This window comes from Prosopis cineraria, unplaced genomic scaffold, assembly GCF_029017545.1.
Source record: "Prosopis cineraria cultivar Desert tree isolate PC_DT_omini unplaced genomic scaffold, ASM2901754v1 PC6, whole genome shotgun sequence".
In the NCBI taxonomy this organism is placed as follows: Eukaryota; Viridiplantae; Streptophyta; class Magnoliopsida; order Fabales; family Fabaceae; genus Prosopis; species Prosopis cineraria.
In genome coordinates this window covers 29,418,512-29,490,600 of record NW_026555337.1, presented here as the reverse complement: position 1 = coordinate 29,490,600, position 72,089 = coordinate 29,418,512, and the positions used below count along the sequence as shown (strand labels likewise).

Genomic DNA, 72,089 nt, shown 5'->3' with positions numbered 1-72,089 from the left:
AAGCTTTGATTGTGACACAGGGGAGGAAGAAAAAGACAGTGATGTAAAGGGAAGAAGAACAAGGGGGGAGGATGATAGGCAACCTAGAGAGGAAGAAAAACTCCCAGCAATGGAAAACAAAGCTCTTATGCACTGATGTCAACAAACTGAATAGTAGAGGAAGGAGGATGAAGAAGAAGAGGTGCCTTTCTCTCTCCCCTATGGGTCTGGATTTTTTGAAAATATGATCCAGGTCATAGGATAACCAAATATTTTTATATCTTTTTTTTTTATTTAATTACAGAAGAGAAAAATGGCAATTTCATAGTAAAATAAAAACAAAAACAAAAAGCTTTTTCCTTATGTGTCATAGGATTTGAACACAAGACCTAATTAATAAAGGCCAAGAAAAATTCCATTGAGCCATTAACACCTCTATTATTATTCATATTTTTTTCCAACAACTAATGAAATATAATAATAAATTTGTCTTATTATTTATTCTAACTTTATAAATATAACTTGAGTTATTACATAATGAGTTTATTGGACCATTAGATAGCCTTAGAAGTAGACTAAATGAGTGTTCATGAGAATTAGGTGTCAAGTGAGACCTAAAATTATCTTAGGTCTCATTGTGCCAGGGGTCATTGAAACATTTGCCCTAAGTGTTATTCAAAAATCACATAATTCAAATAACTAAGTGTGGTTAAAGAGTTTGAATCCTCTAACTAACTTAAGAAATAAATCATTTAAAACCTTAAAAAAATTTATAGGTTCTACCTATAGCACACGGAAGTAAGTTAGACGAAGTGAAATAAAAAGATGCTGTCATGACAGCATTAAATTTCTATCATGACAGCCCTCCTAGGCCAACTTTCGAGAGGCGTCCGTTCCGTCATTCGACCTCCGATCGAAGTGATTTTAAATCTCACACGTCAAATTTAAAGGGTTCCATAAGTGTACCAAATTTCAAAAAGATCCAATGGTTAGATTAAAAATTAGACAGACATGTTAAAAGATTAGTTATTTTGTTGTCATGACAGCACCTCCGGACTAACTTTCGGGGTACACCATTTCATCATCCGACCTCTGATTGGAGCGATTCCAAGCTCACATGTCACTTTTAAATAGAAATATTAGTATACCAAATTTGGAAAGATTTAATAGACGGATTGAATTTCATGTATATTGCAACATCAACAAATATTGCTGTCATGACAGCACTTTTGTTGTCATAACAGCTCCTCCGGACCAAATTTCGGAGTACATCATCATTTCTCCGTCTGGGTATCCAATAGATGAGATTCTAAAACCCACATAAAGCTTATAAAAGGTTTTACTTGTGACCTAAATTTTAGAGAAATCCAACAGTTAGATTAAGATTTAGACACCCAGATGCAAAAGGGCAGTTTTTTCATAAAACTATTTGCAAAATTGTCCAAATCTCATCCTAATGATTACAAACTTGTGGGAACACTTTGGACACGTCAAATAGGACTAAAACAACCTGATAGAACATTTAAATGATAGAAAAACTCTTTATACCAAATTTGACCACCCCGAGTGCCATTTCCTAAAATTTCCTAAAATGGACCCTAAGCCCCCAAAATGCGCAAATCACATAAGAGTGGCCAAAAACTATTCCAAATATCATATACACATATGAATACACATGCTAAACATTTTCAATTGGCTCAGAGATCTTTGTGGGGCCCACACACCCACTCTCTCTATCTAAGGTGTATGTTTGCCCATAGCACACCATTTACAATGCAAATCACTTTGCATTTACTTATGGAATGACATATATACCAAAATAAATATTTGCTTGTAGTGAAAACTTGATCTACTAAATAAATCCATCAAAACCACACACCATAGCCAAGTTTCCTAGCCACAAGTCTACAAGCAAATAAAATTTCATACACAAGTAATACAATCCACACATACTCACACACATATGTATAATCACATCTTACTGGCACCCTAATCCTAAATACATTACAATGTATTTACTCATAAGAAAGGGGTTGTAGTTCTTTACAAATCACAAGCAAACCCCTAGCTTAGCTCTTTTCCCCATCCACCAATGGATCCTTCGCCTGGACCTGTAAATATTGTAAAGAAAAGGGTGAGACAACCACAGTCTCAGTAATAGAGAAATTGATATTCCTTATTACAAGGAAAGCCATGGTCAAGTAAATAATAATAGATTCAAATAACATATAATTAATTAATTAAAAATGCTTGAATGTATGAGATAGGCTGATATAGCCTTTCCTAAACAATAGAATGCCCCTTGGCACTCTTCAACTTGTAGGTAAACCTTATACCCACTGTACCTCTACAGGCACATCATATAAACAAGGCATGATCTGATCCACCGAACCGCCTGTGCCCCTTCAATGTGAATCCTGAATAGTCAAAGCTAACTCCCTCCCAAAGCTAGCCCGACTTACTCTCCATTTGAGGGCTACCTTGGCCTAGGCACTCAACCTCACACTTCATATGTCGGATTCCCTCTCCCATTGAGAGGTGTCGAACACTTAATCCACTAACCACTTTAGTGTATTGAGCCCACAATACAAAAAGGCAACACTGAGTACTGACAGTGAGCATAGAATATTACAAGACCACATCTTCTTATTAGTGAACTCCCACCGAGATCATGTCTCCTACCCTTTTCTACCTTTCCCGAGTATTGACCACTTCAACACCCAAGGTAGTATAACACTCATAATTCATCCCTTAAATAGTTCCTTAGCCTATCTAAGGTACCAAATCTAGTTGCACTTCCATAAGTGCAACTCTTTATTTTTAATGATCACAATGCATGCTAATAATCTTATTTCTATAAGTAACATCAATATTAAATAGATAGTAAACATATATGCATTATTATTAAAGCACCCCATAAACCCTTCTAAAACATTTTATTTGCATTCAATTGTTTAAAACATGTAATGCATGCTAGATAATATTATGTACTCAAAAATAGCTAAACAAAGCAATAAGAAATATAAATTCCCTTATTACCTAAACCCCTTTAGTACCAAAAGGGTTCCTCTTGTACAAAATAAGACTCGACTTGTTCCTTAACTTCTCAATAAGTTCCACCAACAATTTCCTACATCATATAAGTGATCCACATCACTTATCATGACAAATAGCATTAATGAAGACTATAACTCATACCACACAACTTGGGTCAATGAGTCATAATCCATCCTAATAGTCCATATATTAAACCAACCATTCACATAGTATCACTTAACCACCAAAATCATTTATTAGCCATTACTAGGCTAATTTCTAATTTATATAATTTTTAATCAATTAAGAATCTTCACTTAGTATCACCAACTTTCACCATTAGCCCTTATAATGAAAACCAAAGCTTAGTTTCACCATTAGTCCATATATGTTTATTTTGTGTAATAGAATATTGTTGCCAGTTCTAGGTTGCATTTCATTTACAATTGCACTAAATTGTTGTTTTAAGTATCTGGATTGTATTTTGGGCCCTGAGTTGTTGTGTATGTTAAGTAATATGTGTTGATAGGGCCAAAATATTAGTTCAAGTGTAGAAATGTTGTTTTGATCATGAAACGAAAGATTTTTGAGGCTATACAAATAGATTACCTTCCCCTTTTATTGTTATTAAAGAGGTTGGTGAGTGATTTTATGTTATACTAATAATTGTGTGCATATGACATATTATACTAGTAGTCCTAGGTCTAAGAGTACATTTTAGGTGTTAAGAGTGGCTGTTGGCACTTGTTAGGGGGTTTTAGACACCTTTGTTCATGAAAAGTTATGAAAAGTAGTGAAATTGTGTTTAGGTATCTAATTTTCTAGTGTGACTTATTTTGAAAGTGAAACCTATGTCATTAGTTAATTTATAAAAAGAGCTTTTCGTAGACACCTAGATCATGTCATTCAGACATCGGACAGAGATTTAGGGCACGCCAAAAATTGCCCAATTTTATTGTCAAATGACAGTGAAATTTGCTATAAAAAATGTGCAACACGCCGTGATGCATTAGCACCTGAGCCATAGTGTGTGGTACAGAGAGCACACATCGCAACACGGTATGCATAAGCCACAGCACATTACCTTGTATTTAAGCAAATTTGATGTTTTCTAATTTGTTTCAATCTCTTTCATTCTATTGAGGTATTTCATACTTCTCTAACTTATTTTACTCTTATTGAAGAGTCAATGAATGATTTGGACATGTTTTAGCTTAAGAAAACTTGGGATCCCTTGATTTGAAATAAAGAAACTTGGTAATCTCTTAAATGGATTAATCCTTTGATTACCATGAATTTGATTAGTCAATTGTGATTAGTAGAGGTGATGTTACATAGGGATTAGGAGCGCTTTTATATATAAACCTACGGGCATATGGGAGCACTTTTTGTCTGAGATTTCCTATATGCCTACATATGGGAGCGCTCGGATAAAAAAATGCTCCTATGTGGTAGTTTGTGAGAGCGCTTATTTTTTGAGCGCTCCCGTGTGTTATTTTTATTTTTTTATTATTTAATTTTTTAAAACTTTCTCTGGTATCTTTACAAATGAATTATTCTAATATCAAAAACTAATCCAAAATAATATTATTCAATATGAAAAATTGTATGTACAATAAAAGAACTTGAAAATAAAACAACTACCTCAATTTCCTAACTAGCCTAATCTATAGCTAGTCTAGCAAATGAAATTATTGGTTTTTTTTTTATAACATTAAAAGCTAGCTACCTGTCATAAACAACTAACTATATATTTTGACCATTTCTCAATTACATTTTCTATTTGCTCCATGTCAAAATGCGAGGATTTTACTCTCATAAAATACTATAATATGGAAATGAAAGCAACATATAAGTAATTAACATTATATTAATTTAATTTTAAAACACTTGGCTTACAATCTTAAGAATAATCAACTCTTGTTGTGTGATTACTTTTCTCATAAGTTTCATCACATAGTATCCACACTCCCGAACCTTATATCTGTGTAGATACCTGTAAAACAGTAAAAGATGTCGTATGATAAAAACAAATTTCAACTTAATTACTAAAACTTTAGGGATGAAATTATATATATGTATATGTAAAATAATTCTGATTTGTTGGCAAAAATCCAATAGAATCTCCCTCATAACTTGGATGTTTTAGAATTTTCCAATATAAATACAAAGTGTACTTTCCCCTTAATGCCAAACTAGGCAGATGTGAAGGGTTTGATCTATAATAAAAAGTAAAGAGAGTTTAAAGTGTATAATTATATCATAATCTAGCACTTTATGTGCATACCAAATTCATTAATAGGAGCACCATAGTCATAACTTGTATCAATGAAAAGGCCACTTGAGGTTCAGTCAAAGTTAGTTTCTCCATGGTATTGGATCCAAATATGAGATATTAGTCTTAAAGGTTTCTACAACAATTGTTACCAAACAAAAAGTGGGAATAAATGTTTACAAAAGATAGTGTTCAAAGGACCTAAGAAAATACGCTATAGTAATTAACAAATGAGCCTCCATTTTGTATGATTCTAGCAACCGAAAATGCAATGTCTTCTACTAGTCTATGAGGGACTGTAGCACCATACTCAATGTACCTATAAAATAGGAAGATCAGACTAATCAAAGGATCCATATAAAATATTTTACTCTTTACACAATATAATTGCATGGCTTTTCTTCCTTTTACAAAGATAGAGAGAAAATAATTGATTAGAGAATGGAGGTAGGAAGTATCTCTTGATGCCAATTAAGATAAGAGTACTATTATAACCTAAAAAAAACTAACCAGAAAAGCACAAAAAAACTTTAAGGGAGTTAAAAAGCAAACAAGGACTGGAATTCTAGATTGACAGCTTAATCTAATGATTTATAGGAAATACAAAACATAACGAGTGAAGAGCATATTAACCTTCCATTCATCATAATTTATACATTCAACTTTAAGCTAAATTAAGATACAAGAATTTCAATCATGAAATTATCAACCTCAAATTTTGCATAATTCTAATATAAATAATTTCAATTCCAGATTATCTATATATATTTATATCTAAATTATTTCAACACTTATATAATGATTTATTACAATATTAATTATTAAAAACTACCTTTAATAGCTTTTTTCGAGCAGATGAACGACAGACGAATGTTGTTCTTTTTAGAGTAGAGGTGATAGTGGCAGGTTCTTCAGGTTGACATGTGACTTTGATGCAATTATAGGACCGGTGAAGCTGTGACCTAGATCTGCTATTTTGAAATGTAGATCTGTGATTTTGAATGCAGTTCAGCGGCAATAATGGAACTTCAAATAGTATATTGATAGATGATGGTGGTGAAGGGTGCACGAACGATGAACAGAGATGGAATGATGGCTTCTTTTGGGCAAATGGATGGCATAATAATGAGAGAGAGAGCAAGAAAGATTGCTGATAGAGAACTAAAATCTAATATATGGATTTGGGGGGACTCTCGAAATTTATAAAATGATAACTGGCCTATCAGAGCACTCCTATAATACACTTTTGAAGTGCTCATTTTGTGAGCACTCTAAAAAGCTACCTAAATTTATATATTTTTAAAATTTTTTTTTATTATTTTAGGAAGAGCGCTCCAGAAGAGTTAGCCCTTTAGAAGTGTAACATCTCAAAAATTTAACTTGAGATTAATTAAGTTAATCAAGGGCAAATGAATAATTTTGGAAGAGTATTTAGAGATAAATAATTTTAGATAGAAATTATTATTGGATTTAATTTAGAATAAAATCCAAATCGTACATTATGATTTTTTTAGAAAATATTATTATTATTATTATTATTATTATTATCATTATTATTATTATTAAAAGAGGAAAGGGATTTGAAATGAAATAAAAAAAAATTGGGAATAGACTTCATCCGTTTGTGCATGTGTGTAATATTATTTAAAAAAAGAAGAAGAAAGAAAGACGAAGAAGGAAGGAACATTAAATTAAAAAAAAATGATGAGGATGGTAGGCGGATGACTTTTGTGCGTGAGGTGTGTGTATTATAGAAAACAGAAGAGAGTGTGTGGTGTGAATTATCATGTAGGATCCATACCTTCTTTTAAAAACACAATAAACTTTCCCTTTCCATTTCATTTTCTCTTCCCTTTCCTCATTCTCTTCATACATGATAGAGAGAATGGATACAGAGCATGTGTGCATCACCAATAGGAGCTGATTTAGAAAGAGCTTCATAATGGGATATTTTAGTTGAAATTTTAAGTATTATAAAACTATGTAAGTGTCCCAAATATATTTTTTAGTTAGATTTTCCCTTAAGTTTCTGATTTACAGATTTCAATATGCGATTTGAAAGAGAGATGAATTTTTAATGAATAAATATTGTTATTGAGGTTGTTGGTAGTGTAGTACATATGCTAGAGTATTTTTTTTGGTAATAGAATTGGATTTTAAGGCCTTTAAGTTTAGCTCTAGATCTCTTTGGGTAGATTTTTAGTTAAATCTGAAGATATACATTGATTTGTTGATGTCTAGATGATTATTTGAGATGAGAAATAAATTGTTATGGCTATAGAATAATGACTCTAGGCTTGAGACTAAGTTTGCAATGTGTAAATTTTTGGAATAAAAGGGGAAATTTTGATATTAGAAAATTATTTGAATAATAGTTTTAGCCAAACTTCAATGAAATTATTGTGAAGGAGGCTATTAAACTAAGTGGATAGATTCAAATACATGAAATTAAATTTTAGAACTCAAGAAGTTAAGACTAAGGTCTTAAAAAAATGGAATAAAATAAAATAAATACCTAGGTGTTGGAATATGAGTGAAAATTGTGTTAATAATATTATTGACATATTGTGATGTAATTTAAATATAGATTAATTGTTATTAAGCACCATTTAAGTTTTGAAAAGCTTTGAAAGTATTGTAATTGGTGGTAAACCTTGACCTCTCAAAGGTTGAGGTAACCGGAGGAAATCTATTTTTTACATTTGTGTGTTAATTAATTATTATGTTTGTAAAACAAATGAATATGTGTGTGTGTGTGTGTGTGTGTGTGTGTTCAAATCTTGAATTATTGTTTGTAATGCATATTGTGGCTTTGTTGAGATCCTATAATTGTGACATGATTTGATTAATGAGATTGAGGGTTGATATTGATGTACATACTCTTAATTATAAATTGTGGATTATGCATAGTGATGAGTTGCATATGAGTATGTTGAGTTTTATATGATGCTAATGTGATTTTTGTGATAATGTAAAAATTAATGCAAGAGACATGAGTGAAATATGATGATTATTGATGTTTGTTGAGCAAAAAAGTTGATAAGCATATGAGATAATTGTGAATTATATATATATATATATATATGAGTTTTTTGAATGTATTTTCTCATGAGCATGATCATATGGTGGGAGTTTGCCTTAGTAAAGGAGCTAGCGATTGTGCAAAATTCTTATAGTACTTAACTATTTAATTGATAATCCTAGGGGTTATAACCACTACTTACCTTGTAAGATAAAGATACTCTAGTATTGTTCTTATTAAGAAACTTAACCCTATTGGCCTACTTGAAGTTTTGGATAGAGCTAGTCTTGGGTATAACACCCCATAGTATGTGATTTAGGGAAAATTATGTTCATAAGTGAGTAAGGTCCTCGCCCGATAGCCCCTCATAATATGATTAAGGCCTTAGATAGTCTCACACATAGATGATCCCTTTCAGTTATCGGCCTATGAATTTCATATTAGAGGAAATAAAGGGAATATAAGGAAGAAATTGATCATGCATATTATTATTATTATTATCTTGCCATTTGAAGGATTGATGGTTATGTTCGAGAATATGATTGTAATTGCGAGCAATCGAGCCAATTTTGTATTTGACTTTATTCTTGAGATTATTCACATGAGTTAAATGTTAATGTGATTAATATGTTCTTGATACGATTCTTTGCATGAGTATCTTGATGAATTTAATAGTCACTTGCATTTATAATTAATTATTATACATTTGTATAACTTAGATGTACCTTAGTTACTAAATGGTTGTATTCACCCCTCTCTTTTTAACATATTACAGGAGCTAGCTCACTTAGGAAAAACAGAGGAAAGAAAAAATTAGGCCAAGTGATAATAATCACTTTTGTAGGCCTTCCTCTTTTTATTTTGATATGTATATTTAGTTTATGATATTGCCAACTAGGATAATATATTCTTGATCCACTTGTATTATGGGTTTTGTGTTAGGTGGAAATAAATTTTAGGCCTGTGGAAATATGATTTGGTGCTTATGTTTATATTAGTGAGACAAAATATTTGTGCAAGTAAAAATAGTTATTATCTACTTAATTTGAGAACTTGAATGTTTTATGGTCTCCTCTTGTATTTTTGATTCTAAAGGGTAAGTGGTTGATATTAATTTTATGTGAATGAAAAAGAAGATTCATGCATATGATGAGCTATTGATGAATAGATGATATATATATATATATATTGTGGAGTAGGGCATAGAGAGAAAATAAAAGGGAAAGTTTTTCTCTTATGTTGAGATGTATTTCCTTTATCATGCTTCCACATATGTTTAATTGAATGATTCGAGTTTTTGAAATATTATAAATACTTGGAATCCCTCTATTTTGAATCATTTGTAAAAATATATGTTAAGAATTTGTTTAGATTAATCTCTTATAAGAAAATCCTTTTTGGGTTATTCTTTAATTAACTATGGTTAGTGTAATGATTAAGTCCTAATTTAGGACATCATTACAAGAATATAATGAACTAATTATACATCTTTAGAAATTGTTGAAATATGACTTCTAGAGAAATTCTACGTTGGGAACTTCATGTTATTGCTATGGATAGCCTAAAAAACCTCTTGGAACAAGAATATGTGATTGGATTGGGGGCTTTGGTGATTTTTGAAATATGGACGAATTTGAGCGAATTTTCTGGGTATTTTTGGTTTGGGCAATTATAGACCTTGTTTGCTTGGAATTTTTTTTTATCCTAATACTTTAATGCTTTTCTAGAGGCAGAAATCATGTAATGCTTGGCACAAAACTCATTTTATTGTTGTTCTTTTTCTTTATGACTTCAACAAGTACAAAGGATTTCAACTAAAGAAGTTAATATGTGAACAAAATACTTGGGAAAGATGATCGGTACTTCTAGAAACAAGTTCATTATTGCATTGATAAGAATGGCATGCAAGCTAAACTGCTTCTGAATTTTATCATTGCTATCACAGTACAATTTTGAAGACTTGATTAATCTTCATTCAAGAAAAATACTTGCTCCAACAGCAAGATGTTACAACTCACTTAGAAAATTTCTTTTTAAGATTTCAACTCAAGTATAATGAAAATCTCTCATATATAGAAAAACTATATGTAAAGAGTAGACGAGATATAATGAAAGCTTATGAATTAATGAGAGCTTTTGACAAATTTGTCAAAGAGTTGATTCGAGAATAAATGCAGACACCTTGATGCACTTGTAAAAATATGTTTTCATCTCCTCCATCTCCAAGATCTCAACAACATTATCTTCTTCAAGGCTCTTTCAAGCATTTTCTCCTCCATTCTCTTTTTATGAGGAGGAAGAAGGGAGGAGGGCCACTTGCATCTGCATGTGTCTATTTGTGTCAATCTTTGAGGAAGAAAGTGATATTGCCATACCTCAAAAAATAGAGGGGAACTGGAATGAGTATGTAAACTATGTCACACATTCCTTAAACCTTAAATCAAGAAATTCTCCATTTTTTATACATTTTATTCAAATAAAGCATTACTTTTTTATGGAAAATTCAGCAAAATCTCCCTTGTAAATAGAACATTCCAAAATTCTACAACACAAATATCATAATAACCAGGAGCTCAGCTTTTTCAACTAGCAAATAGATTTTTTTAACAAAATAAGGTTTCTAACCATAACTTATGTGGAGTGCCTAACATAATGCTCACAACATCATACATGGATTTAAGTTTACATCAAAAGAAACATAATGCTCTTCACTTCAACTCAACATTAAGCCCTTTAATGTTCAGCAGAGGGCACAACACCAGCTAATGTCTCTATAACTAAAGAAATAATTTTCAGTGAATAATGTCCTAATTTAAAGTAATTATTTGAAACAACTTCAATGAACCAATTATAACTTTAATAAAATAATTATTTGAAATAATAAAATCATATATATCCTTTAAAAAATAAAACAAAATAATAAATAAGTAAATTAAATATAGTTCAACATACAAAATCCATATATGACAAAGGAACAATTTATTTAAAAAAATCAATTTAAATAAACAGAAGGTTTTAAAACTCATTTTTAGTAGAACTTTATCAGAACGAATGACAAGCATGAACACAAAGTTCATGAGGGTAAGTAACCAACAAGCACGGTTGGAAGCTACGAAATAAATGTAGCAGGAGGCTGCCAATAACAAGCATAAGCATAAGGTATAAGGGACAAGTGTGAGTATAATGCTCACAAATACCAAGCTAGCTGGGATTTAACCATAGCGCGCCAAGGGCTGACAAAATTGCCATTAGCAACCAGTGTTCTGATTCAGTTTCACACCTTAAATCCAACATTTATAAGTGATAATAATAAATTATTTCTTAAACTATAAAATAAAACATTGCCAGTATATATTAAATAAAGGTAGATAGTTCATCGTAAAATAATTCAAACTCTTCTCATAAAACTTTGTACAATAGAAACATTTTTATTCATGATAATTGATAACAAAATTTAAAATATAACAATATAAATAATCATGTATGTACTTAAACATTATTGTGAAGAAAATAAATTTACTTATAAGTCATTTGGAATGCTATTCACTTAGCTGATAGATTCTCAAACTTATAACTTTGTCCAAATTAGCCCTTTTTGCAACAACTCAAAGTTCTAAAATTCCTATTGTCTAAAGAATACTATAGTCAATTTTTTATATACACTGACAATCCAAAATTTACAACCTAAATTTATTCAAGGATAAGAATAGATATATTTTTTTCCAACAATTTCCAAACATTGCATCGATTATTCTTTGAAAATTCCAAAGATTAACATATCAATAGCAACCTAGCTCATGAATCACCAATCAAAATACCTATTCTACAAATCTCTAATTGGGTCTCAACTTGCATTATAAAGTGTCTTCTATAATATTTTGACAACAACAATGCAATCACAAGTATCATACCATAATATGTTAGATCCTTTGAACAAACATTTTTCCAAACAATTAGTAGGCACTATTGTTCAAACCATAATACCAAGTTCTCTTCTCTTCCAGTTTCCTTATAACATATAATAGGATTTTATAAGACCTTCTACAATTTTAATAAACTTCCTTCTAACATTAACACAACAAATATATACATATATATATATATATAATAAGTTTGAAATTACCCAAACTTTATTACTCTGTTAAACCAAAATACTTCTATAACCCATTTTATTGAATATGTAAAGTGCATACTAAAAATAAATCATAAAACAATGCTGTAGTTTATAATTACGAGCCATATAACTCTCAAGAACTCAATTAATTACACATTAGTTTCATAATCAGCTATTTCTTGTGATACTCAAGCCAATACAAAAACAGATATTATCCAATCCATTTCTGCTTCTCACAAGAATTAGTGAAATCTCACAAATCACATAAACAAACAAAACAGCTCCTTACAAATATTTTATCAACACAGTATAGGCATTAATTTTCAAATTATTACCAATCTCCTTCCCTTTAAAATTTTATTTCCCAAAAGTTCTCCAATATCAATCGTGGAATGACTATACTTCTTAAAAGAGCAATTAAATCCATTTTTTTTAAACACACCTAAAGCTTTCACAGCATAAACACCTACTTACAAGTTGAAAAACTTCAATTTAGTTAACTTGAAATTGTCCAAATTATCTCCTACTTGCATAATAGTCTTAATTAAGGAGGAAATTAAAATCCCAAATCAGCCAACCCACAAGTCAGCACTTACACACAACTAACAGGGGAAAGAGAGTGGGATCTTAACTCACCAAGATAGTTGAGGAATGAAAGGCACAACTTGTAGCATCCTAATAGCAAATCGGCAACTGCAAGATAAGAAGAAAAGGGAATACGGCCGCGTGAAAATGAAGAAGGAAGGAGAATTTGGAGAACAAAGGGGCTGTGTTTTTAGAGTCAGAAATGCTACAACAGCAAAAAACTCTAACCAAGACACACCAGCGACGGACACAGCAGCGGCGCAAGACATGTAGAAGTCTGGTTAAGGTGCCACTATAAGAGAAAAGAGAAGGCCTGGCAGTGAAATAGGGGAAGGAGAAGACTCAGCTGTTACATGAAAAGAGGAAAGGCAAATGACCGATGGTGAAATGGAGCAGCAGCGGTCACGTGCCTACACACGCCCACATCGGCGATGAACTACAAACCGAGAAGGACAGCAGAGGACAGTGAGGTTCGAAGCTTTTGGATACTCGAGACTCTTTTGCTCTCTCTCAATGAACACCTAACGCACAAACTGAATTGAGGAAGCAAAGAAGAAAAAGAAATATCTGATGGTACTGGGGCAAAAAAGGTAATTTTATAGAGGTTGGAACAAAATAAAAATAAGAAAAACAGCTACAAGGATTCGAACACTAGATCTCTAATTACACACGAATAATGGTTTCCACTAAACTACTAACTCATCCTGTTAAATCTGCTCCAAAAATTAATAAAAGTACATTTAAATTATATAATATAAATTTTAATTTAACTTAATTGTTATTTTTTTAGGTCATTACAGATAACCTCTGTGCAAAAATAAAAATGTGAGGAGTTGATATTTTTTTAATATTTCATGCAGTTTTTTTGATTATTGTTTTTTTTTTTGGAGCAATTTTCATTATTGTTTCGAGACTAACTTAGAACTTGATGAAACACGATATAGTCTGTACAAGATAGAATTGATTTTGGGTCAAGCCATGTTAGAGACTATTTTTTCTAACCCAATGTAGTTTCATACTAGACATTGGGTTGGAGTGAAACCAAGTCCAACCCAGACTTTGCACACCTTTATAGTTAAGGATGTGTTTAGGCATTTAGAGTAACACTAATACTAAAAAATATTGTAGGCCCCAAACCCAATCCTCTTTTTTCATCTTATATATAGTATACTTATATTATAAACACACACACAGTATTTTATTTTACAAAATACATATATTCGTGCATACCTATTTTCAGTTCATCATCCTCTCTTATATATTAATTTATTTATTATTATCATTATTCTACAATTTCAATTAAATCCTAATTTTGGGTAAATTTTCTTTCTTAAATTATTTTTCTTATTTTCTAAATTTTTTATTATCAATAAATACTTCAATTTTATATGCCTCAAAATTCCCTTTGGAAGATTTCTATATGTAATTTATTTCCTAGTGATGGAAACCTAGGACTATGTTACAAATAACATATTGTTGTATGCTGCAGAATATTAAGAAGAAGTGGTGAAAAGATATGACAATAACCAAAATTTGTCGGTCATTATTAGAGGACTACCTGAGCAATTGGCTGCGATAAATGGCTGGGGATTAGCCTTCAGGGCATATGGACATATGTTAATTTTCATTAATGTTTTACTTAGAAGGATGATTGAGGTGTATTCTTGCATACCAGCTATAACATTCCACATTATATTTAAATAAGTTGAGGTTAAAGACCATTATTAGAAGCCCAATTTGTGGAATTTTTGGTTAGTAAGGATATGATTAGATTTTTTTTTCATAGAAATTACATCTTGGAATGTGGAGGTCAAAAATCTTTACATAAGGGTGTTGCACAACTAATACTTTCAAACCCAAGTAAGAAATGTTTTGTAAGTTAGTGCCACAGTGCGTTTTCTTAAAAGAAGACCAGAAATCATTGTGTACTCTATTTTCTCAAACTTCAACTGCTTTTCTCCCAGGGTTTGGCTGAAAATTGAAGATAAAGGTGTTCGAAGGTCTGAAGACTCTGTTTAGGAGGGATTTGAGCAAGTTTTATCGATGCATATGCCTTTCTCAAGCTTTCTCTACTTTGTTCTTCAAGAAATATAGTGTGGATTGTGCGTTGGATGAAGTGCTGGTTTAAATCTGACTTGTTTGAGTTATAAGATGTTTGAATGGTATTTAGGAAGTAGAATAAAGGTTGTTTATGATTTTTGGAAATATTTAAATAGTAGGATTATTGGAAACTTGAAATTTTGCTTTAAACCCTAAACAAAATGTTGAAATATGACTTCTAAAAGGCTAATTCTACATTGGGAACTTCATGTTATTACTATGGATAGCCTAAAATACCTCTTGGAACAAGAATATGTGATTGGATTGGGAGCTTTGGTGATTTTTGAATTACATATGAATTTTAAGCGAATTTTATGAGAATTTTTGGTTTAAGCAATATAGACCTTATTTGCTTGGAATTTTTTTATTGTTTGCTCCTTTGATTGATGATTTAGTAGTGTATGAAGTTCATGGCTATTGGAATTGTTCACAAGTACTTTAAAATTACTCAAAATTCTTACTCTATCAAGACTTATACTTGTCTTGGGTTTCTTAAAAATCTTTGACATGTATTAATTGTTCTTGGACACTTTGAATGCTAATTGGGCCTTATGAATTTGTTTATTTATTGAATTAGATTGTGGACTCAAACTCCTTCACATAATTGGGCTTGGCTTGTTCGGTTGGAGGTTGAGGTAATCTAGGGGATTTCATTCATGTGCATATTTTGAATTGCTGTAAATTAGAGAAGAAATGGGAATTTGTTATTTATGTAATGTGATGAGATATATATATATATATATATACATGTATACATATAGATACACAAATACATATATACATAAATTGTGTAGCTTGGGATGATTGGCAAGAAATGGCACTACCTGTACATTAGTGCATGTTAAATGTAAGAGAGAGAAAGCATATTCTTTTATATATCATGTATATATAATTTTCTTCACCCAACTACACTTGGCCAAGTGTAGCGTTGTTGTGGCATTTGTCTTCCGACCAATTGTCATGCCTCAAAACTTAAAGGTGACTGGCATAGGACATAAATATAAATTCACATCCTTTAAGCCACAATTCAAGAAATCTCTAATTTCTAAAAATAAATGCATGTATGATATAGGATAAAATTATTACATATATCTATAGTTTGCATGCTAACAAAAGTCATAAATTTTATAGAAATTTCAATAGAACCTTAATAATTTGAATTTTTGAAAGTTTGCAACAACATTTTAAGAACTAAATGACAACAGGGAGCTTAGCTCCTACCATTAGACCAACAATATAGATAGTAAATGAGGATTTTCACTATAGTCTATGTGGATCACCGAAAGTAAAATAGAATTTACAAAATATAATATATAAATTTAAGCTTTACAACGAATAGAGATTAACCATAATAATGCTCAAACTCCAACTTGGTAGTAAACCCCTCAACTACACTACCTGGGACAAAAAATTTAGTGAATAACTTCCCAATTACAGTTGATGGAAATAATAAAAAGTATATCAAGGAGTCTTCTATAAACTTAATGAAATAATCAATTGAAAATGATATGAGCACATACCTCGTGTGCACGTGTGTGTGTGAATAGTTATGTAAAACATAAAAACTATGAATGCATGAATTCAATTACAATTTATTAAAATTTGAGTTCCATTTTAAACATCAACATATGTTTAAGCACTTTGAGAATTATTCTAGTCAATATAAAATCCAAATAGTTTGATTTAAAAGATCAAAATTTTTTCAGTAAAAGATCAAAATTTAAGAAAAATTAAGTTTCAAAATTTACTCTTTTGCAAGACTTGATCAAAATGATTAACAAGTATGAATATACAATCTATGAGGATAACTAACCAACAAGTGTTGCTTGAAGCTACAAAAACAAGTATAAGCATAAAGCTCACGAAATCAAGCACAGGCATAAGGCCAATGAGTGCGTTGGCCAACGCATGAGATTAGCACTTTGTAAGCACCCTGCTAGCTAGATATATCATGGTGCGCTAAGGGTTAACGGATCTACCGTTAGTAACTAACATTTTGATTTAATCCCACATTTTAAATCAAACATAGATGTGACTCTAAAATCAACATATTATCTCTTACATATAAGTTAAATATAGTAATTACTTTCAGAGGTCCATTTGAAGAAAATAACTCAAACTCTTTCTACAAAATTCATTTATAAAGAAAATATTTCCAAGTACAATAATTGATAATCAAATTAAACTCATAAACCATTAATGAAAAACATGTTATCATTTGTTCTTGAGAAACCAAAAGATTTCTATAAATAGAGGAGTCAAAGAAAATAAATTTAACAAGAAGTCATTGGGACACTATTTACTTATCTGATATGTTTCCCCAAGTTCAAAATTCACTCCTAATTGGTCCTCTTGCAATGATATTTGGTCTTTAAGTTCCTATTGCCCAAGTAATATCTTTGTTATTTTTGTTTTATTATTTTTTTGAAAAAAACTCTATCTCTCAAAATTTTTAATTCAAAGTACTTTAACAAAGTAGAAAGACAAATCTTAAGTTCAATCTTTTGCATGAAACAAATATAGGCATCCCCCCCCCACACGCAAAACAATTTAGCCCTTGAATTACAATCAAAACACCTTTCCCAAAAATCTCTAATTCCAATCTCAACTTCCATTGTATAGAACATTTATCTTCTATAATATTTCAATTAACTAATAATATAGTCATAACATATTTTGCCACTATAAATCAAATTTCTCCTGATAGGGAATTTACCAAATTCTTTGCAAGCATTAATCCTTAATTAAAATCCTAAAAGCTCTTTTCTTTTGAAAGTGTTAAAAAGAAGAGATGGATCATCAGGTCTAGTAAGATGAACGGACAAGTTCACAGGGTTTAGAACTATGGCAAGTTTTTTCTTTTACCAAATAGCACCTCGGCTAACGTATTTCACCAGATGCATTTCAACATATTTAAGATTTTACCAACTTGAAACTTAGATATGAGTATGACTTATCAACCTCTAAGGTTGTAGTTAATACATATTCAATCCTCTGACTTTGATGCTTCTATGTTCAACGTTTTAAATATTTAATCCTTTAGTGCAACAAAGTCACAAAGATGAGATAGACATCACATCCAAAGGGAAAAAAAATCGAACTCCTTTCACGGACAACATTACATTTCTCTTCAGTCCAAATTATATATAATTAACCTCAAGTAAATCTAATGTCAAATATTAAATATGAGGTGAAGGATGCTACTCTTAATCTGTGACAAAGTTTTAGCCTTTTACCATCATTGAACTACTGCCATAATGCTTATAAATGGCATCTTCTCTAATTTGTTCAAAATGCAACCTTAAATCTTACATTCTTTGCCTAAGTTTCTAGCTCAAAACAATTTTATAGTCTTCTAAGCAAGTGTTTGACAAGCAAGCTTCTAGAACTAAGGGAAAAAAAATGACAGCTTACAAATCAGTGGAAAAAATGTTTAATCGTTATCTACTTTCCTCATTTCACTTTTTTTTTGCATTAACAAGAAAATATTATAGACATGTGCTTATAATCAAAGACAGTATGACAAACTAGTTGATGTATATTGTATTTGTAGCCCTACAAATCTTTTTCTTAAGTTTTTAATCATTCTTCTCTTTCCTAATGATAGGTAGAATCAACACAGTCAAGCACATAAAAGTGCCATAAGTAACTTACTTAACAAGGATGTGAAAATTGAACAATAAAGGAAGAAACAAGGTCAACTTCAAATTTATCCCACGAGGAAGGTAGAATCAACACAGTCAAGCACATAAAAGTGCCATAAGTAACTTACTTAATAAGGATGTGAAAATTGAACCATAAAGGAAGAAACAAGGTCAACTTCAAATTTATCACACGAGGAAGAGGAGAGAGGTGAGATTCAACTCACCAATAGAATATAGCTGATAGACCCCATGGCATAATGATATGATGTTAATGGCAATGAAGCTTAAGGATGGTAATCACAAGCATGGTGGTATGAAAGGAGTCCAATGCAAGGAGTAAAGAGCCTTATACTTTCAATCCAAAGTGCCTAAAGACACTTTACAATATATTGGAGGTTCAATGGCAAAAGCTCGAACTAAAGCCATAAAGCAAGCCTTGTTTAGTCTTGTGCAAGAAGTCTAAAAGCTTGGAGAGAATTGGAGGCACTCCTCTCAAGGCTAAAGGAGAGCATCTATATGTGTATAATGTGCTTAAGATCTAAATCTATGAAGAGTCAAGCCCAAGATATGCAAACCTTAGCCCAATGTAAGGAAAACTACAAGTTGAGCCTTTTACAAGTAAGGAGACATGAAACCCTAGTGAAGAAGTCAAGGGTAGTGTGATTTTAAATCCTTTATGATTCCTTAATTGTCTCCTAAATTGTTTCTTATTTTAATGGTCCTTTGATTTGACTCCTTTCTTAAGGAGGAAGATTAGTCTTAGTTTCCTATTTTGAGTCTAGTCAAAGATTAAGATTAATTATATTATTAATCTCTAAGTTTTGTAATCCCATAACTTTAGGATCACATCTCCTAAATTATGGGACTAAATATTTCCTCATTATATTATTTCTCCTTTTATTATTAGGAAAATAGGATTTTAATTTTAGAAAATAGTCTTCTCTATGAGCCTATATAAATCAGGCACTCTCCCTCTTGTAAACAGAATAGAAGTTGAATGAAATTATTTATTTTAGAATTTATAACTCTTATCAGCCTTAGTGCTTTATGGTGGTATCCCATGTGAGAGACAGACATGATCAAGAATATGATTAACTCTTGTAGTGTCTTCAAAGGTTGAGGTTCCTAGAAGTAGGTGTTCTAGAGGATCTTATCCTTGATCATTATCCCATTTTTTATTTCATATCTTTCTTTATTTTTATCATAAATTTTATCTCTTTCTTTTTGTTCTTGTTCTTTTATTATGTTTCAGGATTCTATCCTTAAACTAGCACGATTTTGCTTTTACGTCCCCTATCAAATTGGTATCAGAACTTTGGTTGCTAGTTTGCTAGTTGTGGTTTGAATTCTTGTTCTTTCTTCTTCTTTATCATCTTGAGTTATTTCTTTTTGTGATCATCTCTTATCTACCCTATCTACTTCTATCTTTTGATTTTCCTCTTCTTCATCTTTATGACTTTTTCATCTTATGTGAGTTTTTATTTTATTAGCCTTCTAAAAAAAATGAGAAAAAAATACCTAGAAATTTGTGCAAAAAAGGAAAAAAAATTGTTAGTGTGTTGAAAAGAAGAAAAAAAATCTGAAAATTTAAAAAATATATATATTGCTGTGAGTTATGACTGCAAAAAAAGGCTATTCTTGAACTCTAAGTCACTAAGAGGTTGCCTAAAGAGAAAAGTCAACTTGGGTGGTAAGAAAGTCTTCTACTTTGGTCACTTTCTTATTTTTAATTTTTGGTAGCAATTTTCAAATTCTCTACTCTCCTATTTTGCTATTTGTGCTACTCTCCTATTCTATTCAACTTCCTATTTTTGTCTTTGAGTATTTGACTCTTTGACTTTTATTTCTTTCTTTCTTATTTTTGTTTGTCACGTGTGGTTTTTTCTTTTGCAAGCTTAATTTTATTTGAAAATTTTTCTTTCTTATTTGTTTCAAAATTTTAAAAAAAATTGCAAAAATATCCTCTTTTCATTTTGTGCTTGTTTTCTAGTTTCCTTAATTTAGAAGATATTCACTTGGTTGTTTCTTAGTTTCTTGATTTGTGTTTGGTTTCATCATTGGATTTTATCCACAAGCTTAGTGAGTGGTAAAAGGCAAGTGTGCTTTTTCATAATTAAAAAAAGCCATTATTTTTTTTAGTGAAACATGAGTGTCTTTATTTCTCTTGAGAGTAAACACGTGAGTTTGTGTGTGAGGATCCATTTTTATCTTATATGGTTTTTAGTGCTTCTGTGAACATGAATAACAAGGATGAATCTCCTAGTGTTGATATGAACTCTATTTTAAAATTTATTAAAACATAGTTATAGTAGTTTTGCTTGGAACTTGATCATACGTTCCATAATGAGGATAAAGATGTGTCGGAGACTTCCTCTTCTAAAGGAAAGAAACATGAGACCCCTAATAATGATGAAGAGTATGAAGAGCCCCCTTCTCCTATTAAAGTGTCATGTTAACTTACCAGACCAGAAAGTAAAGTATCCTTCATTCAAGGATAGCAACAATCTAGAAAAATACCTTGATTGGGAAATGAAGATGGATCAAATCTTCATGACTCTTGATTTGTTAAAGTCAAAGAAGGTAAAAACTACTTCTTTGAATTTTACTGACTATGCTATTTATTGGTGGCAAGATTTACAGTACAAAAGAAGCCAACTTGGGAAAAAGCCCATTAAAATATGGGAGAATCTTAAAAGATACTTGAGAAAGGCTTATGTCCCTAACTACTACTAGCCAGAGCTGAATAGAAAATTGAGAATGTTTTCTTAAGGATCTATGATAGTGGAGGAGTATGTGCACGAGTTGAATATCTTAAAGTTTTGTGCAAATATTTAAGAAAATGAACGTGAAGCAGTGTCAAGAATTATGGATAGCTTGAGGCTAGAGTTGAGAGATAAGTTTGACTTGTACACTTTTATGGACAAGAAAGAGCTCATACATAAAGCTATAAAGTTGGAGCAGAGAAATAAGAACAAACGTTCCAAGTCCTCTTGAAAAGACTCCAAGGCAACTTCCAAATGGAAGGATTCCAAGGCTAAAGATACATCCAAGGCTAAGGAAGAAATAAAGACCAAGTATGAGGGTAAAACTTCTAACCTTAAACTTTCTTCTTATTCATCTAACACTTCTCTTATTAAATGTTTCAAATGCTATGGTGTGGGCCACATGGCGAGAGATTGTAGTAATAAGAGTTATGATCGTGAGAGATGATAGTGGCTGTGATTGTGTGCATTAAAGTGATAAAGATAATGTTAATAATGTTGATGATGATTCTACCTCCCATGAATCAAATGATGAGCTTGAATGCAATGGTGTAGTTGACTTTATCTTGGTGGCAAGAAGAGCTCTCAATATTCAACCAAAGGAGGATGATGAACATGAGTAACATGAGCATATTTTTCACACTAGATGCTTTATCAAAGAGAAAGTGTGTAGCATGGTAATTGATGGTGGTAGTTTCACTAACGTAGCTAGCACTTTACTCATAGATAAATTATCTCCACTTGCAATTCCATACCCTAAGCCTTACAAATTGCAATAGTTGAATGATTGTACTGAAATTAAGATTTTTAAGTAAATATTGATTACTTTCTCTGTTGGGGTTTATACTTGTGATGTATTATGTGATGTAGCCCCTATGCTTATTAGACACCTATTATTAGGTAGGCCTTAACAATTTGATAATAAGGCTACTCATGATGGTTTCAGAAATTATTACAAGGTGCCTTTTGAAGGCAAGACTATTGTATTAAATCTTCTTAGGCCCATCCAAGCCTATAAAGATCAACTAAAGATTGCTTAAGATTACAAGAAAAGAAGAGATCTCCTTAATTATGGCATGAGTGAGAGAGAAAAGAAAGAGAGTATTACTTTACTTAAAAATCAATCAAAAAAGAGGAAAAAGAGTGGTGAGAAGGTGAGAAAAGAAAAAAAATAGAATGGTGAGAGTGAAAGAAAATAGTGAAAATAAAATATTATTGTGTGGGAAAAGTGAGATTCAAGAGGCTTTGATATGTGAGTGAGCTCTTATTATAATTCTTAAGAATATTTATTTTTCTACTGACACTCTTGACACTACTTTGGCTTCTAGTGTCGTCTCTTTATTGCAGGATTATAGAGATCTATTTCCTGATAAGATTCTGATGGACTTCCTCCCTTAAGAGGAATTGAGCATAGGATAGATTTCTTACCTGGTGCTGCTATTCCAAACAACCCTGCTTATAGGGCTAACCTTGAAGAGACTAAGGAGATCCAGCGCCAAGTAGAGGAATTGGAGATGAAAGGCTTTGTGCATGAGAGCCTTAGCCTTTGTGTTGTCCCTATTATCTTAGTGCCAAAAAAAGACGGATCTTAGAGGATGTGTGTTGATTGTAGAGCAATCAACAAAATCATAGTAAAGTATCATTACCCTATCCCTAGACTTAATGATATGCTTGATAAGTTACATGGTGCTTCTATCTTTTTTAAAATTGATCTTAGAAGTGATTATCATAAATTCATATGAAAGAGGGTGATGAATGGAAAACTGCCTTTAAAACTAAATATGGATTATATGAATGGTTAGTTATGCCTTTTGGTTTGACTAATGCTCCTAGTACTTTTATGACATTAATGAATCATGTTTTTAGAAAGTTTATAGGTAAGTTTGTTATAGTTTAGTTTGATGATATTTTGATTTATAGTAAGTCTTTAACTGATCATGTGAATCATCTTAAAATTATGTTTAACACTTTGAGGGAATATAAGCTATATGCTAATTTTTAAAAGTGTTTCTTTTGCATGGACTCTGTTATCTTTTTGGGATTTATTGTTGGATCACAGGGAATTCGTGTGGATGATGAGAAAGTTAAGGCTATTCATGAATAGCCAACCCCTAAGAATGCAAGTAAAGTGAGAAGCTTCCATGGCTTAGCAAGCTTTTATAGGAGATTTGTTACAGATTTCTCTAGCATTGCTACCCTTCTTAATGAACTTGTTAAGAAGAACGTGACCTTCATTTGGGGTGAGACACGAGAAAGGGCTTTCCAAATCCTAAAGAATAAATTGACTAATGCCCTTTTACTTTTTTAGCCTAATTTCTATAAAGCATTTGAAATTTAATGTGATACTTCTGGTATTGATATAGGTGCTATTTTAATACAGGATTCTAAGCCCATAGCTTACTTCAATGAAAAGCTTCATAGTGCAGCTTTAAATTATTCCACCTATGACAAAGAGCTTTATGCTCTAAAAAGGGCCTTAGAAATGTGGCAAAACTATTTGTGGCCCAAGGAATTCATCATTTATTTTGATCATGAAAGTTTAAAGTTTCTCATATCTCAAGGTAAGTTGAACAAGAGACATGCTCACTAAATGGAATTTATTGAGACCTTTCGTTATGTGATTAAGCATAAGCAAGGTAAATTAAATATTATTGCTGATGCCATATCTCGAAGGTATATATTACTTTCTTATTTACATGCTTAATTACTTGACTTTTAGATTCTAAAAGATCTTTATAAAACTGATTCTGATTTTGAAAATATTTAGAAATCTTGTGAAAATCATGGATCTGGTGATTTTTTACATTTGATGAATTTCTTTTTTAAAAAAACAAATTATACATTCCTATATGTTCTATGTGTGAGTCGCTTACTAAAGAAGCACATGGTGGTGATTTGATAGGACACTTTGGTGTAGAGAAAACTTTGGCTATTTTATTTGATCATTGCTTTTGGCCTCACATGCGAAAAGATGTCATATCTGTTTATGATAAATGCATTAAATATAGACAGGCAAAATCTAAGGTCCAACCTCATGGACTTTACTCTCCTTTACCCGTCCCCTCTCACCCTTGGGAACATATTTCTATGGATTTTGTAATTGTGTTGCCTAAATCTTCTGTAAAAAAATATTTCATATTTGTTGTTGTTGACAGATTCTCTAAGATGGCATACTTTATTGCTTGTGCTAAAACTAATGATGCTATTAACATTGCTGACTTATTCTTTAAAAAGATTGTTTGCTTGTATAGTTTACCTAAGACTATTGTGAGTGACAATGATGTGAAGTTTCTTAGTCACTTTTGGCATACTCTGTGGCATAAATTAGGGACTAAGTTACTTTTTTCCACTACTACCCATCTACAAACTGATGGTCAAACTGAAGTAGTTAACAGAACTATGACTACACTGCTACGAGCGATAATTCAAAAGAATTTGAAGAATTGGGTGAATTGTTTATCTCATATTGAATTTGCTGACAACAGGGCTGTTCATTCTTCTATTTCTTATTCTCCATTTGAAATTGTTCATGGTTTAAATTCATTATCTCCTATTGATATTTTACCTTTGCCTTTTTCTAAGTGTGCTAACACTAATGGCAAGAGAAAAGCTCAGTTTGTAGAGGACTTACATGTTAAGGTTAGAGAAAACATAGAGCAAAAGTATGAGCAATATACCAAGCAAGCTAATGAAGGAAGGAGATGTGTGATCTTTGAGCCTAAAGATTAGGTTTAGTTACATTTAAAGAAAGAGAGATTTCGTAATCAGAGGAAATCCAAACTTTAACCCTGAGGAGATGGACTTTTCAAGTTTTAGAAAGAATTAATAATAATGTTTACAAAATTGATTTGCCTAGCTCTTATGGAAATGTTTGTGCCGCATTCAATGTTTATAATCTATCTTTATATGATTCTGTAATTTGAGGACGAATCCTTTCCAACTAGGAGGGAATGATGGACTCTATGGCATGGATGATATGGCATTAATTACAATGAAGCTTAAGGATGGTAATTATAAACATGGTGGTATGAAAGGAACCCAAGGCAAGGAGCAAGGAGCCCAATACTTCCAATCCAACATGCCTAAAGACCCTTTACAATATATTAGAGGTCTAATAGCAAGCGCTCGAACTAAAGCCATAAAGCAAGCCTTGTTTAGTCTTGTACAAGAAGTCCAAGAGCTTGAAGAGCATTAGGACACTCCTCTCAAGCCTAAAGGAGAGAATCTATACATGTATAATGTGCTTAAGATTCAAATCCATAAAGAGTCAAGCCCAAGAGATGCAAATCTTAACCCAATGCAAGGAAGACTATAAGCTGAGCCTCTTGCAAGTAAGAAGGCATGAACCCTAGTGAAGAAGTCAAGGGTGGTATGATTTTAAATCCTTTATGATCCCTTAATTGTCTAGTAAATTGTTTTCTATTTTAATGGCCCTTTAATTTGACTTCCTTTTTTAAAGAACAAGATTAATCTTAGTTTCCTATTTTGAGTCTAGTTAAAGATTATGATTAATTATATTATTAATTTTAAGTTTTGTAATCCCATATTTTTAGGATCACATCTCCTAAATTATATGATTAAATATTTTCTCATTATTTTATATTATTTCTCCTTTTAGTATTAGGAAATTAGGGTTTTAATTTTAGGAAATAGTCTTCTCTATGAGCATATATAAATTAGGCACACTCCCTCTTGTAAATAGAACAAAAGTGAAATGAAATTATTCATTTTAGAGTTTATAACTCTTGTAAGCCTTAGTGCTTCGTGGTGGCATCCCGTGTGAGAAACAAACATGATCAAGATCATGATCAACTCTTGTAGTTTCTTTGAAAGTTGAGGTTCCTAGAGGTAGGTGCTCTAGAGTATCTTATCCTTGATCATTATCCCATTATTTATTTTATATCTTTCTTTATTTTCATCATAAATTTTATCCCTTTCTTTTTGTTCTTGTGTTTTTATTGTGTTTTAGGGTTCTATCTCTAAACTAGCATGATTTTTCTTTCGCGTCCCTTATTAATAACAGTGTGAAGAAGATGAAGAGGGTCAAGGTTCCCCACGGCCATAATCGAATAGTGATAATGTAGAACTAGGGAGAAGATCGAATTGGCAGAGATGCAGGGGAAGAGGAATAAGACGCCAATGCAATATGAGTAGAGGAAGAATAATAAAGGAAGAGATGAAGGGAGGAGAGAATTCTGGCACACCCATGATCACCAACGATGACAGCAAGAATGAATGGTAGAGGAAGGGATGAGAGAACTAAGCTCTCTCCTTCTCTTGGTCATCAAATCAACTGAGAATAGGGAGGAATAAAGTAATATTTTTCTAGAAGGAATGCGCTCTCTCTCTCTGTCTATGCACATGGGAAAAATGAGAAGGAATGCAAAAGAAATATCCACCAGTAGTTTTGTTATTATTTTTTAAAAGAGGGTCATTATAGTAATTTTATCAAGACTAAAAGTAAAATAAAATCCTTCTCTTTGCATCAATAGGATTCGAACTTGGACCAAATAAATGATTTGTTGCCACACATATCACTAGGCTACAATTTTACCTTGTTAAATCTACACCAAAATTTTTAAATAAATACATAAAAATGTTATAATCTACACCAAAATTTTTAAATAAATACATAAAAATGTTATTATTAATGTTAATATAATTATATTTATATTTTTTTTCAAGGCTATTACACTAATTAAGATTGTGACCATAATGATTTGTTAGCTGTGATTATGCTTGATGGGTCGTGAACATACCTCTTGAGGATGGTAGCCATGATTGTACTATGAGTGGTGGTTATGGTTTGTGATCATACCTAGTATCAATATTACTTAGGGGAATCCATAATCATGTGAACCTAAGAGTGATTCCTTTATGCATGCCTACTTAAATTTGTTCATATTATAACATGGTATTATTAGAAAGACTAATCATAAAAGGTTAAATATATTATAAAAGCCTTGATTACTGAGATTATTATTCTCACCCCTTTCTTTTACTAGCTAGGAGAAGATGCAGGCTCAAGTAAGGGGAAGGAGTTGGAGAAGTAGATGTTCATTTTTAGTAATGTCAATTTAAGGCCTAACTCTATTTTCAGTCATTTAACAACATAGGATCATGCCGAGTATAATAACTTGATGACTTTGCCGGTTGGTAATGCTTGTTTTATGAATGTTTCTATGGATTGTTGGCCTATAAAACTTGCACTAGTGGTTCTTGGTTTTATGTTTGGATCTAAACTTTACCATTTGATCCAATCTTCCCTTGAGTAAAATAGGATGACTTTGAAGTTTGTGTGATTTTAGTTTGATGTGTGGATTAATTATGTGACTGATTTAGTTGTTTGGTTTTTATAATATGATTTTTATAGGGTTTTTTATTTGGGCATATATCAAGTTTTTGGTGAACGCTGCCCCTTTTTTTTTTAAATTAAGGGAAATTTGGCTAGAAATTTGTCATTATCATAATTGATACATGATTATTGTATTAAAGGTATGCTTAGTGAAGTAGGGCGTTATAGCAACTAGGGAAGGTATATTACTATAAAACCTACTCGTCAGCAAACAATAAAGGAAGCTTGTGTATATAATTGCATTATGATGGGATCTAAGCAAGCACAAAGAGGCTTTAGAGGAGAAGACCCGAGCATTCATAAGGAAACTTTAGAGGAGCATATTTGAGCGAGGATCACGAAGGAGTAGATTTGAGCAAATAAGAAAAGAGAACGCTAGGGCAAAAAATTCCACCACATTTATTTTTTAAATTAGTTTTGCAAAAACCATTTAGAAAGGGCAGTTTAAAATAGTTCTTTTACTATATGTATTATGCATGAGATCCATACTTTATTAAATTTTAAATACAAAATTCTACTGTAACAAAGGTCAAGTTTACTTTTCAAAGGTATATAAACTTTTGTTTCTTTGTTTGTAAAAGATGACAAGACAGTGAAGAATGATGATGTTTTAACCATACTCTTCAATGACAATAAGGAATAAGTTATATCCATGGCCTGAGTACAAGTAAAGTCACACATCAAGACTTTCAAAGAAGGGAAAAGGTTACAAACTAATTGATTTTTATCTACATAAAATGAAAAGACAATTAATACTTCATAAATCTCTAAACATTGATAACAATAAAAAAGTTTTAACATCCCATATCATACAAATATACACAAAAGCTCCTTGATTGCATGGTTGTATTTACTGCAGTCATCACATGTAATATGAGCATGCATGTTATATACAATAGCAACTAAAGAGGTGACTCAGATGTAGGGGATGTATATTCCATTCAAAACTAATCAATTTGTCTCTATGGCAAATATTGGGTATTACATGCCATGTTCTTGTAATCAAGTTGAGCTTCTCTTTACGTGTTTCCCTCCTATTGTCTTCATTAAACTCACCAATAATGTAAAACTAGTTCACCACATGTTAACACATACGTGTGCATATGTGTATAGCTATATATATGCAAGCATCTAGGAGAGTATTCATTGACATGCCTGAGGATCAAGTGTTCATTCAAATGCTATATATCTATTAGTAGACAGGTGACACTATTACATCCCTTTAAAATACGAGAAGCTTTATAGTAACCCAATGCTCTACATTATTTGCCTTCCTTCTTAGATGATATAGTTGTCCACTCTTAATAAGAGATTAAAAACTTTAATTCCATAAGGCAATTGTTGCATAGTCATATCTCATGCTTGGAATAAGACAGCTACTTGATAATTCCATAGCAAGTTAGTGGAAAAGCAAACGTGAATTAGCTGCTTCTTTATGAGAAATGGAATGTAATGATCACATGAATTCACTTCCATCTTCACTTCATTAGAATGTTTGGTTGATGTTTTTAACAAAACTTGTTCTCCTTCTTCCCTTTTGGGCTTGTTTCCTAAGACCTCCATTGGAGGTTGAATATTATAAGTGCACTTTCCCTCTTACTAAAATAAGTTTGGTAGTTCTTCTGAAACACCATTAGGAGGACCCTTGAACATATTCCTATTATTAACATAGCTCCATAAAAAACCTTAATTATATTAAATATAAATAGTCATTAGAATAATAATTTTATAACATACCTAAGTCACATGTTAATACACAATGTTTTCATAATTCAAAGATAAATTATGAAACAAATCCATCAATAGCCGGTCATGTAAATCTCATATCATGTAAAATTCTAATCAGTATCAATTAGAAATTTTAAATTCAAGGTTGAATAAAAGGTACATATGAAAAATGAAAAACAAAAATGTTACATACTTTTTTTTGCCATAATGTTACGTACTCCATGTGAGGACCTTGCCAAAAAAAATTTTGTGCATTTAATGACTCAAAGTAGAGTTGAGTTAATTGAAATATGGAGGTTGTACCACAACAAAATAGAAGTGAATGAATAAAAGAAATGAGAGGAATTAAAATATACAACTCCCAAACTTTAGTTTGAAGTTGGTCAAAGAAACAAATTGAAAAATAAGTGGAGATTTAAACATCAATTTCATAAAAAAGTAGCAGTAAATGATAAAATTAATTTCAAAACTACAGTTGTTCTCACCTATAAAGTTAGAGTATATAATACAGAACTATTATAGACCAAGTATATATGTTAAGCAGCAACTGCTCAGCAATTGTTAGACATGTGGAGAATGATGGGGGTAAACAAGAAAAGTTTGGGTAAAGCTAGATCTAATTAGGTGAAGTAATAGTTATGAACCCTAGAGACCACTCTCATGGGCTGGCGAAGTCAAGTCCTAATTAGGAGAAGAAAAACCAACAATTAATTTTTAGTGTACTTTGAGGAGACTCTATACAAACCTCTTATCTATAAATCTCATGAGGGAGGGGTCTTAACAATTAAATTAATTTGGTATTATGATATTTATCAATTTATCAATATTCCAAAATAAATGTATATACATTGTTTTGAATGAATGTACATTGTGAGTTAAACCTTTATGTACACATCTCAATCATTATTGACAAAAATAAGGGATACAATGTATCTATATTAAAGAATGAATATACATTTCAAGAATTCATGTATCTTGGATGAAAGTTATTCTTGATGTAGGTCTTCAATTTAAAAACTTGGATTCATGAATGTAAGATGCAATTAAAGTCAACGGCCAACTCACCTCAATATGTAGACTCAAAAAGTCATGATTAATGTCTTTAATTCAAAGAGTTGGGAGGTTATGCACATGCATGAAAATATAAATTTGGATTTAATAAGTATCCTAAATCGTCTTACTCACTGAGTAACAATCAAAAAAACTCCTCATGTTTATTACCCCTCCATAAATTTATGATTTAGTGCTTGTTTAGTGTCATATAACAAAATCACTTTCAATCATTCTATGAAATCATAGTGTTACTCTTGTGCCATGAGACATTTATTGAATATGTGGATTTATATCACTCACTAAATCCAAATCCAAAAATATATAATAATATTTATAATATTTTTATTGGATGTCGATGACTGAATAATGTGCATCATTAAAAACTTACTGAAAAAAAGCTATCGGAAGACAAACCTAGGTGAAAGGAAATAGTATGTACTTGCTTTGCTAAAAAATATATTACATATTTAACTGAACTACATTTCAAATAAATTAGTTAATTGAGTTTGAGCAAACATCATATTTTCATATCTGGCCTTGCTCAATTATGTGTCTTAAGGTGAAGGTTAAGTAGTTTATTCATTAAGGATATCTTTGAAAGAAAAATATTAATTACACATTAAAAAATTAAAAATTAATGCTTTTTATTTTTTTAACATCCAACCTTAGAAAAAATACCTTAAATTGTTTAACAGAGGAAGTAATATTTTAATACTAGTGTCAACTTAATTATTAAATCTATATAATTTAAACCTTATTAGTAAAATTCAATGGACAAAATCACAATTAAAGGGGGAAAAAGTATGGCATGATGTGTAGTCCCAACACATTTAAGGAATTAAACTTGTAAAGTGCACTCTTGCATCTTGCATCCGCATAATACTACAAAGAGAAAGTAACATATAATTAATTATCTATTGTAAAATATAATTAATATGAAGAGTAGAGAAGGCTAAGATAATACAAGAAATGAAGAAAAATAATGAAAGAGAATTCTTATTCACTAGTGTATATATGCTTTGGGCATAACCTCTATTTATAGGCCTTCAACTATTCAAGTCCTATTCTAATGTTATAAAATATAATGAGGCATATAATAGTGTATTATGTAATCTTTGAGCTATTAAAACTAAGAAACTCCTTCCATGCCACTTATGATGATATTAAGGATAAAGGAATCCTAAAGGCTATGAGTTATGGACATCTATAACATAATATTTATAATACTCTCCCTTGGATGTCCACAGCAAATATTGTGTCTCATTAAAACCTTACTAGGAAAAACCCAGTAGGATAAAAACCTAGTGAAGGAAAAAGGGTACATAATATTTTTAAACATTCACTAATATTGCCTCATTAAAAACCTTTCTAAGAAAACTCAGTGGGATAACCTTAGAAAGGAAAAAAGAGTACAACATAATATTTACTCCCCATAGTCTCCCTCTAATAATAATATCACTTCATTCCTCTTGATGACATCATCACTTTATGTCTCTGAGTCTGAGCATTCCAATTCTATATATTAACTTCTCAAATGTCAAAGTTAGTAGTGCCTTAGTAAACAAATCTACAAATTGTCACATGAATAAATTTGTTGAACATCTATATCACCGCTCTTTAAAATTTCATGAGTAATTTTTTTTTTGGAGAAATATGTTTTGTTCTATCTCCTTAGATATATCCTCCTTTCAATTGAGTTATACACATTGTGTTATCCTCAAATAATATTGTTGGAATATTTTTTTTTCCAACAATAAACCACACATCTTTTGAATATGATGGATCACCGACCTTAGTCAAACACATTCTTACATGTTTCATGAATTGCAATTATTTCTGTATGATTTGATGAGGCAACAGGTAAAGTTTGTTTTGTTGAACGCCAAGATATTGTTGTACTCCTACAAGTAAACAAATACATAATTTGTGATCTACCTTTATATAGATCTGATCAAAATCTTGTATCTGCATAACCAATAAGTTGTGATCCAAATTCATTAGAATAAAACAATCCCATATCAATTGTCCCTAGGAGATATCGAAATAAGTGTTTAACTCCATTCCAATGCTTTTTTGTTGGAGAAGAACTAAATCTTACTAATAAATTTATAGCAAATGTAATATCAAGTCTTATTGAATTAGCAAAATACATCAGTGCACCTATAGTACTAAGATATGGTACTTCAGGACCAAGAAGTTCTTCATCTTTCTCTTGGGGGCAAAAAGGATCTTTTTTTCATCAAGAGATCTTATAACTATCAGAATAGTTAATGGATATGCTTTGTTCATGTAAAATCGCTTTAATATTTTTTCAATATAATTTGATTGATGAAGAAAATTCCATTTGCTAAGTGCTCGATTTTTAAACTAAAGCAAAATTTTGTTCTTCTTAGATCTTTTATTTTAAATTCTTTCTTTAAATAATCAACTACCTTCTGAAGCTCTTTATGAGTTCCAATTATATTTAAATCATCCACATAGATAGAAATTATAACAAACTCTAACCCATTTCTTTTTATAAAAACATATGGAGAGATTGGATCATTTTTATAACCTTTATTTAACAAATATTCACTTAGACAAATATATTATATCCTCCTAGATTGTTTCATTGCATATTTTTCTTTAGAATCTTTATATACTTCTAGCAATTTGAATCCTTCAGGATTTTCATATAAATTTTTGCATCCAAAGAGTCATATAGATAGGCTGTAACAACATCTATTAGGTGCATATCAAGTTTTCTGTGTATTGCCAGACTAAAGTGATTGCATCCACCATAGGAGAATATATCTCTTCATAATCAATACTAAGTTTTTGTGAAAATCCTTGTGCTACTAGTCATGCTTTATATCTAATGATTTTATTTTTCTCATTTCATTTTCACACAAATGCTCATCTATATTCAACTAGCTTTACACCATAAGGTATTCAGACTATAGGTCTAAAAGCTTCACATTTTAAAAGTGAATTTAATTATGCTTGAATTGCATCTTTCCATTTTGGCCAATCATTTCTATGTCTACATTCTTCAATCGATTTTCATTCTAGATCCTCATTTTGATTTATTATTTCCACAGCAACATTATATGAAAATATGTGGTTGACGACTATATTCTTTCAGTTCCATCTTTTTCCTATGGTGACACAACATATTGACATCTCTTTATTATCTTTAGGTACCTGGACCTCTTTTGGGGTATTTTGATTAGTTATATCTCTGTTCTATTCTAAAGTACCAGCCTTCTCTATTATGCCATCTTTATTTTAGTTCTTTTCTTCTTTTTAGGAATTTTATCTTTGGAAACAATTGGTCTACCACATTTCAGACATGGCTTAGATTCATTTGTACTTTCTAATTGTGCTATTAGGACATCAATTCTAATAGGAACATTTTCAACTGGAATATGAGATCTGATAATTCTTTTAAGGTCAACAAATGCATCTAGCAATTGATTTGCAATATTTTATAGATGAATTATTCTTTTAACTTAAAGTGCACATTTCTTTGTACGAGGATCTAGATGAGAAAATGATAATTCATTACATGTAATTTCTTTATCCAGCTGCTTATTTTCTCCCCCTAATGTTGAGAAAATTGTTTAATAAAAATGGCCATTGTCAAAATGTGTCAGGAATAAATCTCCAATTAATAGTTCTAGATACTTGATTATAGAAGGAAATTCAAAACCAACATATATTCTCAACCTTCTTTGAGGTCCCATCTTTGTGTGTTGTGATGGAGCAATAGGAACAAACACCATAGATCTAAAAATTCTAAGACGAAAAATATTTGGGTCCTAACTAAAAGCCAATTATAATGGGAAAAATTTATGACAACTTGTTGGCCTGACGCACACAAGTGCTGTTGCATGTAAAATCACATGTTTTTGTCCTTAAAAGCATTGGTCTAGCTATCAATTGGAGTCGCTTAATAGGAAGTTTTGTCTTTAAGAGAATTGGTCTAGCTATCAATTGAAGGCATTTAATAAATAATTCTACTAAACCATTTTAAGTATGGATATGAGCAATAGATTTTTTAACTGTTATTCCATTTGATATGTAATACTCACAAAAATTTACGATAAAAATTCACTCGCATTATCAAAATGAATTGTCTTAATTGGATAATCAGGAAACTGTGCTCTTAATCAAATTATTTGGGTAAGTAATCTAGAAAATGCTAAATTATGTGTTGATGACAAACACACATATGATCATCTTGTAAATGCATCTATTAAAACCATAAAATATCTAAATGATTCACATGGTGGATGGATAGGTCCACATATATCCCCTTGAATACGTTTAAGAAAAGTAGGAGATTCAATTTTCACTTTCACAATTGAAGGTCTGTTAATTAATTTTCCTTGAGAACAAGTAGCACATGAAAAATCCTTAAATTGAATAATCTTCTGGTTCTTTAATAGATGTCGGTGTGAATTTTCAATGATTCTTCACATTATAGTTGACCCGAGATGGCCTAATTAGTGATGCCAAACAATGAATGTATCCTGATTCGTAAACTTCTTATTGACTAATGCATTTATTTCAATCGTAGTAATAGTTGTGTAATACAAACCAAAAGATAACGTAGATAATTTCTTTAGGACACATTTCTTTCTAGATCTAAAATCTATAATAGGTAGATATTCAATATCTTTCTCATTTGTAGTCTTAATATAATACCCATTTTGGCGAATATCTTTAAAGCTTAATAAATTTCTTTGAGACTTACATGAATATAATGTGCCATCTATAATAATTTTTGTTCCTTCCAGTAATATTATAATTGCTCTTCCAAAGATATTGATTAATTTAGTATTACCCACTATAGTATTAATGCTTCCATCTCTTAACAACAAGAAAAATATTTTTTATCATTAAGTATGGTGTGCATTGTAGCACTATTCACGAGACATATATCTTCATTCTTGTGTCCAGTAAAAGACAAGGAAATATCCATATTCTTCAACAAAAGAAAGAGAATGTATTAAAATAAATATTTAATAAAATAAAATTTATTCAAAGCAGTAATGCTTTTACTACAACAAAACAAGAAAGCTAAATGAAACATAATTTAAATTACAAGAAAACAAGAAACATGATCCAAATTATTCTAATTATTTTTCAACCAAACTTGTCTAATCCTAATTTTCAAAGAAATTAGCCACCTCCAAGTGTGCCATAATATCAAGGCCATTAATATCATCCAACTCATTTATATATCATTTTTGTATGCAAAATTTGCCTCAACATCATCATTTTGAAAATTGAATTTTGATTCCACATTATTTGAATTTATTTTGATGGAGGCTTGATAAAGCTTTGCTAGGTGGTTAGGCGTAAGATAGGCACATGACCAATGCCCCTTCATACCACACCGATAACACTAATTTTCAATAGCTTTGAAAGATTGCTCTTATCTCTCTATTTTTTTTGCCCTTCATTATTTTTCTTCTTTTGGTCGGTATTAGGATTATAACTAGTACCACCACCACCATCACCACCATTATAATGGTAATTAGCATGTCCCCTGCCACGACCACAGCCATGGCCATGACTATGACCACAATAATTACTATATATAATCACATTCACTTCAAGAAATGGAGTTGGTCTAGTAAGATATTTCATAATTTTTCATCAGTAGCTCATTATTTTTTTTTAGCCACAAGAAGGCAATAGATTAATTTAGAATACTTTTTAAAACCCTTTTCATGATATTACTGCTGCAGGAGCACATTTGAAGTGTGCAAAGTTGAAAATGTCTTCTCTAATAAGTCCCCATTATTGATTTTCTCACCACATCATTTCAATTGAAAACTTATTTTAAAAATTGCTGAATTATATTCATTTACAGTTTTAAAATCTTGCAACCTCAAATGCATCCATTTATATTGAGCTTTAGGTAAAATTATCATTTTTTGGAGCTCATACCTTTCTTTTAAGTTAATCTACAATTCTAGTGGATCTTTTACTGTAAGGTATGTAGCTTTTAGCCTTTCTTGAAGATGATGATGAAGGAATATCATTGCTTTGGCCTTATCTTGACTACTTGCTTGATTTCCAAGTAAAATTGCATTTCCTAAACCTTTGGCATCTGCGTGAATTTCAGCATCTAGCACTCATGATGGATAATTCTTTACCATAATATCAAGAGCCGTAAATTTAAGTTTGGTAAGATTTGCCATGATTCAAATTAAAATAATAATTGCAATTCAAATTATGACAAAATTAATAAATAAAGCATAATAAATAAATATTATAGTAAAAAAAATATTTCACACACACATGCTAAAATATAATTTATAATAAAACACAATAGAAAGAGGCACAATATAAAGAAACACAAATATAAATAACCAAACTTAATAAACAAATAAAGCATAATAAAGATAAATAAATGTAATAAAGCAAATAAATTGATGGATAAAGTAAATAATTCATATGATATTAACAAATAAAACAAATTATATTAACAACATAAATTGATCAATGCACACACCCATAAACAAACACAAAATGTATAATATGTATATATAGTATTAATTTAATGGAGGACAAAAATAAAAAATAAAAAAAATAAATAAATAAATAATAAAGTCATCATCATCGTTATCATCATCATCATCTAAGTATATCAATCTTCATAAAATATATAGCAACAAATAATAAAAATAAGGCAATGGATGGTAAATGAGACTTGATTAAATTAAATCATTAATCACATGATTATTTTCAAATGAATAAAATGGAGAAATTTAAAATTACTTTATAACTAAGAAAATGAAATGATAGGAAAATAAAACAATAAAATATAAGAACAACATAATCATGAATGCTAATAAAACAATAATATACAATATATATATATATATATATATAATATAAGAACACATTAATCTAACTAAAAGCTCATACCTTATTTTTTGAGCCAATTCGTGTTGATAACGTGTTGTGAAATTTAGTTAATATGAAGAGTAGAGAAAGACAAGACAATACTCTATGGAGAGAAAACAATAGAAGATAATTCTTATTCACTAGTATATATATGCTTTAGACATGACTTCTATTCATAGGTCTCCAACCATTCAAGTTCTATCCTAATATTACAAAGATATACTAAGGTATATAATGGTGTATTATTTAACATTTGAAGGTTATAATCTATTAAGACTAAGAAAATCCTTCCGTCTCATTTATGAGAACATTAAGGATGGAAGAATCTAAAGGACTATAAGCTATGGACATCCATAACATGATATTTATAATAATACTTGTTATTTTGAATGAATGGATTAATTATGATTCTTAAAACACTTATATTTTGAGGAATATTTAATTCCTGCCACACAATGACATCTTTCATCAACTTCATTGGATAATGTCCACACTCTCATCCTTCTTATTTTTAGGTACCAATAAAAACAAAATAGGAAATCAATGTCCAAATATATTTAATTCATCTAACATATACAAAAATGCAGTGATTATATATTTAATTTTGCAAAAATCAGGTAGAGTCTCTCCTAGAAATTGAATATCTAACAAATTCTACAATAGATCGAAACAACATTTTCATAACAACAAATTTAAAATTGTTAAATATTTTGTTTGATGATAACAAAACTAGAGTAAGCTTTTATTTGGGTGCGTATTATAAAATTAACTATGACAAAATCAATCAAAGAAAGCAAAGGGTCAACATCAAGAGGAACTTGGTTTATAGGTTTTATTGTTTATGTTTTTCTGTAAGATCATTTGTTATAAACGTTGAAATATGAGAGCTTGCTTTTGCATGTTACGGCAAAAAAATTTTGGGAGGCAAGTCTTTGGCTCACACGCACACTCATGGGTTTAGAACTTAGAAAATATCCTTGTGCATTTAATGATCTTAACCTCTTCCTCTCAAGGGACTCTCTTGCCCACACGAGTTTTAGCTAAATGCCTTAGATAGCTCTTTGAATGTTACATTTCATACTACAAGTTTCCAAGTGTTCCCTCAAGAGTTTTAGAGTTCCAGAACACTTTTAGTTCTATGATGCTCATCCACTTGAGTTTAAGTCTCTAACACGTGAGGATTAGAGCTACAGAGAAGAAGGAACTTCTGAGGTATTCGAACTCGCAAAGTCATGATTAGTGGCTACACGAATTTTTTTCAAAAGAGAACTTGGTTTTGGGCACTCAAAACACGAGAGCTTTAGGACCCACATGTGTTTAAGTGTATCAGTGTTAACTAAGGCGCTAAACTTATTTTGCTCATGAGGTCGAAGTTCCCTCATGAGTTATGAGTTCTTATTTGCAACTTGGGCTCCTGAACCTCCTCATCCTTGCAATGGCTAATCTGATCAATGTAAGATCTAGTTTATTATTCAAGATTGCCTAAGTTTGATTCTTGAAAACTAGTGAAGCATCACACAGATTCATGATATCATCATTTTGTAACCATTGATAATTTTAATCTAACAGCATTGCCTATACACTCCCAGCAAACACAAACACATTTAATAATTCTTTCCAATTCTCTTACTTTTGTACTTATCATGATCTAATTAGATATTATGAATCTAAGATCTAAAAGATTGCATCTAGTTCTAAAAGGTACCACTAATTAAGTTACTACAAATCTTGAAATTAAAATAAATGTAATATAGGTATACTAATTTCACCGACTTCAAATTCATATAAAAACAGTTTTTAATTATATTACGGTATGGTATGGAAAATGATGAGAAAAAAGAAAAGAAAAGAAGAGGAAGTAATTAATAAAAATCCAAAAAATCATGAAAAGAAAAAAGCGCTCACCAACTGCAGGAAACGGAAAATCCTGTCACATGTTGAATGTGTGCTCATATACATCCAATTGAAGTAAGCATTTATCCCAGATGGTTGGTGCTTTGTATGTAAGTTCCACCCAAAATATGAGTCTTTTAGTAATAATATCACCTGCCTTTCTTTCTTTTGTTGTCTTATTTTTCTTCTTGTCTTAATTTCATCAATTCTTTTCCTGTAGTGAGATTCTCATGAGATGATGAGAGGGAAACACAACCAAACTAGTTGGGGCAAAAAGAGAGTATAAATATAAAATTTGAATATGTTAATTTTTTTGAAACTACCAAGATGATATACACTTTATCATTGAAAGATGGCAAGCGGTAAATGGAAAGAGAGTCACTATTTGCAGAATGAACATTCTACCAACCCCTTAGAATTTGTATATTTGGAAAACCACCTTAATTACTGTGTATTCCACCAGCCCTTGGAATTTAATACTTTTCTTGTGCCTAAAAGAAATAAATACATTTAAACAAAGAATTGCATATCTAACTAGTGCATTGTATAGAGTTTGAGAAATGAACCACATATTTATGACTCATAAATTGTAAGATTATAAGAGATTTTATATTATCCGTGAAAGATTATATATATTAGTTAGCCTAACAAAGAATGTTATATTTATTTTCAATGATGAAGAACATTTTATTTTTTAACCATCTTTAATATAATGATACACAAACAAATAACATTGCTTTTAAAATATACCATATTTTTTGAATCAAAATAACCTTAATTGGTTATATAGTTTCACAAAAAAATTTTTTTTTTAAAAAAGTAGATCAGCATCAAATTTTAATACAGTAACATTTTTTAATTAATGATAGTTATGTGGAATTTAACGCAAAATTTAAGTGATATAATTTTTATAATCTAATTCTGTCTACATTTATAAGAATGCAGATTCTTATGTCATCTTTTTTACATAACATTAATCAAATCGTAACAAGGACAACGAATCAAGTAACAATTTATGATTTAAATAACATATTCATTTAACTTCTAAATTCTCTATTAAACTAAATAAACGTATACTTCTATTCTAGCTAGTTTTTTTTTTTTAAAATCTTGTATATAGTACATTTAATTCTAAAACATTTTTGAGTTACAAAATAAATTTTGAAAGTAAATAGAATATGTTTTGAACACGAATAACATAACAAAAAGTGAAAAACCACTAGAAAATCATGAGAAGGAAAAGAAAAATAATAAAAGAAAAGGACTCTTGAAAAAAAAAAAATCAAACTACTTGTTTAAGAAAGTAATGAAAGAATAAAAAATGAACGCTAACTATACAAGCAGTGACGAGAATTTTGCAGTACGACAGATATGCACGCAACCCCTAATATTGTACCCAACTAGGGTTGGACTATATTGCTTAAATCCCAGCTTATAAATAGCATTCTCAGATACCCAAAGCAACAGAAAAAAAAAAATGAAAGCAAATTGAAGGGGGGGGGGGAGTCTTGGCATTGAATTAAAGAAAGGGTCATTGAGATAAAGCACTATTAGAAAGGCTTCCCAGTGGAATTGGGAAATTTTGTCAATATATCTATGTCATTTGTGAGTTTTTTTTTTTTCCTATGCTAAGTCTCATTTTATTTTTATGGTTGTTTTATCATTCATTAATTTTTGTTGAGCTTTTTCTATTCTGATTTTGATTTCTTCAAATTTAAAATCGGGAAAATAGAGAGGGAAGGAATTTAGAATTGTTGGAAATACAAACGATATGCGATAACCACTTGATGACTTTTTACAAAAATAGCTCTTTACACCTAGTTTTTGTACCGAATAAAAAGGAACTGGTGAAAAAAAAAAAATTGTGCAGTGGCGTTTTTATTAATAGGTTAAAGTTTTAGAGATATTTTACCCTAATTGTAATTATGACCAGTGTAAAAAGTATGATCATGGCATTTTGGTAAATAAGCCAAACTATTGATAGACTTCATACCCGGTTACAATTTTAACTAGTGTATAAATTAGTTTTCCCTTATTTTTCAATCAAAGCTTTTTCCTCTTACCACTCTTTAATTTGAGATCTCTCACGGCACCATCATTATTTTCTTCTTTTACTCTCAATCTTACCTTCACGTCTGATATGGGTCTAGCCAGTAGTTCTTGTACGATATGGCCATCATGTTCAATCTCGATCGCGCAATTGGTTTTTGTCATTTTCCTTTATCTTCGATCTCAATTTCACCATCGGTGATTGACAAAAAGAGATCTGTGGGAGCAAAAGGGAGAGAAGGAATAGGAAAAAGTAAGATTTGTCAAAAAGATGTCTAGAAATTTTACAATCATCAATAATCAAAAGGTTTCTTAATCCTTAATCATTACTTGTGAGTATATCCTCCACTTCTTCACATTCTCTTTCAATTCCATCAATTTTTGAATTTTAGGGCTCGCCACTCTCTGTGTGTGCGTGTATACTAAGAAATTGAAAGTTAGCATGACTTTCAGTATCTTCTTCACATATGCTATAGGGCTTCTAGTTCAACTTTTGGTGGCATGACTAAGTAGTAATTGGGAAGCATTTGGCTAAACTTTACAAGGAGGAGTATCCAACTTGGTTTAGGATTAATATAGGAACAAGGTAAGTCAACATCTCTTCTTTCTTTGACTAGATTTTTGCCTGCTTTTCATTTTTGCCTTGCAACTGTTAAGAAGTTTAAACACGGTGTTTTTGAGAAAACTAGATTTCACAAACCAAGATATCCTTCTTTATGCAATTCTTGGATAGAAAATTCGTTCAGTGGCATTTTGTAAATAATTTAAAGTTTTATAGATTTTTCTACCCTAATTGTATTTATAACCAATGTAAAAATTATGACTGGTAGTATTTTAGTAAATAAGGTAAACTTTAGATGCACTTCATAAGTCGGTTATAATTTTAACCAATGTATAAATTTGTTTTCCTTCATTTTTCAATTTAGGCTTTTCCCCTTTATCTCTGTTTAATTTGAGATCTCTCCGGCAGCATCATTGTCTTCTTTCATCATGCTCAATCTTAACTTCATGTTTGATATGGATCTAGACAGTAGTTCTTCTTGTACGATCTGGCCATCATGTTCAATCTTGATCGCGCCATTGGTTTTTATCATTTTCCTTCACGGTCGACCTCAATTTTGCAATTGATGATTGAGGAAAAGAGATCTATGGATGCAAAAGGGAGAGAAGGAATAGGGCAAAGTAAGATTTATGAAAAAGATGTCCAGAAACTTTACAACCATCTATAATCAAAAGGTTTCTTAATCCTTACTTGTGAGTATATCTTCCAATTCTTCACATTTTCTTTCAATTCCATCACTTTTTGAGTTTTAGGGCTCACCACTATCTATGTGTGTGTGCATGCTAAGAAATTAAAAGTTAGCATGACTTCCACTGTCTTCTTCAGAAACTCTACCGGGCTTCTAGTTCAACGTTTGGTGGCATGACTAAGAGTAGTGATTGGGAAGCGTATGGCTAAACTCTACAAGGAGGAGTATCCAACTTGGGTAAGGATTAATATAGGAAAAAGGTAACTCAACATCTCTTCTTTCTCTGGCTATATTTTTGCTTGTTTTTCTACTGGTAAGGAATTTAAACATAGTGTTTTTGAGAAAACTAGATTTCACAAACCAACATACCCTTCTGTCTGTAATTCTTCGTTAGAAAGTCTTTTCAATGGCATTTTTTTAAACAAGATAAATTTGTAGAGATTCTTTTACCCTAATTGTAATTGTAACTAGTGTCAAAAGTATGATTGGTGGCATCTTGATAAATAAGCTAAACTTTTGATAGACTTCATACCCAAATTATAATTTTAACTAATGTATAAATTAGTTTTCCCTGATTTTTCAATTAAGGCTTTTGCCCTTTACCTCTCTTTAATTTGAGATCTCTCACAGTAGTGTCATTGTCATCTTTCATCACTCTCTCTCTTAACTTCTATGTTTGATATGGATCTAGCCAGTAGTTCTTCTTGTATGATCTAGCCATCATGTTCAATCTCGATCTCGCCATTGGTTTTTATCATTTTCCATCAAGGTTGACCTCAATTTCACCACTGGTGATTGACGACAAGAGATCTATGGATGCGAAAGGGAGAGAAGGAATAGGACAAAGGAAGTTTTTTAAAAAAGATGTCCGTAAACTCTAGAGCCATCAATAATAAAAAAGGTTTCTTAATTCTTACTTAGCTTGTGAGTATATCTTCTAGTTCTTCACATTCTCTTTCAATTCCATGACTTTTTGAGTTTTAGGGCTCACATTGTGTGTGTGTGTGTGTGTGTGTATAAATATATATGCTAATAATTAATAGTTAGCATGACTTCCACTGACTTCTTTAATATGGTACGAGGCTTCTGGTTGAACTTTTGGCAACGCGACTAAGAGTAGTTATAGGGAAGCATCTAACTAAACTCTACAAGGAAGAGTATCCAACTTGGATGAGGATTAATATAAGAACAAGGTAACACAGGATCTCTTCATTCTCTGGCTAGATTTTTGCTTTTCTTTCTTTTTGGCCCTGCAATTAGTAAGGAGTTTGAACACATTGTTTTTAAGAGAACTAGATTTCGCAAACCAAGAGATGCCCTTCTTTCTGCAATTTTGGTTTAGAAGATTTACAAAGAGGGGCTTGAGCACTTATTCTTGCTTTCCACTGCTTTGATATCTTTTTATGTTCTTTAATAGTCTCTCTATATTGTACCCCATTTTGGGTAATTATGGAAGCAAAAGTGTTTAATTTTGTTAATTAATATTTTTTGCTATTGTTTTGCATTTTGTCTCTCTTTCCGAAAAAACCAAGGTATTTAATGCTTTGTTGCTTTGCTTTTTATCATTGACGCTTCTCGTGGAAGTTAGATTTTAGCACAAGTGGATTGATTCTATTAAAACTTCAATGATGGTTTGCGAACTATAATAGTTCATTACTTTGATCCTTGAGTATATCATTCTCATTGAGAGTTTGTTAGATTTGGATCATAATATTTTCTATTAATCTTTCTTGTTCTTTTAACTTCATGTAATCCCCTCTTTCCAATTGTATACCTTTTGAAATTACTTGTGAAATCAAGGTCCTTAAATCATTATGACGTAGGACTTATTACATGTTTAGAGCTATGGTCAAGCATTTTTTGAGAATTCCAATCCCTTTCTAAACATAATTATTAAACCTTTTTCTTTTAAATAAAATCAGTCCCCAAAAAGAATCTTCAAAATTGTTTCATAATAACTAAACAAACAAATTGATTACCAAAAGTAATAACTTCATCGGTCTCAACACACACACACACACACACACATATTTAAGGTGTTTGTGTAAGATAAGTTAATAATATAAATTTCTTAAATAGAAATTGTTTTAAAATTCCTAGAAAATTTTGAATGATAAAAAAATATAAAAAGAATTATATTATATAAAGAAATATCACTGGTTTCTACTTCTTAAAACCACGATAGTAAATAAAAACCATTAGTCATAAATTTTGAAGCTTGATCTTTTGATAACTAAATGTAGTTAGGAAGCGCAATTTAGACCCATCATAATTTTAGACTGATATATGTTATTGATAGAAGCAATTTATGGTCAAAACATGCAATCAATGATGAAATATTGAATGCCTTCTAAGACTGCACCGTATTTTTATTGATTTTTTTGACTTTTCAAGATGGGTAGGGATATTGCTTATGATAGCTCATCATGTGACTTGCTTTGTGCAACCTCTTTACTAGATTTATACATAATTAATTTACAGGAAGCATTGTACATATAATTTTTTGTTATGAACACTTCATTTGTAGTAAGAGGACATCTTATAGAACTAGTCCAGTGTAGAAATTATTATGTGGTTCAATTTAGGGCTTGCAAATTGGACGATGATATAAATATTCAGTTGAATGATCTTCTATTTTTCCACCTTATAATTTGTTTGTCTAAAAAAATAAACGTACTGGAGATTCCTCATGTCAAATCTATAGACTTGCATTTTGGTGCGTTTTTCTTTGATTGACATCTTTGATCATTAGGGATGATTTCTCCCCACCTTTTCCTTGCAATCCCTGACTTTGAATGTAGTATATCATAGGTAATTTGTGCAAATTATTATATTCTACCCCTGCTTGTTTCCTTTAGTTAGAAAGTCATGTATTTTTTTATTTTGGTTCCTTGTATTAAGCTTTTGATGCTTTAACTTCCTTTCTAATTTAGTAATCTTCATGTTCTAGTTACTTGTGGTGGTGAAGATGGTGATGTGGAATGTTTTGAGATGTGAGAGAGATTTTCAAACTGAATTGATTCCACTAGACCATGTAGTGATGTTGACTAGGTAACGATTTCTCTTTTTTGTTGTTGCCCACACAATTTTAGAGAAAGATTAAGTGTTTCAAGGATACAATAATATGCTTTATTTTATAATTTCAAATGTGCTGATGAAAATGTTCTTTATAAGTCAAATATAGTGTTTGTATTGATAATGTTCAAGTATGCTTTTCCACCATAGTTCATTAATTCACAGACTTCCTTATTTAGATGGTTGTATGAATCAACATGATTCTAGTAAGTTTCTGATAATTCTCATTTCTTTGCTTACTTTGACATCCCTATATATTTAATTCCAAATTGCTTTTTGCAAACTCATCTTTGAAGATGTTCTTAAAGAAAGTGATCAAAATGGTGGAAACATGATATGTGATGCCAACATAATGTTATTAGATCCACTTGAAAATAGCAATGATCTGATAATGAAAAATATGGCCTTAAAGTTTTGAATGGAAATAGATTATCAAAATCTTTGATCACTTTCCCAAAAGTCACTAGTATTGAGAATTTTAGCATTGTGGTTAATGGCTTGGCACTTGACTTAGAACTACTTGATCACCTCAAGGTCAAGTACTATTAACTTTGTTGCAATCAATGAACGTGTCATTATGAGAATCTTATTGAATGTCAGAACTATTAACTAGTTGTTGGAATCATTTGGGAGACCAATAACATTGCTAATGCCATTAATAGCCTGCAAGATAGCAACGTCTTGAAAATTTTTTGGCATTTGGCATAAAAGTTTGAAAAGGTCTTGAATGGCTTGGCATTAATGTTCATTTCTTGTATGATAGGTTTGAATGGCTTATGGATCTTGAATGAGGCTCGTAAAGACTGGTCTCATTCAATATTTGCATTTGCAAGCCTCATTCATATACCAACAGCTATTCTAACCTGTCAAGAAAGAGATGAACATTCATGCCAAGCCATACAAGGCTTTTCAAACTTTTAATCTAGACACCAAAATTACTAAAAGGGTTGTAATCTTAAAGGTTTTAATGGCATCAGCAATATTAAAGGTCTCAAAAATGATTCCAACAACTTGTTGATGATTTTGATGTTCAACAAGATTCTCATAAGGAAACATTCTCTGACTGCAACAAACTTCATAATACTTGGCCTTGAGGTGATCATGTAGTTCTGAGTCAAGTACCAAGCCATTAACTACAATGCTGAAATTCTCAATAGTTGTGACTTCTTGGAAAGTGATTAAAGATTTGGATAATATGTTCCCATTCAAAACTTCAAGGCCAAAGTTTTCATCATCTAGATCGTTGTTATTTTTAGGTGGATCTGATAATAGTATGCTAGCATCCCTTATTATTTTTCCACCATTTGAATGGCTTGCTTGAGGAACATGTTCTAAGATGAGATTGCCAAAACAAATTAGGAATTAAATATATTGGAATTTCAAAATACGCAAAGAAATGAGAATCACATGAAACTTACAAGAATGGTTTTGATTCATGAAATCATATAACATGGGAGTCTGAGAATTGATAAATTTTTGTGGGAAAGCAAACTTCAACCTCATCAGCACAAACATGATATTTGACTTATTAAGAACATTTTTTCTTAGCACATTTGAAAATATAAAATAAAACATATTATTGTATCCTTGAAACATTCCACATTCCCTAAACTTGTAAGGGCAACAATAAAAGAGGGAAACTACTTTCTAGTCAACATCACCGGTTAGTCCAACGGCATCAATTCCACCAATTGAAGATCTATCTCACATATCAAAACATTCCACGAACCAAATCTCACTTGAACTCAAAGTTGTCATACCAAATCATCTCCTAGCCGTTGTCGTTCATGTCTGTTCAACTTCTATTTGAGATCATCATCCTTGCATAAAGATGACCTCCTTCTCCTTTAGAATCAATTCCTTATATATGTAGGAGTCTCATATATATCATCTGAATCCCAGCTTTGCCATGGGTTGCAAGTTCTTTTAGGATATCAAAAATGGTACCCTTTACATGTAAGAAAGTTCTTTCATCTTAGAGACTTTGAACTGCATCGTTCACATCATTTTTTCTTTTTTGATTATGTTTGCATAACTTAGCGGATTTTACAACCAAAAAAAAAAAATTCCGAGCACAAATTTTCAATCATTTTATTCTCGGAATTATAATCTTTGAATTATTTTTCATCCCACACAGGATTTCAGCTTTTCAATTAAATGAATTCCAAAAAAAAATACTTAAATTAGAACTAACTTCTTTGCTTAAAATATCTAGATGAAATCGATTGTATCCTAGTACTTTAGTGCTTTTCTAGAGGCAGAAATGGTGCATAAGATGTTTGATGAAATGCTTGGCACAAAACTCATATTATTGCTGTTCTTTTCCTTTGACTTCAAACAGTTTGGTAAAAAGGATTTCAACTAGAGAAGTTAATATCTGAATGAAATACTAGGGAAAGACAATCGGAACTTCTTGAAACAAGTCTGTTATTGCTTTGATAAGAATGGTATGCAAGCTACACTGCCTTTGAATTTTATGATTCTTGATTCAATCAAATCTTTCTCATATCAACTCAATAAAGTCTTTTTTTTTTAATTTTTATGTTTAAATTTTCTTCCTTTTTTTCCTATGCTCCACGTTGCTAATTTCATTTCATTTTTTCCTTTGAAAGTTGGCTTGAAATCTTTTATTATTGAAAAACTATAATCATTGCCTATATTAAATTTCTAATATAGAAATAATTAAATAACTTCATCGAGCATGGCATGGATGAAATTTTAGCTAATAAGAAAAAGTTTAATGTATATCTCATTAAATACTATGTGTATGTAGCTTTTAAGTTCAGTATATTATTATTATAATCCATATTCAGGTTTTTTTGATGATAAAGATCATTTGCAGGCAGTGACGAACCCAGAAAAAATAATCAGTAGTGGGAGAAATTTTTTTACTTAAAATAAATATTAATATTTTTTAAATATAATTTTTAACATTTTAAAATTATATTAAAAATAAAATTTGTTAACATTTCAAAAAAATAAAATTATAATAATGTAAAAAGAATAATGTCTTTATATAATTAAAATTTTTATAAATATTATAAAATAACACTGTCTTCATCTTTATTATTTTTAAAATAAAATATATCTGCTTTACTTTATAGATTATACAAATTTTTTTATTTTTACAATTAGAAAAATTTATTTTTTAAATTATTGTTCCATCAATACTAAAACTATTTTTTTTAAAGTTATTATATATATATATATATATATCCGAGTAAAATGCATTTATGGAAATGAAATTTTTAAGGAGGAAAATGGTTTTTTTCTGGTGAATTGAAATTAAATTTTTAGAGTGGGCTAATTTAAAATTTTTAGGACATACTTTATAATTTTTTTTCTTATACTTTATTTGAGTATGTCCGTTCATGTTTGCGAGTAAATGGAAGTTTCATAATTTGTAGCAAAGTACTATTTTAATATTACATGAGTGAGGGTATTTTTACCATATCTATTTGGAGAAGCCACAAGCTTATGAACTAATGAGAGCACTTTCACAAATCTATCAAAGAGTTGATTCGAGAATAAATGCAGACACTTTGATGCACATAAACATGTTTTCATGTCCTCTATCTCCCAGATCTCGACAATGTTGTTGGCTTCTCGAAGGTTCTTTCACGCATTTTCTCCTCCATTCTCTTTTTATGGGCCACTTGCTGCATCTTCAACAAGGAGGAAGAAAGAAGGATAGAGGCTTGCTTTTGTGTGTGTCTATGTGCGTCGATCTCTGAGGAAGAAAAGTGATATCTTTTGTGCAAAAATGAAAATGTGAGGAGCTGATTTTTTTTAATATTTCATGCATTTTTTCATTCTTGTTACTATGCTAACTTGGAACTCAATGAAACACAATCTAGTCTTATCTAGGCTAAGTTGATTTTTGGTCCAACGATGTCAGAGACTATTTTTTCTAACCCAATACAGTTTTAGACCGGACATCGAGTTGGAGTGCAACATAGTCCAAACCCGCCTTTGCACACTCCTAGGTGTGGGTGTGTTTGGGCTTTTAGAGTAATATTAATATTAAAAGAATGTTATGGGCTCCAAATCAATCCTCTTTTTTTTTCCCCATCAAATATATAGTATACTTATATTATAAACACACACACAAACACACACACACACACACAATATTTTTATATTACAAAATAAATATTTTGTACATACCTATTTTCAGTTCATCATATTCTCTTATATGTTAATTTATTTACTATTATCATTATTCTACATTTTAAATTAAATCCTAATTTATCTAATTTTGGATAAATTTTCTTTCTTAAATTATTTTACTTATGTTCTAAACTTTTTATCATCAATAAATACTTTAATTTTATATGCCTCAAGATTTCCTTTGGAAAATTTCTATATTTAATTTATTTGCCAGTGATGGAAACCTAGGACTACGTTACAAACAACATATTATTGTATGCTGCAGAATATGAAGAACTAGAGGTGAAGAGATATGATAACGAGCAAAATTTGTTGGTCACAATTGGAGGACTACCTGAGCAATTGGCTACAATAAATGGTTGGGGATTAAACTTCAGAGCATGAGGAGATATTTTAATTTTCATTCTGTTTTGCATGGAAGGATAATTAAGGTATATTCTTGCAGACCAACTGTAACATTCCACATTTTATTTAAATGAGTTAAGGCTAAAAACTATTATTAGAGCTACTACAGAATATATCTTTAGGAGTGAGTATTTAGGAGCGCTTCTTTAAAAAGCGCTCTAAAATGTGAATGTGGAATTTACCGTAGCACTTTTTTAAATAAGATCTCCTGTATGTCAGAGTTTCTCAATAAGATAATGCTCCTAACTAATATAAATAAAATATTAAAAATTTAAAAAAAACCTTCGAGAGCACTCATAGTTAAGCGCTCCAGAAGAAACTCTTGAGGAGCACTCTTTGATGAGCGCTCCGGAAGATCAGATCTTCTAGAGCACTCATGGTTGAGTGCTCCAAAAGATCATATCTTCCAAAGTGCTCATTAATAAGCACTCCGGAAGAGTGCTAGCGGGTCTTTTTATTTTTCTATCTCCCATCAGTTTTCCTTTCCCCATTTATGAGTACCACGAGTGCTCCAAAAGATTGTATCATCCAGAGTGGTCATTAATAAGTGCTCCGGAAGAGTACTAGCAGGTCTTTTTATTTTTCTATCTCCCGTTAGTTTTCTTTTCCCCATTCATGAGTTTCTTTCAAATCTCTCTCTCATTTGCTGAGGCCGTGCATTCCCAACTTCTAGATCATCGCTATATCAGTCTACCGTCCATCATTGTTTGCTATTCTAGATCATTGTCCGCCGCTGTTCGCTATTCCAAAAAGTCATCCACCACTGTTTGCTATTCCAAAAAGTCATCCGCTGTTATTCCTTCATTTTTGTGTCATGTTGCGCCATCTATCTCTATTTCTGTGCTGCCATCACTGTCATTGCCATCTCCTGCATCGCTGTTCTAGATCAGCATTGCTGTTCCAAATCTACGCCGCTACTATACACTGGAGGAAGCGACAGCGTGAAGACCTTCCTTGTCGCCGTGCGTTGTTGCTGTACAGCGGAGGAAGCGACGCCACAAAGACCTCCATTGCTACCGTGAAGACTGCCGTTTTCCAACGTGAAGACTACACTGTGAAGGTATTTTTTTTAATAATGTAATATATTGATATATTTATATATATATTTGAGAATAAATTTCATATATATATTTTTAATAATCAATATTATAGATAATATATGAATTGAATTTATTTATATTAGAATTATGGAGTATTCGTAGTTGATAATTTAGATTAAAGTTGAGGAAACTACTTGAACATTTTTATTTTATTTGTGAAATATACTTCTAAGGGAGATTATTGTTATTAATTAAATTACAATTGATTGACAAAATTTAGATACATTATGCTACTAAATTTTTATTTGGATGAATTGATTTTTTTAGTTTAAATGTATTGTGTTGTGGAATTTGATTGTTTGATCATTTGGGAGGTTCTTCTTTTAAGGAAGATGCTGTTGAATTTTTTTTATAGAAATCTAAGTCTTTTGTTTATTGAATTTTGATAATCATATTAGTGATATGGAGTGGATGTCAGCTAATTAACTATCTAGAGAATATTAGGATAGTGTGGATGAATTCATTGAATTTGCATTTTGTCGTGATCAAAACCCCTGTGGAGTCATATGTCCTTGTTTGAAATGTTGCTATGGAAAAAGAGTAAAGCCAATAGAATTGAAAGATCATTTAATATGTAGTGGGATTGATCCAACTTAGATTTGTTGGACCATGCATGGGGAGACAAGGAATAATGCAAATGATTGGAGGGATAGTGCGAGCTACTTAACATTTGATCGTGATAGTAGGACATATGATGTTGACCGTCTTGATAAAATGATTGATATGATTGAAGAGGATCTTAGAGACTAGCCTGAGATGTTTGAGAGGTTGAAGAGTGATGTTGATAAACCATTATAACCCCGTTGTAAAAAAAATCACAAAACTATCAATTATTTTGAAACTATACAACCTAAAAGTAACGAATGGATAGAGCGATAAGAGTTTCACGAATTTGCTTAAAATCTTATATGAAATGTTACCTGAGTACAATGAGCTTCCACCTACTACTTATGAGGCTAAAAAAGTCTATTAGGATGAGTTATAAGAAGATACATGCATGTCCAAATGATTGTGTCCTCTTTCAGAAAGAGTATTCAACCTTAGATAAGTATCCAAAATGTGATGCATCATGATACAAGGGTAATGGACGTAGCCCAGCGAATGCATTGTGGTATTTTCCAATATACCAAGATTTAGACACCTATATAGCATTGCAGAAGATGCTAAACACTTAACATGGCATGTTGATGAGAGAATTAAGGATGTCAAGCTACGGCACCCTGAAGATTCTCCTCAATGGAAAAAGTTTGATCTTATGTACCCTGAGTTTAGGGTTGAAGATAAAAACTTATGCCTTGCACTAGCCACTAACGAAATGAATCCACATGGAATGCAAAGTAGTACTCATAGTACATGGCCAGTTATTTTGATGATCTACAATCTCGCTCCAGCATTATGTATGAAGTGCAAATTTATTATGCTGTCATTGTTGATTTTTGGGCCTCGACAACCCGAAATGATATAGATGTGTACTTAGCTCCTTTGATTGAAGATCTGAAGATTTTGTGGGAGATAAGTGTGGAACTTTATGATGGGTATAGAGAAGAACATTTCATCCTGCGAGCATTGTTGTTTGGTACTATAAATGACTTTCCTGCCTATGGCAATTTATCAAGATATAGTATCAAAGGACGAGATACATGTCCAGTATGTGAGGAGTACACTTGTTTAGTATGATTGGAACATTATAGGAAGAATATCTTCATTGGTCATCGATGATTTTTGCCACAAACACATCATTACCGATGACTGAAGAAGGCTTTCAATGGCCACCTAGAGAAGGGTAGAGTTCCCATGCCATTAACTGGTAAGCAGCTCTTTGAAAAGGTTAAAGATTTAAATATTGAATTTGAAAAACCATTTGCAAGTAAGATTGTTAAGAATGGTTAAAAAAAGAAGTCCATATTCCTTGAGTTACCATACTAGAAGACCCTAGATGTTAGACATTTCCTGGATGCAATGCACTTCGAAAAGAATGTTTGCGACAATCTTGTTAGCATGTTACTCCACATTTTAGGAAAGAGTAAAGACGATATTAATGCAAGGATGGATTTGATTAGCATAAGGTTAAGAGAAGAGTTGGCACCAGAGAGGAAGGGAAAATGCACTTTTTTTTTACCTCCAGCAACTCACACATTGTCTAGAAAGGAAAAATTAGCTTTATGTGAATTCTCGCATGAAGTTAAAGTGCCAGAAGAATATTCTTCAAATGTAAGTAGCCTCGTATCTATGAAAGACCTCAAACTAGTAGGTCTCATGACTCATGATTGTCATATTATCATGGAAAATTTATTGCTGGTAGGTATACGATCCATTTTAGTAAAGAAGGTACGAGCCACAATTACTAGATTTTGTTTCTTTTTCAAGGAAATTTGTAGCAAGGTGATTGACCCAGAAAAATTACCAAAGCTAGAAAATGAAATAGCTAAGATTTTAAACGAGCTCGAAATGTATTTTTCGCCTTCATTCTTTGACATCATGATTCATTTATCATTTTACTTAGTTAGAGAGATAAAGTTGTGTGGCCTTGCTTATTTGAGATGGATGTACCCAATAGAGCATTACTTGAAAGCATTAAAAGGATATGTAAAAAATTGAAGTCGGCCTGAGGGATATATTATTGAGAGGTATATCATGGAAGAAGCAGTTGAATTATACACTAGATATCTCTCTAATATGGATGCCATTGGGTTGCCAAAGTACATAAAGGACACCACAAGTAAATAGGATGGAATCATTGGGAAGAAACTCATTAGCATAAACAAGACACAATGGGAGCAAGTTCACTTATATGTTTTACACAACACTGAGAAAGTTCAACCATATATCAACTAACACAAGGCAATAGTTAAGAGTCAAAATAATAGTAAAAATGAAAATTGGCTAGCAACATATCACAATTGACATTTTATATGTCGGTTTAGAGCTCGCATCTTTGAGGAGTCTCACCCATCAGAAAGGTTGAGGTTTTTGGCTAAGGGTCCCAGATTTGAAGTATTTTCTTATACAAGTTATGTAGTTAATGACTTTATATTTTATACGAAAAGCCAAGATGCTCAGAGTACTATGCAAAATAGTGGTGTAACGCTTAAAGCTCAATCAATGCATGTCTCTAGTTTTAAAGAAAAGAACTCAATCTATGTGATGATGTCATATTTTGATATTATAGAGCATATTTGGGAATTGAATTATATCAAGTTTTGTGAACTTGTCTCTTGTTGCACATGGGTTGACAATAAAAATGGCTTTCAAATTGATAAGTTAGGTTTTATTCAAGTAGATCTTAATAAAGTGGCTCATAAAAATGAACCATTCATTTTGGCATCACAAGCTCGACAAGTGTTTTATGTGTCAGATCTAGCACATAAAAAGTAGTTGATTATTCTTTTAACAAATAAAATAGTAGGTAATGAAGAGGATGAAGATTTCAATATTAAGGATGACCTTTTCATAGGAACATCATAGACATTTGATGTTTCAATTAGGGATAATGCCTTCTATATTAGAGAAGATCATGTGAAAGGGATTTGGATTGATGAGGGATATGTAGAACACATAAAAGGAAAAACAAAAAAAAAAGAAAAAACAAATTTTAACACTTGTAAGTTCTTTATTTAAATTTCCTTTTAGTTGTTAAATTACTTTTAGTTGTTAAAATTTTTTTTTTTGTTGCTAAAAATTTACCTTTTTTTCTTTTAAGTATATGGCTACCCCACTTGAGAGTGGTGAAGCTCCACCCATTGAAGAAGAAGCATTTAAGGAGGTTAAATAGGGTAAAACTGTTATGAAAGCAGTGACACAAGCTCGAGTAGCTAGTTGTAAATTACCAATAAATTGGAATGATAGGGGCCAATTAGTTAAGTCTCCTCAGTTGGTCAGTTACATAGGGGTCTTAGCTCGTCATTATGTTTCCTGTTGCATTACAAACTGGAGAAAGAAAAATGACCTACCGCTTGAAGAAGGAAAAGATAATATATGGGAAGATCTGTACATATCTTTTGACCTAGATGAGAGTCATAAGCATTACATTATGAGAAAAGCAGTATATGCTCATAGAAAGTTTCGAGCTACTCTCACAACATATCATCTAAAAGATGCAAATGAAGAATTCAATCCTCATCCTCCTAAAATATATCCAAAGATCCAGCAAGAGCATTAGGATGAATTTATTAAAATGTGCCAACAGCCTAAATTTCAATAGATTAGCCAAGTCAATCACTCTAGAGCCGCAAGTACTCCTTTTCAATATAGAGCAGGAAGAAAGAGCTATCCAGATATTGAGCATGGGTTGGTAAATTTCAATTAATATCGTCTATTGATATTACTTATATATATAAGGAAATTTTTTGTAATCATTCTAATATCTTCTTTAAATAGAGGGAAGAAGTTGGACTTAATGCTCTAATTTCTCAAGCTCTTGTTTGGAAGACTGCTCGAGAAGATAAAGAAGGCAAATTACTTGATGAACACACTCAAAAAGTCTGGGAGGATTGTGTGAGTATTAATATTTTAGTTTATTACTTTATTTACATTATTTACTTAATAATCAGTTTACAATTTGTTTAACAGGAAGTATTATCACAATCAATATCACAAGATGATGTGGGTGAATATGTGGATGTCCTTGGTAGGGCATTAGGAGCTCTAGAGGTCTCTGGTCGTGTTAGAAGAGTTAGATTTGACATTTCTCAGGGAACCTACATTGGACGTCGGTTTAAAATTTTACTGAAGATGATTTTAATGCAAGGATGGCAGAAATGGAGGCGAGAACGGAAAAAAATTTCAAGCTCAAATGGTAAAGAGATTTGAACAAATGATTAGAGTTGTAAATATGCCATAATGTAGCCCCAGTAATAAAGATAGTTGCTCATTCCATACTAAAGAAGACTTTCCTTAGGTTATAATTTTTCTTTATATTATCTTCTCTTTATTCACAAATTATGTTTCACATTTTTTTAAAAAATATTAATTTTTAATTTTTAAGGTGAGTCTCAATGTCAATTATGGTTAGAATCACCACATTATTGTGTTGTGACACTCGAATCTGTGTATAATGACAATACTATTACTATATACTCCAGACCATTGCCTACTGATCACTTAAAGGTGACTATAACTATTCCAATAGAAAATGATGCTGAGTTGCCAATGCAAATAGAAGATGAGGATATATTCATGATTTTTGATACCATTGGAACTTATGTGGCTCGGCCTACAAAGTTCATTAAGTTACATGTATAATAATTGATGGTTCTTTAAAATCATTCATGTTTTCTTACGGGCTTACCAATCCATTTTACATCTTGTAATCCTCAAAATCTAAAGAAGTTGTAAAGAAGCCAATTAAAGCGAAAGAAAAGCTGTCGAAAGGATCTACCTCTGTGACTAAGGCAGGGAAGACCAGCACAGAATCTACTTAGTTGAAATATCCTCATCAAAATGCATTTGAAGTGATTATGCGGACAACATTTAAAAATAAGATCCGTGAAGTAGAATTTAAAAAGGAGATTTATGGTGAAATAATTAGCAAAAAATTAGTAGTTGAATATATTAACGAGATTCTGACCAAGGATTGGCTACAAACCACACAAATTAGTTTATACATCAGGTACTTTCTCAATTTTATTACTTATTGTGGTATTTATTTAATTTTAGTTGTGAATGATTCTATTTGTTTTCATTTTAGGTACTTATGTCATACTTTTATGGTGCCGGGCTCATTGATAACAAATTTTTCATTTATTAGCCTGCACAACATTAGTACCTATAGTGTTGAGCACCATTCTCAAAAGATTACTAATACATTCAAAGCTAAAGTCAAAAGAAACATGTTATTTTTAGCTCCTCACAATCCAAGGTGATTTGTTATTATTGTTTGTTTTTAACTTTAGTTGATATTGTAGTTAATGAAATATTTTCTTTTTTCAAGCAATATTGGGTACTTGTTTGTATCAATCCATTCGTCCTTGTGATTTATTATCTTAATTCATTAAGAGGTAGTGACTTTAAAAACTACAAATCTATGAGGATATTATTTATTCAATAAGTTTTTAGTTCTATATTCTTTATATATGTTTATTATAACAACTAGTTTTTACTTGGTATGCTTAATCATTATATAATAAGGCTATAGCACGTTATCGAGGTGGTGAAGGTCTCCCTCCAAACACCGAAATACCTAATCTTGTTGAGTTTTATTCATGACAAAGAATAAAGTTTTGTATTATTTTCTTAATAAAACAAGTTGGTACGTATCTAAATGATTGTTTGATTGATATTTTATATTTGTTATTCTGAATACGTTATTCTAGATTGATGTAGAATTTTTAAAAAATTCTGGAACTTCCAAGTTATAAGGGAGACTCTGTCGGATTTTCGATAGCAAATATGTGTATCATATATATAACTTCATCACTGAAGTATTTTAAATTAAGTTAGAATTTATTTCTACCATATTTTGATAATGACATCTTTTATTGTTTTTGTATTTTAAATTAAGTTAGAATTTATTTCTACCATATTTTGATAATGACATCTTTTATTATTTTATAGGTACGTACCTACACAATTACAAGGTTGAGAGTGTGGATACTATGTTATGAAGTTTATGAGAGAAGTAATTACATAATAAGAGTCGGTCATTCCTGAAAATGTAAGTCAAAAGCTTTGAAATTAAGTCAATATAATGTTAATTACTTATATATTGCTTTCATATCTTATGTAGTATTTTATTGGAGCAAGATATTTGCATTTTACTATAGAGCAAATAGAAGATTTAGTCGAAGAGTGGTCAGAATATATTATTAGTTGTTTGTGATAGGAAGTTAGATTTCAATGTTAGAAAAATAACAATAGTTTCATTTGTTAGGCTTATTGGAAATTAAACTAGATTAGTTAGAAAATTAAAATTATTGTATCAGTTTCAAATTCCTTTCTTGTATATAAATTTTTATGTTGATATTATTTTTAAATTAGTTTTTGATATTATAATTTGCCATTGTTAAAGAGACATAAAAGGAGAAATTTCAAAAAATCTGATTTAAAAAAAAAATAAAAGTAATATACGGGAGCGCTCATTTGAAGAGCACTCCTATAAAGTAACATATGGGAGTGCTCTGATTAAGAGCGCTATGATAAGCACCATATACGGGAGTGCTCTTCTAGTGAGTTCTCCTATATGGCTCATATGAGAGCGCTCTTTAATAGAGCGCTCCGGTATGGTTGCATATAGCACTATAGCACTCCGAACATACAGGAGCACTCTTATAAAGAGCGCTCTAATGTGTGATGTTTGCCCTTATATATGGGAGCTCCCTTACGGGAGCGCATTTCATAAAGCGTACATATAGGAGCGCTTTTTAAGCACTCCTATACATTTTAGAGCGCTCAATACGTGAGCGCTTTTGAAGCGCTCCCTAAGGTTAAAAAAAAGTGCTCTTATAAACTTATTTTGTAATAGTAAGAATATAATTTGAGTTTTTACAAAAATTACATCTTGGAACATGGGGATCAAAAAATATTTACGAAAGGGTCCTACACAAATTATACTTTTAAACTAACCAAGAAATGTTTTGAACATTAATCCCTCTATGCGTTTCTTTAAAAAGAAGACCAGAAATCATTATATGTACTGTATGTTCTCAAACTTTAGCTGCTCTTCTCCTTAGGTTTGACTAATAATTGAAGATAAAGGTGTCCAAGAAGGTCTAAGACTCATTTTATAAGGGATTTGACCAAGTTTCATCAACGTATATGTCTTTCCCAAGCTTTCTCTACTTTGTTCTTCAAGATCTATGGTGTGGATTGTGAGTTGGATAAAGGGCTGGTTTGAATCTGCTTGTTTGAGTTATAACATGTTTGAATGGTATTTATGAAGTACAATAAAGGTTGTTTATGATGTTTAGAAAGATTTAATTAGTAGGATTATTGGAAATTTGAAATTTAGCTTTAAACCCTAAAGAAAATGTTGAAATATGAGTTCTAAAAGCTAATTTTACATTGGGAAATACATGTTATTGCTATGGATAGCTGTAAAATAACTCTTAGAGCAAGAATATGTGATTGGATTGGGAGTTTTTATGATTTCTAAAGTATGGATGACTTTTGAGGGAATTTTATGTGTATTTTCTATTTGAGCAATATAGACCTCATTTGCTTGGAATTTTTTTTATCGATTGCCTCTTTGGTTGGTGGTTGAGTAGTGTATCAAGTTTCATGACGATTGGAATTATTTAGAAGTACTTTAAACTTTCTCAAAATTCTTTATTCGCTAAGACTTAAACTTGTCTTGCATTTCTTAGAGGTCTTTGACGTGTACTAACTATTCTTGGACACCTTGAATAGTAATTGATCCTTATTACTATGTTTATTTATTGAATTAGATTGTGGATTCAGACTTGTTTGCAGTATTGGACTTGTCTTGTTAGGCTAGAGGTTGAGGTAACTGGGGGAATTTCATTCATGTACATGTTGTGAATTGCTCTAAATTGAAGAAGAAATAGGGTTTTGTTATTTATGCAATGTGATGAGCATATATATACACATTTATACATATACATACACAAATACATATATGCATAAATTGTATAGCTTTAAATGACTAGCAAGAAATGGCACTATCTATATGTTAGTGCATGTTAAATGTAATAGGAGAGTAAGCGTACCCTTTTATATATCACATGGTATGTAATGTCCTTCACCCACCTACTCTTAGTCAAGTGCAGTGGTGTTGTGGCATTCGTCCTCTCACCAATTAAGGTCATGACTATGTCTTAATAATTGATTAGCTGTGATCATGCTTGATGGGTTATGAATGTACTACTTGAGGACAGTAGCCAAGATCGTACTGTGAATGGTGGTTATGGGTTATGATCATACCAAGTTTCAATATTACATAGGGGAATCCATAATTATCTGAACCTAAGGGTGATTCCTTTATGCATGCTATGAAAGCCTTAGTTACTGAGATTATTATTATCTGAACCCCTTCTTTTAACCATTTCAGGTAAAGAAATGGGCTCAAGTAGGGGAAAGGAGTTAGAGAAGTATATCTCCATGTTTGGTGTCATCAATTTAAGACCTAACTCTATTTTGAGTCATTTGACATTGTTGAATCATGCCAAGTGTAATAACTTGATGGCTTTGCCCTTTGGTAATGCTTGTTTTATGCATGTTTTTATGGATTATTGGGTTGTAAAACTCAAACTAGTGGTTCTTAGTTTTATGTTTGGATATAAGCTTTTGCTATTTGATCCAATTTTCTCTTGAGTAGATTGGGATGGCTTTAAAGTTTGTGTGATTTGAGTTTAATGTTTGGATTGATTATGTGATAGATCTGGTTATTTGGTTGTTATAATATGATTTTTTATAGGGTTATTTATTTGGGCATATGTCAAGTTTTGGGTAAATCTACCCCCTCTTTTTAAATTAAGGGAATTTTGGCCAAAAATCTATCATTATCATAATTGATACATGATTATTGTATTAGAGGTGTGCTTAGTAATGTAGGGTGTTACACCTGCTGGGGAAGGTACACTACTATAGAACCTAATTGCCAGCAAACAATCAAGGAAGTTTGTGTGCATAATTGCATTGTGATGGGATGTTAAACTTTTTTTTTTTGGTCTTAAGTATGTATAGTGATTTTCAAAGGTATATTACTTGTCTTTTCATTTCAAGTAGATAAAAATCCATTAATTTGTAATCTCTTTCTTTCTTTTGGTTTGATTGAAACAATTTTAGAATTTTGACATTTGTCATGTTGATTTTTTTTTCCTTATCTTTTAGATATTTAACATTTTTAAAACCATTTAAAAATGAATCACAATGAAAGATTAGTAGATGCATCTTTTTGTCTAACATTGCCAAGTCTATTTTCTTTAACAATAAACAAAATGAATCTTAGTGATAGATTTAGTTAAAAATACAAAAAAAAAGTTATTGTAATTTTTTATGGTGATTTTGTCTAATATTGTCGAGTCTATTTTAGTGAACACTAAAACAAATGCTTTTAGACAAGTTAGAGAAGAAGAGAACTCATGCAAATCCGAGCTTTGGAGGGGTGTTACAACAAGTCCATTTTTAGGTTCCAAAGGAGTAGATCTATGCAAGCACAAAGAGGCTTTGGAGGAGAATATTAGAGCAAGCACAAGGAAGCTTTGGAGGAGCATATTTGAGTAGGGATTGTGAAAGAATAAATTTGAGCAAACAAGAAAAGAGAACGCTAGGGCAAAAAAAAAATTCCACTGCATTTATTTTTTAAATGTAATGTGGAATATGCTTGAGATCCATACTTTATTAAATTTTAAATACAAAATTTTATTTAAATTCACTTAAAGGTGTAATAGTTTTCTGTACGCAATGTAACAAAGGTCAAGTTTCATCTTTTAAAGGTATATAAGCTCTATTTTCTTTTTGTTAGTTTTTTTCTTTTTTAAAAAAAAAAGGTGTGGCATGAAAAAATGATAATGTTTTAACCATACACTTCAATGACAATGGAGACTAAGCGATATCCATAACCGAGTACAAGTAAAGTCATATATCGAGACTTTCCAAAAGAAGGAAAAAGGTCACAAACTAATTGATTTTTATCTACATCAAATGAGAAGATAGTTACTACTTTTATAAATCACTGAACACTGCATAATTGTTTTTACCACAATCATCACATGTAATATGTAGCATGCAAGTTATACAATAGCAACTAAAGAGATGACTCGGATGTAGGGGATGTATATTCCATTTAAAACTACATCAATTTGTCTCTAGGGAAAATATTAGGTATTACATGCCACGCTCTTGTAATCAAGTTGAGCTTCTCTTCACATGTTTGCCTCCTATTATCTTCATTAAATTCACCAATAATGTAAAATTAGTTCACCATATGTTAGCATATATGTGAATATATATGTGTGTGCGTGTGTGTGTGCAAACATCTAGGAGAGTATTCATTAACATGCCCAAGGAACAAGTGTTCATTAAAACACAATATATCTATTAGTAGATAGGTGATGCTATTACATCCCTTCAAAATACAATAAGCTTTATAATAAACCCAATACTCTATATTACTTCCCTTCCTCCATAGATGATATAGCTGTCCACTCTTAATAAGAGATTGAAAACTTTGATTCAACGAGGCAATTGTTGCGTTGTCATCTCTCATGCTTGGAATAAGACAACTAATTGATAAGTTCATAGCAAGTTGATGGAAAAGCAAGCTTGAATTAACTGCTTCTTTATGAGAAAGGGAATATAATGATCACATGAATTCACTTCCATGTTCGCTTCATTAGAACATTTGGTTGACTTTTCAGCAAAACTTCTCCTTCTTCCCTTTTGGGCTTGTTTTCCAAGGCCTCCCTTAGACGTTGAATATTATAAGTGCACTTTTCCCCTTACTCAAATGAGTTTGATAATTCTTCTGAAACACCATTAGGAGGACCCTCAAACATGTTCCTATTATTAACGTAGCTTCAAAAAAAACCTTAATTATATTAAATATAAATAGTCATTACAATAATAATTTTATAACAAACCTAGGTCATATACATACACAACATTTTCTTAATTCAAAGATAAATTATGAAGCAAATCCATCAATAGCCAGTCATGCAAATTTAATATCATGTAAAATTATAAACAGTCTTTATTAATTAGAAATTTTAAATTCGAGGTTGAACAAAAGATATGCGTGAAAAATGCAAAACAAAAAATGTCACACACTTGGTTTTTTTTTTTGCCACAATGTTACGTACTCCATCTAAGGACCTTGCAAAAAACAAGTGACTGCATTTAATAATGACTCAAAGAAAAGTTGAGTTAATTGAAATATTAAGGTTGTACCACAACAAAAAATAGAAGTGAGTGAGTTGGAGAAATGAGAGGAAATTAAACATACAACCCCCAAAATTAGTTTGAAGTTGGTCAAAGAAACAAATTGAAAAAGAAAAGGAGATTCAAACATCAATTTCATAAAAAAGTATCAGTCAAATGATAAAATCAATTTCAAGACTACAGTTGTTCTTACCTATTAAGCTAAAGTGCACATAGAACCATTATAGACCAAGTATATATGTTGAACAGCAACTTCTTAGCAATTGTTGTGGAGAATGATTGGAGTAAACAAGAAAAGTTTGGATAAAGCTAGATATAATTAGGAGAAGTAATAATTATGAGCCCTAGAGACCACTCTCGTTGGTTGGTGAATACCACTCTCGTGGGTTGGTGAAGTCAAGTCCTAATTAGGAGGAGAAAAACTTGTAACTAATTTTTAGTGGTACTTTGAGGAGACTCTACACAAACCTCCTATCTATAGATCTCATGAGGGAGGGCTCTTAAGAGTTAAATTAATTTGGCATTATGATGTTTATCAATTTATCAATATTCCAATATAAATCTATGTACATTATTTTAAATGATTGTACATTGTGAGTTAAACATCTATGTACACGCCTTCAATCATTAATTACAAAATTAAGGGATAAAATGTATCTATATTAAAGAATGAATATACATTTCAAGAATTCATGTATCTGGATGAAAGTTATTCTTTATGTAGGTCTTCAATTTAATCACTTGGACTCATGAATGTAAGGCCAAAATTAAAGTCAACGGCCAACTTACTTCAATGTGTAGATTCAGAAAGTCACAATTAGTATCTTTAATTCAAATAGTTGGGAGGCTATGCACATGCATAAAAATATAGGTTTGGATTCAATAAGTGGCCTAAATCCTTTCACTCAATCAGTAACAAAATCTCATAGAATTAGAACACTCCTCATATACATTATCCCTCCAAAAATTTATGATTTAGTGCTTTTAATGTCATATAACAAAATCACTTTCAATCATTCTATAAAATCAAATTGTTGCTCTCATGCCACATGAGGCACTTAATGAGTATGTGAATTTGTACCACTCACTAAATCTAAATTCAAAAATATGTGAAAATATTTATAATATTTTTGTTGGATGTCTCCAACTGAATAATGTGCATCATTAAAACTTCACTGAAAAAAGCTATTGGAAGAAAAACCTAGGTGAAACGAAATAGCATGTACTTGCTATATTAAAAAATATATGGCATTTTTAACGAATTACGCTCTAAATAAATTAGTTAATTGGCTTTAAACTAACATCATATTTTCAAATCTGCCCTTATATAATTGGGCATCTTACTTAAAGGTAAAGGTTTGAGCGGTTTATTCATAAAGATATACTCTCTCTATTAAAAAATGTAAAGCATTTTTAACCAAATCTCACCTCCAATAAAGTAGTTACCTACTTTGCAACTAACCCTATTTTTTTTATATTTACCCCTATTAAACACCCTACAATAAATATAAAGTCATTATTAATGGGGGCACTTTTGAAAAAAAGGTAATGATTATACCTCAAAAGACTAAAAATGCCTTACATTTTTTAACAAAAGGAGTATTTAAAAGAAAAACGTTAATTATACATTGAAAAACTAAAAATTAATGCCTTCTATTTTTTTTAACATCCAACCTTAGAAAAATTGCTTAAATTTTTTTAAATAGAGGGAGTAATATTTTAATAATATTACCAACTTAATTATTAAATCTGTATAATTTAAACCTCATTAGAAAAACTTAGTGGAAAAAATCACAATTACAGGGGAAAAAAGTAAAGCATGACGTGTACTCCCTACAGAATTAAGGAAGTAAACTTGTATACTCTTGCATCTTGCATCTGCATGATACTACAAAGAGAAAGTAACATATAATTAACTATACTTGTTATTTTGAATGAATTAATTAATTTTAATTCATAAAACACTTTCATTGTGAGGAATAATTAATTCTTGACGTGCAATGACATCTTTCATCAACTTCATTGGATAATGTCCACACTCTCATCCCTGTGTTCCCTCAGGAATTTTAGAGTTCTAGAACACCTTTAGTTCTATGATGCCCATCCACTCGAGTTTATGTCTATAACACGTGAGGATTAAAGCTGCATAGAAGAACGAACTTCTAAGGTACTCAAACTTGCAAGGTCATGGTTAGTGCCCACGTGAGTTTTTTCCAAAAGGGAACTTGGTTTTGAACACTCAGAAGACTAGAGGTCTAGCAATGACCAACATTTGTTTTAGTGCATCAATGTTAACCTAGGTACTAAACTTATGCTCACGAGGTTGAAGTTCTTACCCTCATGAGTTTTGGGTTCTTATTTGCAGCTTGAGTTCCTAAACCTCCTCATCCTCGTGATGGCTAATCTGACCAATGCAAGATCTAGTTTATTATTCAAGATTGCCTAAGTTTGATCCTTGAAAACTAGTGAAGTATCACATAGATTGATGATATTTTGTAACCATTGATACTTTTAATATAACAACAGTGCATATTATACACTCCCAGTAAACATAAACACGTTTAATAATTATTTTCAGCTCTCTCACTCTTGTACTTATCATGATTTAATTAGATAATATGAATCTAAGATCTACAAGACTGCATCTAATTCTAAAAGGTACCACTAATTAAGTCACTACAAATCTTGAAATTAAAATAAATGTAATATAGGTACACACATAAGTAATTTCACCGACTTCAAATTCATATAAAACTTTTTTTAATTATATTACTGTATGAAAAGGAAAACTGTGAAAAAAGAAAAGAAAAGAAGAGGAAGTAATTAATAAAAATCCAAAAAATCATGAAAAGGAAAACGCGCTCATCAACTGTAGGAAATGGAAAATCCTATCACATGTTGAATGTGTGTTCATAGACATCCAATTGAAATAAGCATTTATCCCGTGATGGTTTGTGCATTGTATAAAAGTTCCACCGAAAATGTGAGTCTTTTAATAATTATATCACCAACCCTTCTTTCTTTTGTCATTTTTTTTTTTCTTCTATTTCTTGTTCTCCTAATTTCATCTAATCTTTTCCTTCAGTGAGATTCTCATGAGATGATGCAAGGGAAACATAACTACAATAGGTGGAGCGAAAAGAGAGGAAAATATAAATTTGAATATGTTGATTTTTTTGAAACTACAAAGATTATATACACTTTCTCATTGAAAGATGACAAGCGGTAAATGGAAAGAGAATCAGCATTTGCAGAGTGAGCATTCTATCAACCCCCTAGAATTTGTATATTTGGAAAACCACCTTAATTACTGTGTGCAGAGTGAGCATTCGACCAACCCTTGGAATTTAATACTTTTCTTGTGCCTGAAAGAAATAAATACATTCAAACAAAGAATTGCATATCTAACTAGTGCATTGTACGGATTTTGAGCAATGAATCACATATTTATGACTCATAAATTGTAAGATTATAAGAGATTTTATATTATCCGTGGAAGATTATATATATTAGTTGGCCCAAGAATGTTGTATTTATTATATTTATTTTCAATGATGACGAACATTTTATTTTTTTTCACCATCATTAATATAATGATACACAAATAAATAATATTACTTTTTTAAAATGCCAAATTTTGTAAATATTTTTTGAATCAAAATCACTTGAACTGGTTATATAGTTTTACAAAATAAATTAAAAATTTTTAAAAAGTTGATCAGCATCGAAATTTAATACAGCAACATTTATTAATTCATGATAGTTCTGTGGAATTTAACGGGAAATTTAAGTGATATAATTTTTATAATCTAATTCTTACTACATTTATAAGAATGCAAATTCTTATGTCATCTTTTTTCCATGACATTAATCAAATCATAAAAAGGACGACGAATCAAGTAACAATTTACTATTTAAATAATATATTCATTTAACTTCTAAATTCTCTATTAAACTAACTAAACGCATACTTTTATTCTAGCTATTTTTTTAATTCTGTTATATAGTTCATTTAATTCTAAAACATTTTGTGTCACAAAATAAATTTTGAAGTTAAATAGAATATTTAGAATATAAATAACATAAAAAAAAGGTGAAAAACCACTGGAAAAAAATGAGAAGGAAAAGAAAAATAATAAAAGAAAAGGATTCCTAAAAAAATCAAACTACTTATTTGAGAAAATTAATGAAAGAATAAAAAATGAATGGTAACTATGCAAGCAGTGACGAACCTTTTGCTGTTTGACATATATGCACGCAATCCCTAATATTGTGTCCTACTAGGGTTGGACCATATTGTTTAAGTCCCAGCTTATAAATAGCATTCTCACATACCCAAAGCGAGCAAAAAAAAAAATGAAAGCAAATTGAAGGAGAGTTAGAGAGAGAGAGCCAGCCTTGGCATTGAATTAAAGAGAGGGTCAATGAGATAAAGTACTGTTAGAAAGGCTCCCCGGTGGAATTGGGAAAATTTCTCCTTCATTTGTGAGTTTTTTCTCCTATGATAAGTCTCATTTTTTTGTATGGTTGTTTGATCACTCATTAATTTTGGTCGAGCTTTTTCTATCCCGATTTTGATTTCTTCAAATTTGAAAAGGGGAAAATAGAGAGGGAAGGAATTTAAAATTGTTGGAAATAAAAATGATATGCAATAATCACTTGATGACTTTTGACAAAAATAGCTCTTTACACCTAGTTTTTATACCGATTAAAAAGGAACTAGTGGAAAAAAAAATTTACAGTGGTATTTTTGTAAATAAGTTAAATTTTTAGAATTTTTTACCCTAATTGTAATTATGACTAGGTTAAAAAATATGATCGATGGCATTTTGGTAAATAAGCTAAACTATTGATAGACTTCATATCCTAGTTATAATTTTAACCAGTGTATGAATTAGTTTGCCCTCATTTTTCAATCAAAGCCTTTTCCCTTTACCACTCTTTAATTTGAGATCTCTCATGGCAACATCATTGTCTTCTTGCTTCACCCTCGATCTTACCCTCATGTCTAATATGGATGTAAGCGATAGTTCTTCTTATATGATCTAGCCATCATGTTCAATCTCGATCGTGCCATTGGTTTTGTATCATTTTCCTTCATGGTTGATCCCAATTTCACCACCGGTGATTGACAAAAAGAGATCTATGGGAGTAAAAGGCAGAGAAGGAATAGGACAAAGTAAGATTTATCAAAAAGATGTCTAGAAACTTTACAGCCATCAATAATGAAAAGGTTTCTTAATCCTTACATGTGAGTATATCTTCCAGTTCTTCACATTCTCTTTCAATTCCATCAATTTTGAGTTTTAGGGCTTGCCACTCTGTGTGTGCTTGTGTGCATGTGTGTGCTAAGAAATTAATGGATAGCATAACTTTCACTATCTTCACATATGCTATGGTGCTTATAGTTTAACTTTTGGCAGCATGACAAAGTGTAGTGATTTGGAAACATCTGGCTAAACTCTACAAGGAGGAGTATCTAACTTGGGTGAGAATTAATATAAGAACAAGATAACTCAACCTCTCGTCTTTCTCTGGCTAGATTTTCACTTGCTTTTCTTTTTTGCCCCGCAACTGGTAAGAAGTTTAAAAATGGTTTTTTGAGAAAACTAGATTTCCCAGACCAAGATACCCTTCTTTCTGCAATTCTTGGTTAGAAAATTTGTGCAGTGGCATTTTTGTAAATATGTTAAATAGGGATTTTGCTACCCTAGTTGTAATTATAACCATTGTAAAAAGTATCATCGATGGCATTTTGGCAAATAACGTAAAATTTTGATGGACTTCATAACCCGGTTATAATTCTAATCAGTGTATAAATTAGTTCCCCTCATTTTTCAATTAAGGCTTTTCCCCTTTACCTCTTTTAATTTGAGATCTCTCACGGTAGCATCATTGTCTTCTTTCATCACTCTCAATCTTAACTTCATGTTTGATATCAATTAAGCCAATAGTTATTCTCGTACAATCTAGCCATCATGTTCAATCTTGATTGCACCATTAGTTTTGATCATTTCCCTTCATGGTCGATCTCAATTTCATGACTGGTGATTAACAAAAAGAGATCTATCGATGCAAAAGGGAGAGAAGGAATAGGACAAAGTAAGATTTGTCAAAAAGATGTCCAGAAACTTTACAACCATCAATAATCAAAAGGTTTCTTAATCCTTACTTGTGAGTATATCTTCTAGTTCTTCACATCTCTCTTCAATTCCATCAATTTTTGAGTTTTAGGGCTTGCTACTATGTGTGTGAGTGTGCGCGCGCGCTAAGAAATTATTAGTTGGCATGAATTTCACTATCCTTTTCACATATGCTATGGGAATTCTAGTTTAACTTTTGGTGGCATGACTAAGAGTTAGTGATTGGGAAGCATCTGGCTAAACTTTACAAGGAGGAGTATCCAACTTGGATGAGGATTAATATAGGAACAAGGTAACTCAATGTCTCTTCTTTCTCTAGCTAGATTTTAGCTTGCTTTTCTTTTTTGCCCTGCAATTGGTAAGAAGTTTAAAAATGGTGTTTATGAGAAAACTAGATTTTCCAAACCAAGATACCCTTCTTTCTGCAATTCTTGGTTAGAAAATTTGTGCAGTGGCATTTTTGTAAATATGTTAAAGTTTTAGGGATTTTGCTACCCTAGTTGTAATTATAACCATTGTAAAAAGTATCATTGATGGCATTTTGATAAATAAGGTAAAATTTTGATGGACTTCATAACCCGGTTATAATTCTAACCAGTGTATAAATTAGTTTGCCCTCATTTTTTAATTAAGGCTTTTCCCCTTTACCTCTCTTTAATTTGAGATCTCTCGCGGTAGTATCATGATCTTACATCACTCTCAACCTTAACTTCATGTCTGATATGGATCCAGCCAATAGTTCTTCTTGTACGATCTGGCCATCATGTTCAATCTTGATCGTGCCAATTGTTTTGATCATTTTCCTTCATGGTCGATCTCAATTTTGCCACTGATGATTGAGGAAAAGAGATTTGTGGATGCAAAAGGGAGAGAAGGAATAGGACAAAGTATGATTTGTGAAAAGATGTCCAAAAACTTTACAACCATCTCTAATCAAATGGTTTCTTAATCCTAACTTGTGAGCATATTTTCCAATTCTTCACATTCTCTTTCAATTCTCGCTATTATGTGTGTGTGCACAAGCGCGCTAAGAAATTAATAGTTAGCATGACTTTAACTGACTTCTTTACATATGCTATGGGGCTTTTGGTTTTACTTTTGGTGGCACGACTAAGAGTAGTTATAGGGAAGCATCTAACTAAACTCTACAAGGAAGAGTATCCAACTTGGGTGAGGATTAATATAGGAACAAAATAGCACAGCATCTCTTCGTTCTCTAGCTATAATTTTGCTTGCCTTTCTTTTTTGCCCTGCAACTTGTAAAGAGTTTGAACACAGTGTTTTTGAAAGAACTAAGAGTAGTTATAGGGAAGCATCTAACTAAACTCTACAAGGAAGAGTATCCAACTTGGGTGAGGATTAATATAGGAACAAAATAGCACAGCATCTCTTCGTTCTCTAGCTATAATTTTGCTTGCCTTTCTTTTTTGCCCTGCAACTTGTAAAGAGTTTGAACACAGTGTTTTTGAAAGAACTAGATTTCCCAAACCAAGATACCCTTCTTTCTGCAATTTTGGTTTAGAAGATTTACAAAGAGGGGCTTGATCACTTATTCTTGCTTTCCATTTATGTTCTTTAATAGTCTCTCTATATTTTACCCCATTTTGGGTAATTATGGAAGCAAAAGTGTTTAATTTTGTTATTTAATATATTTTTTTGGCTATTGTTTTGCATTTTGTCTCTCTTTCCAAAGAAAACCGAGCTATTTAACGCTTTGTTGCTTTGCTTTTAATCATTGACGCTTCTTGTGGAATTTAAATTTTACCATAAGTGAATTGATTCTATTAAAACTTGAATGATGGTTTGCAAACTATAATCGTTCAGTACTTGGATCCTTGAGTATATGATTCTCATTGCGAGGTTTTTTAGATTTGGATCATTATATTTTCTATTAATCTTTCTTGTTATTTTAACTTCGTGTCGTCCCCTCTTTCCAATTTTATACCTTTTGAAATTATTCGTGAAATCAAGTTCCTTAAATCCTTATGAGGTAGGACTTATTACATGATTTAGAGCCACGGTCAAGCGTTTTTTCAGATTTCCAATCCCTTTCTAAACATAAGTATTAAACCTTTTTCTTTTAAATAAAATCAGTCCCAAAAAAGAATCTTCAAAATTGTTTCAGAATGACTAAACAAACAAATTGATTACCAAAAGTAATTACTTCATCGGTCTCAAATACATATATATATATATATATACATATACTATACTTACACACACACACATATATATATATATATATTTATGGTATTTGTGTAAGAAAAGTTAATAATATAAATTTTTTAAATAGAAATTGTTTTAAATTCCAAAAAAAAAAACTTATAAAATGATAAAAATCTAAAAAGAATTATATTTTATAAAGAAATATCACTGGTTTCTGAAGATTTTGTTAATGGAGGAATGTTTTATTCAAAGCATAAGCTGCACACGGCAAGCATATATACAGTGAGACGCGATCGTAATCCTCGCGTATGTTCTGCCTAAGATATCTCCTGTGATCGCACGATATTTACAATTAAATAATAATATCTAAATCCCTACAGTCACGTGCTTTAGTTATGCCGCATATCACGCATGAGCCCACGTGAATAGTTATTACGCACGAGAGTA

At 31.1% G+C, this 72,089-nt stretch overlaps 1 protein-coding gene across 3 annotated transcripts; it reads left to right on the top strand.

Moving 5' to 3' along the window:
* The first annotated feature begins 41,555 nt into the window (after window positions 1-41,555).
* LOC129313036 (uncharacterized) lies at window positions 41,556-56,453 on the top strand. 3 transcript variants are annotated; one of them, XR_008593835.1, is made up of 8 exons: window positions 41,556-41,830; window positions 41,975-42,084; window positions 42,526-42,752; window positions 42,886-43,008; window positions 43,518-43,941; window positions 48,165-48,270; window positions 49,407-49,594; window positions 50,259-50,577. XR_008593835.1 is itself a non-coding variant. In XM_054955864.1 (4 exons), exons 2-4 carry the CDS (start codon window positions 50,374-50,376, stop codon window positions 56,305-56,307), a joined length of 408 nt encoding a protein of 135 aa, XP_054811839.1. In that variant the 5' UTR covers window positions 49,056-49,594; window positions 50,259-50,373; the 3' UTR covers window positions 56,308-56,453. The 3 variants fall into 3 exon arrangements, 1 of the variants encoding a protein (XP_054811839.1); XR_008593834.1 differs by lacking the exon at window positions 48,165-48,270; XM_054955864.1 differs by lacking the exons at window positions 41,556-41,830; window positions 41,975-42,084; window positions 42,526-42,752; ... (1 more) ...; window positions 43,518-43,941; window positions 48,165-48,270 and adding exons at window positions 55,876-55,992; window positions 56,068-56,453 and having other exon boundaries at window positions 49,056-49,594; window positions 50,259-50,424.
* The last annotated feature ends 15,636 nt before the right edge of the window (window positions 56,454-72,089 follow it).

Coding starts and splice junctions, on each gene's coding strand:
- LOC129313036 (XM_054955864.1), top strand. CDS start 50,374: ATGAGGAGATATTTTAATTTTCATTCTGTTTTGCATGGAAGGATAATT. Junction 50,425..55,875: donor TGCATGGAAGGATAATTAAG/GTATATTCTTGC, acceptor TTCTTTAAATAG/AGGGAAGAAGTTGGACTTAA. Junction 55,993..56,067: donor AAAAAGTCTGGGAGGATTGT/GTGAGTATTAAT, acceptor TTTGTTTAACAG/GAAGTATTATCACAATCAAT.